The 69,165-nt window shown below is 43.9% G+C and overlaps 1 protein-coding gene and 1 long non-coding RNA gene across 2 annotated transcripts; one reads left to right on the top strand and one right to left on the bottom strand.

The window, feature by feature from the left end:
• Positions 1-24,733: 24,733 nt before the first annotated feature.
• On the bottom strand, positions 24,734-47,838 carry YWHAZ (tyrosine 3-monooxygenase/tryptophan 5-monooxygenase activation protein zeta). The gene is made up of 6 exons (XM_081919028.1): positions 47,680-47,838; positions 44,379-44,682; positions 32,997-33,120; positions 26,258-26,421; positions 26,075-26,170; positions 24,734-25,786 (listed from the first exon to the last, which is right to left on the bottom strand). The coding sequence occupies exons 2-6, from the start codon at positions 44,670-44,672 to the stop codon at positions 25,727-25,729; spliced, it is 738 nt and encodes a 245-aa protein (XP_081775154.1). The 5' UTR covers positions 44,673-44,682; positions 47,680-47,838; the 3' UTR covers positions 24,734-25,726.
• A 133-nt stretch (positions 47,839-47,971) lies between these two features.
• On the top strand, positions 47,972-55,706 carry LOC309374238. Its single transcript, XR_014170436.1, has 3 exons — positions 47,972-50,672; positions 53,124-53,178; positions 54,092-55,706. It is a non-coding gene; the product is annotated as an uncharacterized lncRNA (long non-coding RNA).
• The last annotated feature ends 13,459 nt before the right edge of the window (positions 55,707-69,165 follow it).

Genomic DNA, 69,165 nt, shown 5'->3' with positions numbered 1-69,165 from the left:
AAATAAATAATACTTCAGCAGGTGTACGTCACCAAATTCCTTGTTGCCCGCAGCTGATAACAATAGCTTGGTCATTTGACGTGTTTGCTCATGTTCAGCAGCTCAAAGTCACAATCCTTTCTGGGCAACATTTCAGGATCTACATCCCATTTGGAGATGGCAGAGGCAAACGCTGGCACAGCAACCAACATTTCATTTTTACTTTTTCTTACTCATTGTTCCACTATACTTTTAAATTCGAAATGTTAGCCCTCTGCTATGGTGCTAAGGTGGCTGGTGTCTCATCCACTGCCTTGTCAGGTTAGGCGATCTCCTGTCTTCCCACATTGACTGGAGGTTAGATTAAGAGAAAGTTCGCCTACCTATAATTCCACATCAAGATCAGAAGCCGCAGTAGGCTTCCGTGGGGACTTGCACCAGCACCTGGCATTTCTGGGCAGCTGCCTAGGCCCATGGCTGATGGGGGTCCTTCTTTTGCGACACTCTGAGGAGTACGGCACCATTTACCTTTCCTACAATGCTCTGGAGTCTTTCCCCAATGTAGCGTCACTCCAGGGCATTGTGGGAAATGTAAAAGGTAACTCCAAAATGCCACAGTACTGATGGGGCTGCTACTGTGGCTGCTTGCTGGCAAGAAGGCCCACGTGGTGTGTGCATTCATGTCCATAGGAGAGGACCCACCAGAGGGCACCATACCAGAGGTTTTATCTCAGAGCTGACCCCAGCAAACCATTTCTATCGAAGAAACTCCTTTTGCAACGGAATGCAAACAATATTTCCATGAAGTTCTCCTGCGACGAACAAGTGTTCTGCTGGGTGCGCTGGGCTGACACCACATCCCTCTAGAAGCTGCCAGCAGCCTGTGAGGACAAAAGGTTTTGATCATTCCTTTTTTGGTTCAGTTTGTACTTTCTCATTTAAAAGACATAGCTCTTTTGATTTGTGAGAGTACCGTACTTCAAAGCCAGTCTTTGTAAAGTGAGCCGGCAAGCGGCGACAGTCACTGACATGTCCAGGCGTCCTTTTTTTAAATTTTTTAAAAAAGAGCCAACTTCCATGTTATGTTAGAACAAAGTGGGTCCCCCCCACCCCCACACACTGCCTCTGTGATCACAGAAGTAGCATTAAATTTTGGAAGGTGAACAGTGACAGGTGTGTCATGGCAAAGATCTGAGGTAAACAAATGCCACTGCTCCCCTGAAGGAAGTCCCTGTCTGGGGAAGAAGGATGCACACCAATCACAAGCTACAAGAGGACCTCAGTATTCTTTTCAACTTTTTCTCCACACTTAATTTAAGACAGGACTGGGGAACTGAAGAGATGATGACCCCCACAAAGTTGATGGGTACTGGATCATGTGATCGATTATGTGGCCCCCACAATACAGTATTTTATTCAAGTTGGCACTTCTGCCACTGATAGTATATGGTGGCATATATGATGTCAGGTGACACCATATTGATGTCAGAAGTAGGGCAGGTAGGCATGGCTTCACCAAAATTGTCTTGAGGGCCAAATGAGGAGGCCTGGGAAGCCTACTACTACTACTACTACTACTACTAATTTATTATTTATACCCCGCCCATCTGGCAGGGTTTCCCCAGCCACTCTGGGCAGCTTCCAACAGAACACTAAAATACAATAACCTATTAAACATTAAAAGCTTCCCTAAACAGGGCTGCCTTCAGATGTCTTCTAAAAGTTTGGTAGTTATTTTTCTCTTTGACATCTGGTGGGAGGGCGTTCCACAGGGCGGGTGCCACTACGGAGAAGGCCCTTTGCCTGGTTCCCTGGAACTTGGCTTCTCATAGCAAGGGAACCGCCAGAAGGCCCTTGGAGCTGGACCTCAGTGTCCGGGCAGAACAATGGAGGTGGAGACGCTCCTTCAAGTATACTGGACCGGCTTTAAAGGTCAGCACCAACACTTAGAACTGTGTTTGGAAACGTACTGGGAGCCAGTGTAGCCTAATCAGGCCTGTGGGGCTGTGAGTTTCCTACCACCACCGATTTAAGAAATGCCTTGCTCTGTAGCTGCAGCCTATTGGCTGATTGTGTGTAGATGGTGTGCTAATGTCTGTTGCTTCATCAGAAGAGGGAAGGATGTCAACAGAAGGAAATCTCAATATGGAAGGGAGAATTCCCAGGCTTAAACATGTAGATGTTTGCTGTAGGGCTTGATGGTTTGCTGTGAAAATCTTCATGGTTATCAGCAAACAGATTTTGCTCTTCTGCAGTTTAAATGTATGCTTGGCATTCAGAAGGTCTCCACTTCGGTCCATCACATCTCTAGCTAAGGAATTTCAGGAAGCTGGACTGGGAAGGACCACTGCCCGAAAATTGGACAACGGAGCCAACTGGAGCAGGCAGGACTAGGTTAGATGGACCAACAGAATGAGACAGCACTTCATGTGTTCACATTTCATGCATGTATCATGTACAGTATAGCCTTGCAATGTTGCATCAGCACCTGAAATTTTATTGCAGTGATGCAACATTACAGAAACTACAGCATTGCAGCATCATGCTGAATTGGCTTGGAATTACTCAGTTAGTGAAACCTTCTGCTTGCACAACTTTACAGCCTTTAAAGCAGGAATGGATGAGGAGTGTGACTGTACACAAGGCTTTGGGGGAGAACATGGCTGGACTGCTGATAAGTATGGCTGTCGCTGCTCGGAGCAGCCGCCAAGCGACCCTTTAAAAGGAAAGCTGCCTCAATAACCCCCCCGTATGTTTCTCAGTTTTTTTTACCTCTTCCCCATGAAATATTCAACATTTCCCCCCTCCCTTTGGTCCCCAAAATCCTGGGGCTTTTTTTGTGGGGGGTTGGGGTGGTTTCAAGATGAAACTTTCAGTTCAGTGTTAACCCACCTAGAGTGGATTACTGTAATGCACTCTATGAACCCCCAGGGAGTTTCAGCTGACAAAGTGTCATGGTGAAAAAGTTAAGCAGGCAAGTGAGTCATGCACCTCTTAAGCTGCCCCCCTGCCTCCCACCGAGAACATAGCAGACAAGGGAAAAACCAGCCTAGTCCAATGCGCTGGCCAGAGAAGCAGCCGCTGCAGGGAATTTGCTTCTCTAATGCACAAAGGACTTTACTCGTCAGCTGCTTATACCATACGTTTAAAGCAGAGTCTACCATGTGAACTGTAGTTTAAGCATGCTGGGAACTGTAGCTCTGTGAAGGGTAAACGACAGTTCTTGGAATGCTTTGAAGAGGGGGAATGTATGCTGGGTGCATAGCCAGAATGCTTGCTTCCCTCCTCATTCCCTTTTCCTTTTGTGTCTGGCCTATGATGCCTCACTCGGACAGCGACAATTCCCAGAGTGGTTTAACGATAAATCCCTCTTCCCATGGAACTCTGGGGATTGTAGCTCACTGAAAGGGAATTGAGGTCTCTTAACAACTCTCACCACCCCTTAGCAAACTACAGTTCCCAGGATTCATTGGGGGAAGCCATGACTGGTATGTCACTGCATTAAATGTACACATAGTGCAGATAGGACCTTCCTTAAAATCCTGGCAACAGGACAGCATCTTCCACCATACCTCAGAGCAGCAGCCTAGCTTTGGAGATATGGAGTGGGCTGTGTCATTCAACACTTCTTCCCTCACCACCTGCCCCCTAAGAGAACTGCCTTTTGTTACCTAGTGGTAAGGCTAGCCCTAAGAGAGGGGTAGGAACATAGGAGCCAACTCCTAGCGGCTGAGGTCTTTTTGGGGCCCCCAATAAAATATTTGAGGGGGCTGCCAGCCCCCAAGTTGATGGGCATTGCCATTCAAATGGTGTGTGTGCGTTGTGTTTTGTGAGAGATTATGTGAGGTAAGGACCCCCAATATTTTATTTAAGTTGGCACCCTTGGGTAGGAAGAATCATGTAGAAGTGGGGCAGATATAGCAAGATCCTCAGAAAGGAGGAGATAAAAGACCTGTTCACACATGACACTGTATGGTCCACACATTCAGGAGGCTGTAATAATTAGGGCTATTCTGGCATGTTAAATTAACATATAAGGGGCCTGTGAGGATGAAGTAAGTTCTAGCGCAGGGGCCAGATACAGCCCAATCGCCTTCTCAATCCGGCCCGCGGACGGTCCGGGAATCAGTGTGTTTTCACATGAGTAGAATGTGTGCTTTTATTTAAAATGCACCTCTGGGTTATTTGTGGGGCATAGGAATTCGTTCATTATTTCCCCCAAAATATAGTCCGGCCCACCGCATGGTCTGAGGGACGGTGGACCGGCCCATGGCTGAAAAAGGTTGCTGACCCCTGTTCTAGCGTTTCTTCTTTATTGGGGTTGCAGATTTACCAAAAGAATGTTTAAAAATGCAGGATGCATTTAATCCTGACAAGACTCCCTGAAAATGAATGGTACCAATTAACCTGTAGCACCGCAGTTAGTAATATTCGGGCTGAATTAGAAATGTCAAAAAGGTGGTTTTCTTTTAAAACATAGTGATAACGATGACAGAGCCACGTGTATTTCCAGGTAGGGGTCAAGTGAAAAAGAGGACAGGAGCTTCTGCACCTTTAATAGTTATGAAGAAAACAACGAAAGGTGCAGGAGCCCTGACCTATTTTGCATTTGGCTGTCCTATTTCCACATTGGAGGGTTTGTGGAGGAACGAGGAGGCCGAAAGGAGGATTCTAAGAGCGGAAAGGGGCACCGTGCTAGGATCTGCAAAAGATGGCATTTTATACGAGGTAACAAACCCAGTCTCTGGCTGCTTGCAGGACTTTAGCTTTCTGTGGTGAGGCTATGAGGAAGTTAAAAACCAAACCTCCTTCCCCAATGTACAGCCCCACTGTTAACGTTGCACATCCCTTACTTGGCCACCAGAGAGCAGCCCTCTTGTTCAGAGCTGATGAACACAAAGAAGAAAAGCAGCAAAATAAAATGTTGTCATTCCTCGAATTCTCAGACTGTTCTCTTGTTGCCAGTCCCACAGGGGGATCTGTGAGGACTACATAATTCACCGAATAATGCCTTGAACATTAAGCACTTCAGTAGAAACATTACATTTCCCATACATTTGGGTGCAGAGATAAGCAGGCCTCTAGAATCGTGCTCTGCTCTTTGTGTGACGTCCCCTGTAATTTATTTTTGTTTAAAAAATTGATTAGGAACCTTCTCCATGTTTTTTTTTTTTTTATCGACTGCTCTGCTCTGTACATATCGACAGGCAGACCTCTTTTCTCCTGTTGATGAAACCAGAGCGTTCCGCTTGCATTTTGGAAAAACCCTCTCCCTAGGCAGCCTGCTAAAATATTCTTCTTATTGGGCTATGTTTTTCTTGACTAGCTGCCAAAGTTAACTACTGCATTTCAAGCCAAAGGCTATTCAGAGCCATGAAGTCACTGGGATGGCTGCCTTTTCTGCATTGGCTTGAAGAAATACTGTACCTGTGCAATTTTTTTCTGCAGGGCACACCGTACAGACCGGAAAGGAACTGGGGCAAGTCTTCAAAAATGTCTTGATAGGTGTAGGGTTTTCCCCTCACCCCCTGAATTGCAGAACTCCACACTTTTACAAGTAAAAAGATGTACATCCAGTGCAGAGACAAAGCAAAATCTTCAGATCAGCAGAGGGGGCCCTCTTCTTACTTCCATCATTTTCAGAGATTTGGAGTATGTGTGTGCAGTGGCGTAGCGTGGGTTGTCAGCACCCGGGGCAAGACAAGTAATTTGTGCCCCCTAACCCGTGGATTTGTGCCCCCTAACCCGTGGATTTGCGCCCCCTAACCCTAACCCCCAGATGTTGCGCCCGGTGCGGCCGGCCCCCCCCCCTGCAACCCCCACGCTACGCCACTGTGTGTGTGACCTAGGAAAAAGCGTTCTCTGGGGGCATACCTGGCAAAATTTTGAAGCCAAAATCTAGGACACCATCTTCCAATTTTTATTTTTTTATTTTTGCAAGAGTACGGCAGACCATTACAGGTGCCACATAATACTCATTCTGCATTTGAGACAAAGCAAATTTAGTGTGGCAGCATGTAAACTTTGAAACTCCCTGTCTGATGACAGAAAGCAGGTTCCTTTGCTGTACTGTTTTCAGTACCTGCTAAAAACATTTTTGTTTTAGACGATCCTCCCCAGATATGTAGAATGCTGGTGTGTGTTTTAATTCGTTTTTAGTTTACTGCCGATTTTAAAAAAAATGTTTTAAGTCATGGCTTTTAACTGTTTTTACTGCTAATTTTATTGTTTCATTCCCTCTGTTAAACGCTTTGAGGTTTTTACACTTGTGGAATATTTTTAGGAAATAAAAATAAATAAATAAGTAGACTGGGTGAACATCTCAAGTGCTTATCAGAGAAAAATAATTTGTAAAAACCTGTAAAAAAAATATATCAGCCAGATTTTTTTAGGCCTCTGATCAAAGCAATAGCAGGGCTCTGTCATTCTAGGGGCCAAAGTCCATCATAAAAACATCCAACAGCTTGTTTTCTTAATGCATGTATACAGGTGGCTCCCATAAAGAACACCTTAGATTTTAACCTCTTGCCTACTGCTTATTTAACTGTGACATTCTAAAGATTGTATCTTGTTGTCCTTTCCCTTCCAGCAGTGAATCTTTAACATTTTTACAAGTGACAGTAAAAGCAGGCTTTTTAGTCTGGACCATGCTGTTAAATCAAGCAAGGAAGCATGTGGCAACCAGCATGTGGAATAGCCACAATGCTGGATTTGGAGTAGAGAATTCTGAGTTAAAATCCCTGCTCTGCCACGAAACACCCAAGATTTGCAGCAGACAAACACAAGGTCCTAGCCCTCATGAACTGTAAAAGGTAAAGGTAAAGGTGAAGGTAAAGGGACCCCTGACCATTAGGTCCAGTTGTGGACGACTCTGGGGTTGCGGCACTCATCTCACTTTATTGGCCAAGGGAGCCAGCATACAGCTTCCTGGTCATGTGGCCAACATGACTAAGCTGCATCTGGCGAACCAGAGCAGCACACTGAAACGCCGTTTACCTTCCTGCCGGAGTGGTACCTATTTATCTACTTGCACTTTGACGTGCTTTCGAACTGTTAGGTTGGCAGGAGCAGGGACCGAGCAACGGGAGCTCACCTCGTCGCGGGGATTCGAACCACCAACCTTCTGATCGGCAAGCCCTAGGCTCTGTGGTTTAACCCACAGCGCCACCCGCATCCCTCATAAACTATAGTGCCATGAAAAACCCAGGGTGACTTGGGGACAGCTGTTGTTAGCCGAACCTCACAGGATCGCTTAGCCTGAATTTAGCAATAAAAGTGGTGGCGCTTGTTGTTTGATGCGCTGCCTCTTTCCCTGCACTTCCACATAGGGCTCTGCACCAGCCCATCTAGATCCTGTTATGGCTGTTGGCAAACTATTCATTTCGTAATGCAAACTACTGATGAATGGTCTAGGTTGGTTGGTAGATGCTTTCTCAACGGGAGCTAATGGTTAGGCAATAGTCGGCAGATCTCTCTTGAGTATTTGAATGGGTGAGCTTTCAAAGTTTGGAGAGTGACACACCCTTTCCTCTGCGGCTAAGGAAACAGACTGATATGTGTGCTGCTTTACTTAGACCTCTGCTCTTGTTTAAAGCTGCTATTTTCCTCTCAGTTTCCCCTGTCCCTGCTTTACTCTGCCATGGTTTTAAACCACCACTTTCCCCTCTCATTGCTTCCTCCTTCTCAGTTCAGTGCCTTAGCCACTGCTGTTGTTTAACCTGCCTTTGCTTTTTCTCCCCTGGCTTCGTGCAAATGCAGGACTGTGATGCAGCACCACAAATCCTCCAATGGGGGCTACACGACGACATCCTGGCATTTTTATTATATACACAGAAATAAACCAAATATGACATACCTTCCAACATTTCTCCAATGAAAATAGGGGCATCCTATTCAATAATAATAACAACAGCAGCAGCAGCAGCAGCAATAAATAATTATATTATTATTATTACTCCTCTTCCTCCTCCTCCTCCTCCTCCTCCTCCTCCTCCTCCTCCTCCTCCTCTCTCTCTCTCTCTCTCTCTGTCTTACTATCTGACTGGGTTGCCCCAGCCACTTTGAGCAGCTTCCAACATGTACAGTCATACCTCGGGTTAAATATGCTTCAGGTTGAGTGTTTTCAGGTTACGCTTCACGGCGACCCGGAAGTAACGGAATGCGTTACTTCCGGGTTTCACCGCTTATACATGAGCAGACACTCAAAATGGCATCACACGCATGCCCGGAAGCAGCAGATCGCAACCTGCAGACACGCAGACGCAGGTTGTGTTCGCTTCAGGATGCGAACAGGGCTCCAGAACGGATCCTGTTTGCATTCAGAGGTACCACTGTATAAAAACATGTTGCCCCTCGAAAATAGGGACATTTGGAGGGTCTGCTATTACAAAAAGCCAAGATTTATTTATTACATTTGTATCTTTCACTGAAAGAGCTTGAGGCCACATACAAGGTTCTGCTCCCCGCCCCCCCAGTACACACACATCATATTCTTACAACAGCCTTGTGAGGTAGGTTAGGCTGAGAGAAAGTGACCAGCCCAAGGTTACCCAGTGAGCTTCATGGCTGAATAGGAATCTTTGCAGTCTTATTCATGACACTCCAGCGCAGGAATAGAGTCTAGGGCAGGGGTCAGCAAACTTTTCATCAGGGGACCGGTCCACTGTCCCTCAGACCTTGTGGGGGGCCGGACTATATTTTGAAGAAGAAGAAAAAAATGAACAACTTCCTATGCCCCACAAATAACCCAGAGATGCATTTTAAATAAAAGGACACATTCTACTTATGTAAAAACACGCTGATTCCTGGACCGTCCGTGGGCCGGATTTAAAAGGCGATTGGGACGGATCTGGCCCCCGGGCCTTAGTTTGCCTACCCATGGTCTAGGCTACCATATGTCTGGAATTTCCCAGATATATCTGGGATTTGTCCGTCGAAAACAGCGTCTGGGCAGAAATTCCTTTAGGTGGTTAAAATGTTTAGGAAAGCCCATATTGGAAGTGGCAGCCCCTATTGGAAGTGTTGATTTTTTGGCAATTTTCCTTTAAAAAGCTCCAAAAAAAATCTTTTTTTGTTGGAGATTTTGGGGGGGAAGAGTCCAACAACTTTGGGCAAATGAGATGGAGCTTTAGGGACCAATCAATTTGACAATGATATACCTTCCGCTTCCTGTATGTATTGTTTAGGGTACATGGGCTCTTCTTATGTTGATCCCCTCCCTTTTCAGTTCAAAACCAGCTTACAAGAATCAAAGTGCAGACAAAATGGAACAATGTAGAAAGAACATTGGCGGCCCGGCCTTGGTTTCTGGCTCTTGTCTCCAGGATAGGATAGGAGCTGCAGATAGACTGAGAGGACTGCTGATGGTAAAAAGAAGAAGAAGAGTTTGGATTTGATATCCCGCCTTTCACTCCCTTTAAGGAGTCTCAAAGCAGCTAACGTTCTCCTTTCCCTTCCTCCCCCACAACAAACACTCTGTGAGGTGAGTGGGGCTGAGAGACTTCAGAGAAGTGTGACTAGCCCAAGGTCACCCAGCAGCTGCACGTGGAGGAGCGGAGACGCAAACCCAGTTCACCAGATTACGAGACTACTGCTCTTAACCACTACACCACACTGGCTCTCTCATTCTGCCCAGGGAGCCCTTTCATGGATCTGCAGACAGATTTATCTAACCCAGAAGTGGGGGACCTGTGGCGTCTCAGACGTCTTTGGACTTCAAATCCCATCACCCACAACAAATGTCTCTGCTGGCTGGGGCTGATGGGAGTTGGAGTTCAACTGCATCTGGAAGGCTACAGGTTCCCCACTCCTGCTCTCACCCTTTGCAGTTTGTGTTCCCTGTCCCCATCTTCCTTCTGCTTTTTTTTAGAAAGCAATGCAATAGAACAAGTATATTAACTGATCCCCAGTCAATCGGATGGTTCGTTTTAGGTGTGATGCTCGCCAGTCTGCATCCCGTCCCGACAGGAGCAGAGAATCAATGAACTGATGGATATTTTCCGTTGCTGGCTGGCTGGCTGGCTGGCCGGCCGGCTGGCTGGTGTGATCCCAGCCCTTTTTTACAGCTCCTTGAACAAGAGCCAGAGCGAAGTGGCCGGCAGCGGCACTGCCAAGTTGCAACTCCCAAGCATTACTGCTGCTGCTATTTATAATTCTGCCTCAGCCTGTGCTATGCTGATGAGATAATAGCATTGCTCTTTGGCTATGCAAAGCTAATATCCCTCCTCCCCCTCTTCTGCTGTGTGGTAATTGTTTCCCAATTTAATTGGCTTTAGTGGGTTTTTTTAATTGCTTAAATTTTGGATTGGGTTTTGTATTTTTAACTGTCTGTAAACCGTCCAGAGACCTGAGTTATGTGGGCAGTATGCAAATGTAAAACAAATAAATTATTAACATGTATTCATTTCTTTCTTTTAAAAAAAACTTTAGTTATATAACAAAAGGGGGTTATGGATAGGAAAGGATTGTGAGTTAGGTTGTTAAGTGGGAAATTTTTCTAAGTGAACTACAGAGCAACTGCAGTGCAATGCATTCTGCTCAGAAAACAGGAATCCCCTCCCTCTCCTCCCCTGTTCTCTGTGCCCCCCACCTGTTCCAGAAGGCCCCCATAACACTTGGGGAGGGGAAGAAAAGGGAAGCCCCATTGAGCAAGCAGAATTGCACAGTGGCAGCATTTGATACAACCCTGTTAGTCCCAATTAGTGATGGGTGAGAAATTCGATTCGGTTCACATTTAAAGGCAAATTTATCAAGTTTGTGCTTTCTGAAACAATGTGAGAACTGAAATGCAGCCATCGTTTGAACTTTGCTCTTATCTGAATTTTGCTATGCAGTTCACCAACCAACCAGAGTTTACAAAAATGCACGTATCAGCGGAAAGTGTGCGTAAAAATGAGTAGTTTAGTGAAAATAGCATACAAAAGCGCATTATATTAGGGGGAAAGTCTTGCAAAAATGTGTACTTTGGTCAAAACTGCACACAAACGTGTTTACTTGGAGAAATTCTCAATACATTGCCAATCAATTTCATTTGGATTTATTAAAAATTGCAAATTGCTGCAGAAAGGTGGAGAGCTGAATTTAAGACTGGAAGAAGGAGAAACTGAGATAACCAAAACAGACAGATTATTATTATTTTAAATATTTTATTAAAGTTTTATTGGTTTACAAAGGTATGCGCAATGTCTCTTTTTTCAAGTTACACTTTCCATAGGTCAGTTTCATTTGTTGAGACATTAGGGTTACATTAGGAAGAAAAAAGGGGAGAAGAGGTGGAGGGGGCCATGGTGGGTGGGGGTGGGGTCGGGAGGCGATATTTCTATTTTGCTTTATGTATGTGTGGGTTTTTGTGTCAGCGTAGTTTGTGCAGGTTCTCTTTGCTATTCGCTTGTGTTCCTTTGGTGGTGAGAGAAATTGTGTTTGGCCTAAGGTGCGGTTGCTTGTTTGTGATTGGCTGTGTTGAACTTTGTTTTCGTGTGTGAGTGGGGTGGGTGGGTGTTTTTGAATCAGGTTAGCCATATTGATTCATATGCTGTTGCTGGATTCTTGTCGTTGTCTTGTTGGGCTGTATATGTGATGAAGGGGAGCCATACTGGGGTGAAGGTGTCATCTTCTATTTGTCCCAGTGTCAGTTTCAGTTTATTGGTTAATTTTTCTAGTAGGGCTGTCTCCCATACTATTTGGTACCATTGGTCCATGCTTACTCTTGACAGGTAAAACTGACAGATTATTCTATTCCTAGTCCCTATATATCGTATCATAACCAGCAATTATGTGGCTGTCACCCAACAGGCTCAGTCTTGTGCTTAGCGATTCCAGTGGACACCTTGACACTCGTAGTCCTGGTTCACTCGTACATATGTACCATTCAGTTTCACATAAATTGACGGTTCACAGCCAAATGTGTGAATTGAAATGACTCTTCTGCCTGTGGTATTTTCACACATGCAAACCTTCATTTGATGTTGTGTCCAGCAAGTGAGGTAAGAGACATGCAAACCAGTTCAGTAGCCAGGGATGAGGAAAGTTGGTAGTCCCAACAACATCTGCAGGGCCGCAGGTTCTGCATCCATGCCTTAGACTGAAGTAGATATGTAGGAACTTTTTCAGCTTTAAAAAAATGATACCTTAGTAGTAGTCTGCATCCTTAACATCCTCTTCCAAAAGCTCTCATTACAACCTCCTGAACCTCTTCTGGGTGTAATGGACAGATTTCGACTCAAGGAAACGAGGGTACAAAATCTTCACTCAGCTATGAAACTTCCTTGGTGATTCTCAGCACACCCCTGTAGCTCAGTCCGCCCTGCCTCACAAGTTTGCTGTGAAGATAAACAAAAACCTCACCCAGGCCTCTTTGAGCCTCCTCTGGAGGAAATGCAAGAAGCAAGTGTTATAGACAGATAGACCTAGGAGAATTTAAAGCAGTTTAGGCATTCCGCAGATGTATCTGCCAAAAGGGAAAACTCTCTCACAAAAAAACTAGTAGGCAGGCAAGTTGTTGTTCTGAAGCAACTTGTGATCCATCAAGCCCAATACAGCCTGACAGTCAAATACTCTAGCTTGCTAGATGTTTGATGGGCGCCACTATTGCAATTCCTGGCAGGCAAAAAAACAACAACACCAACCCCTAGAGGACCATAGTGGGACCATGTTTGGCTTGGTGGGTCACAAGTTGTGACTGTGACCCTGGAGCAGGGTCAGACTGACATTTAATTCAGAATTAAAGAGCAGCTCCACTGGGTTTTTTGCTGGGTTGTGTATCTTTGTATACACCAGCCCTTTCACTTTTTATAACAAATATTTGTGTGTGCGCTTTTATCAATTCTTGCATGAATTTCTTTCCCTCTTGCTGGTTTTTATAGTGATTGTATACTGCTGGTCCTTATTCTGGCTTTTAGAATGAGATCTTCTGGGCTGCTTTGATTTATACTATTTTTTAAAAAAGGATTGCATTTTGCATTTTTAAAATAAGTTTGTAAACCATCCAGCATACATATCTACACATATATATGAATGATGAAGGCAATAGATGCATAGTGACTGAGGCTGAAGATTATTGCTGTTGGTTTTGATGCAAAAGCATGGCTATAGAGCTGACAGGATGTCACCAACCATCACATCCTTTCTGAGATGCTGGTCACTCAGCTTCAGGTGGGAGGAGGCATGACTTGAGGGGAGGAAAAGAAGATGCTGATTGGATAAAGAAGCACAAGCGAGTAATGGAACGGGAGCACCAGAGAGGATCAGCTCCCTAACCCATAGGCTCATGAAAAAATATAGCTGTAAGCTGTAAGCTATAATGTAGTACAGTGGTACCTCAGGTTATATACGCTTCAGGTTACAGACTCTGCTAACCCATAAATAGTGCTTCAGGTTAAGAACTTTGTTTCAGTATAAGAACAGAAATCGTGCTCCGGCAGCACGGCAGCAGCAGGAGGCCCCATTAGCTAAAGTCTTGCTTCACGTTAAGAACAGTTTCAGGTTAAGAATGGACCTCCGGAACGAATTAAGTACTTAACCCGAGGTACCACTGTACTGCTGCACGTGGCATAAAGTTGGGAGAGAGAATCTCCTGTAGGTATTGTCTGGTCTTTCTAAAACAGAGGGCTCCAGCACTCTGAAATCAGTCCCCAACACAAATGAGACAAGCACCTCATATCTTGATATTTAGGCAGCTGCTAAATAAGTTTTTGTTTAAGGCTTTTCCTGAAGCATGACCCAGTTATTTCATGGAATGTTGACTGTGTAATTGTACAAGTAGTTTTACTATTCTGAGTGTCTGTATCTTTCGTGCTTTACCTTATGGCACACTGATTCGATAACTTTTGGCTGCTCAATCTGTGAAAACAAATAAATAAATGTCACACACACACACACTTTTGACCACGGCCATTTAGCTTCATCACTCCCTTCTATGACCTCACCTCTTCTTTTAAAAATATGGCCATCAAATAAAATATTACCAGTGAGAACATACAGTGAGTGCTTTCCTCTCATCAGTGAGGAACGGAAGCTTTTGCCAACACATTTCTGGAATTAAGCTTTCCGTGCAGATGTCAATGTTGGGTTGGTTGTCCAGCGAGGTAACTTTAGACCAGGTGTGGACCAGGTTGTTCCTCCAACTCTCATCCGTTCTAGCCACCAGCTGCACTTGCTGGGGCTGATGGGACCCAACAGTTCAGCAGCAACTGGAGGGCCAGAGCTTCCTCCTACCTTCTTCAGACTCTGGAATTAATGGCGTAAGATCTCCCTGCCCCTGCTTCAGATGGTAATTGCATTATGTCCCTTCAAAATATGTTCAGCCAGCCTTGTCATGCATACGCTCCAATATTTCTCTGATGAAAATAGGGATGTCTTATTTAATAGACATTTGGAGGGTCTGGGTAGTTTTGGGTCTTCTTGTTTATTTTCCTCAGTGGAGAGCTGCCCTAATGGTGGCTGTCTCTTTTTGAAAAATGTGAGTATTGTTCCCACCTCCATTGACCGCATTCTGAGAACAGAGTCCTCTCCTAAAAAAAGGGTTCTGAAATTTTTAAAGCATGTTAACGCATGGTGGTATTCGTTCTTCTCCACCACTAAAATGTGTGCTGGCACTCTGCTCCAGACGGTGGTGGTAAAATGAGTGGGTGCAATCGAGTGCAATTAAACCAGTGTTTCCCAACCGGTGTTCCGCGGCACACTAGTGTGCCGCGAGACGTTGCCTGGTGTGCCGTGGGAGGGAGGCGGGCGAGTCGGGCGGCGGGAGCGCAAGGCTTGCGGGCGGCAGCCGGCAGCACGGAGCACGGGGCGCCCTTCGGAGGCCGCCCCGTGCTCCGCGCTGGTGTTAGCCAGCCTTGCGCATCCGGAGGATCTCCCCCCAGGAGCGCAAGGCTTGCGGGCAGCAGCTGGCAGCGCGGAGCAAGGGGCGCCCTTCGGAGGACGCCCCGTGCTCCGCGCTGGTGTCGGCAAGCCTTGCGCACCCGGGGGATCTCCCCCCGAGAGCGCAAGGCTTGCGGGCGGCAGCTGGCAGCGCGGAGTACGGGGCGCCCTTCGGAGGACGCCCCGTGCTCCGCGCTGGTGTCGGCAAGCCTTGCGCACCCGGGAGATCTCCCCCTGAGAGCGCAAGGCTTGCGGGCGGAAGCCGGCAGCACGGAGCACGGGGCACCCTTTGGAGGACGCCCCGTGCTCCGCGCTGGTGTTGGCCAGCCTTGCGCACCCAGGGGATCTCCCCCCGAGAGCGCAAGGCTTGCGGGCGGCAGCTGGCAGCACGGAGCACGGGGCGCCCTTCGGAGGACGCCCCGTGCTCCGCGCTGGTGTTGGCCAGCCTTGTGCACCCGGGGCGCGTGGGGCGCCCTGAAACAGAGGGTTCCCCATGCTGCGGACTGTAGCCTGCCGCCCGACGCGCGGGGCACCCTGAAGCAGAGCGCCCCTCGCGCCAGGCAGACATGGGCCAGCCCCACAAGCTTGGGGGACAGCGGGGAGGCACAGCACCGCAATCCCACTGTTCCCCGACCTGGTTTTTTTTGGGGGGGGGGAAATAAAGGAAATAAAATTTCCTTTATTTCCCCCCCCCAAAAAAGTAGGTGCGTCCTATTTCATAATAAAGTAATTATAAAATACTTTCTTTGTGTTTATTTGATGCCTATTAAAGAGAGTTACTTTATATATAGTCAATATAGGCACACAGTTAATTTTTTAAACATTTTTTAATGGTGGTGTGCCTCGAGATTTTTTTCATGAAACAAGTGTGCCTTTGCCCAAAAAAGGTTGGGAAACACTGAATTAAACTATCACTTGGCTTGGCGAGCCAGGGTCTCAGAACTGAGTGATTGGAGAAGTTAAAAATGAAATGAAATAAAAAGAAAAGGCAGTGGTGGAGCCAGATTGCTTGCTCATGTGGGGCAAACACACATAGCAGGTTCCTAAGGCTCTAACTGCACCACTTCAGATTGTGGGTGAGGCCGCAAATGCAATTTCTGAGGGCTCTCTTAAAAAAACCTAACAACTTCCTGTCAGTTTAAACAACAACCAGCACCCTGAGGAGAGGGCTGGGCCAGAGACTTCCTCCTTGATGTGGCAGATTTCTGCTTGTTGAGAGAGCTTATATATGGGGAAGCGTTCAAAAATATAACCTCACACACACCTGCAGTCTGAAGTCATAGCGTCCACTCAAACCAGCCTTCAGTGTTGTGTAACCTCAGACTAGACCTCAGCATAAAGGGACCAGGGTGGGGGGCAGATAAGGTGCAAGTAAAGGACAAGGAAACCCTCCGTTAAAAAACAGATTTGGGGTCCTAACTTGATTGCTAGTTTGGTAACAGTGCTGGGAATTGTAGCTCTGTAGAACTAAGCTACAGTTCCCAGGATTTATTTTTTTTAGGGTTTGCGCGCATGCTTTAAACGTGTGGTGTGCATGTGGCCTAGAGTTGGGACTAGCCAATGCTGGTCCTACTCAGAGTAGACCCATTGAAATGAATGAACCCAAGGTCATCATGGTCATTAGTTTTAGTGGGTCTGCTCTGAGAAGGACCGGCATCAGCTACAACCTTCTTGAGACTCATTTGGGCCCTTCCTTGTATTATGTCCCTTTTCTGGTGGTCATGGCAGAAGATGGGAGCATCTTAGTGGAAAGGGAATCAAGTATCTGACTCAGCAGCGAAAGAGTGCCAGGGCATCTCTAACAGGAGAATTTCCTGTTATTTCCCTGTGGGCTTCTTGTAGGCAGCGAGGGGCGGAGGAGCCTGGAATTTTATTTTTCTGTCTCCTGCTGATTTTCTTTAATGGAAGCCATGAGCCCAAAGCTGTGCGGTGCCTTTGAAAATTTGGGAGTGGGGAGGCTGCAGACTGCGGCATGGCACACGTCAGGGTACAGAAATGGAAATGCTAATAGTTCAGGCACAGTATGGGGGCAAAGCTGAATAACAAAGATTCCTTTCTAACAGCTGTAATTTAGCACTGGAGTTTGGGTGTGACATGCAAAGCCAAAAAAAAAAAAAGCAGCTTTTCCTTTTTTGTCAGGGGGAGGGGGGTACAGAAAACATGTTCAATAAATCTGGAAGGTTTCTTTTCCTAACTTTCTTAAAATTATGTGCGGAAAGCTGGAAAAAGGGTGTAAAGGCTGCAGAATAAATGAAGAGACAGCAATTTGCTTCCCAAATCTGAAAGCTCTCTTAGTATCAGGAACAGGCTAAGCAATGGTAATTGTAATAGCTTTTGGGTGCTAGCCAGAATTTTGGGTGAAATTGTTCTAACAATTAGCTGCAACTGTCAAGGACATATCAGGTCCCTCTCTTGCTTCTTTCAAAGGAGGTAACTTACATAAAAGTGTTAGCAGTAGCATGCTGGATTTAGTTCAAATATGACTCATGGAGGCCTTTTTATTTAGGAAGTCTGAAAAGGGATGGGTGCAATTGCACACCAACCAGGACTTTTTCCCCAGCCGGAACTCGCCGGAACTCAGTTCTGGCACCTCTCAAGTGGACACCATTGCCATTATAAGAGAACAAGGGAGGTATTCATGGTGAATTCCAGCACCTCTTTTTCTAGAAAAATAGCCCTGATCTCTACGCTAGGAGTTGGGATAAAAAGGGGAGGGGTGACATTGTATGTGTGTGGTGGGTGCTTGTGGGACACACCTACTAAATAAATACTTTGTTTATATTTTCATCCTTACCATTCACAATCCACTTTATGCCATTGTTTTGCCTCCTGAAGTTATCTCCCGCTTGGACTACCGCAGCGTGCTCTACGTGGGGCTACCTTTGAAGGTGACCCAGAAACTGCAATTAATCCAGAATGCAGCAGCTAGACCGGTGACTGGGAGTGGCCGCCGGGACCACATAACACCGGTTCCGAGAGATCTGCATTGGCTCCCAGTACGTTTCCGAGCACAATTCAAAGTGTTGGTGCTGACCTTTAAAGCTCTAAACGGCCTCGGCCAAGTATACCTGAAGGAGCATCTCCACCCCCATCGTTCAGCCTGGACACTGAGATCCAGCGCTGAGGGCTTTCTGGCGGTTCCCTCATTGCAAGAAGTGAGGTTACAGGGAACCAGACAGAGGGCCTTCTCGGTAGTGGCACCCACCCTGTGGAACACCCTCCCTTCAGATGTGAAGGAAATAAGTAGCTATCCTATCTTTAAAAGACATCTGAAGGCAGCCCTTCAGGGAACTTCAGGGAAGTTTTTAATATTTAACGCTGTACTGTTTTTAACACTTGATTGGGAGCCGCCCAGAGTGGCTGGGGAAACTCAGCCAGATGGGCGGGGTATAAATAATAAATTATTATTATTATTAAGTGTTCAGCGTTCTTGCGACTTCTGTTACAAAACCTCCTTTCTCACAAGAACCAGTCCAGTTTCCACTTGGCCAAGTGGATTTGAGCTACACAATCAGATGACCCGTTTCCTTGAGATAGGAGACCTTTGTAATATCTGCTTACTCACACATATCCATCTAGAGCACAGCAAAAAGCAAATATGCTATCTATGAAAGGCAGCGTAAGCCTGCCCCCTCATAGATTTGAGGGCAAATCACTTTGGGTGTGTGGCTATGTGTGGGATTTTATGCAGAAAGCCATGTGGCTGGGAGGAGGAAGAAATAATTAAGAACTTTAAGCCTGAGAGAGCTTTACAGTTAACCAGATGCTGAGAATGCTTTTGAACTAGTGTAGGCTCTTGTGGGCATTCCTTAGGCATCAGGTGGACCACTCTGGGAAACAGGATATTGGCCTAGATAGGTCTTTGGTCTGGTCCAGCAAGGCATGGTTGCCAATTCCAGGATATCTTCTCACCAAGCATGTTCTGTGCAGAAGGCTGCTTTGCCACTCTAGGTGGATACTGCCTGTCTTGCCTGCTGAGTGGTATCCAAGTCATACTCAAGGTCAACTGAAACGATCGAGTTAAGTCAGACCTATTGTGTTCATTGATCTCAATGGTCCTGTATATGACCAACCACTGTCAGGAATTTTGCTGGTGCGATGTTGTGGATGAGTAGTCTGAGCCTTTTGGCAAAAGGCTGCCAATGTTCCTTAATAGTTGTGGCAGAGTTTTGCCGAGTGGGGTCTCTCAGACCAGTAGAGTGCTGCTGGATGTGAAGGCATGCACAAAGCAAATCTGGAATTTTAAATTGATGGACACAGGCAGAGTGAAAACTGTTCCTATCTGGATTGTAGCGTCAAAGAAGAAAATGTATTTAAATTCTCATTTCAAGCTGTGGGAGCCTTGATCTGGATTCAGATGGAGAATTGGTTTATTCTCTTGAGATCATTGTTCATGGTTTGGGCTGAATGAGGGGCTCCTGGATCAACATGAGCTGCAAGTATCAGCCGTGGTTTATTTATTATTTCCCTGGCTTCCTGGAGGTAGAATAGACCTCACCACTTTGGACTGCAGGAGGCGAGCAATTTCATTTCTTTCAGCAAAAGAGTGGACATACTGTTGAATGGGACAAAGCCTTTCCCCAACCAGTAGGTGCCCTAAATTGTTCCTAGATTATATCATTCCAGGAAGGAGTTTTATTTCGCTCACTTGAATGCTCCTCTCAAAATCTCCCTACGCTCAGACAACCAGCATGTCAGAAAGAAGACGGTAGTAGAATTCTTATTGCCTGACACACAAACTTTCCATGTGCAGGTATGCTTTTAATAGGGAGGGAGCATTCAATCATGTGATTCCCCCAGCAGTCTAAAGTGGTACAGACCAGGAATAGCTTTTCCTGTGTGAGCTACTGTTTATATAGACTAGCTTTTAGGGTGGAGGTACCCACTTCAAATTCTCAGAATCTGCTGTCAGATGATTAATGGATGCCATGGAATTCACAATTACCTAACCACGCAAAAGCAGATTTCTTCCACTCCTTCCCTCTCGAATCCAGCTTCACTTATGGCTAATAGTTTCCAACATGCATATAAGGACTGTACAAGCCTTGTCCAATTACCTAATGAAACATTTGTGAGGCTTGATGGAAATAACAAAACATAGTATTGCTCAGAGCTATTGAGGAACAATTATGTAACTCTTAATTGCTGGAAGGAACTGAACACCAGCTACTATTTTCAGTATGAAAATAGAAGTGAATATTTGCCTTTGGAACCAAACAATTATGTAGACTTTTAGTGGAGTAAAAGTGCAATCCTGTACATGTCTACTAAGAAGTCTCATTTTAATTGGGGCTCACTCTCTGGTAGAACTGCAGCCTTAGTTTCTCCTAAACATTAGCTCCAAGCAGGGCTTGTTGCAAATACAGTATCATTTTTTTCATCCAATGGCCTGTGAAAGCTGTAAGGGTAAACTGAGTTGTATGAAGCTGCATGGGGGATGGAAACTGAAGTTAGAGATTTATGTTTTCAACCCTCCCGAGACAGCTAACAACAGATTTAAAATGCCCCTTAACGTTATATTAAGAACACGAAAATTAAACTACATCTCAACCTCCCCATTTTCAAAGCATTACTTGTGAAGAATGCTTAGAACCACTTCAGAAATGCAAGAGTAGATGATACTGTCCTTTCTCTACAGCAGACTATAGATAGGTTATTGCACATTTTAATAGCCCTTGCCCCCACGTTAAAGTAATTCCCTGGACATTTGCAGATGGTTTGTCACATTAATGAAGTAATATGGACTGGGGGCAGATGGAGAAGCAGACATTCAGAGTGGTTATGTGAACTGACCTAAGAGTAGGGTTGCCTCATCTCTTTTAAAGACATGGCAGTGACTGTGGCATCCAGATCTGACAATGTAACGACAAAGATAAATTGCATGTATATCAAAGACGAGACATGTGCAAGGAAAAAGCCACAAGTAGACTTCCATCCACCCGAATCAGGCCTGTGGCCCTAGAAGTCCAGCATTCTGCCTTCAGAGTCACACCATTGTCTTGTCCTAAATGACTTTCAGACAACAACACGGGAAATTCACATCAATCTAGATAGTATGAATGATGCTGGCAGCCCAGGCTTGTCCAAAAACTGCTGCTTCTTAAAATGAGCTACAAATTAATTGCCACAGCTGGAACCTGAAGCCTGCTTCACAATCGAGCCACCCTTAGTGCTAGGACAGGTCTGATTTTCTATGTTCGGTAGAGAAAACTTGGCATGTGAAGCTTCTCCAACTGTTGCGTAGGGATGATTCCCCCCCCCCCCCGGATGCTCATTCCCTTTCTGCTCTTTTTATATTCTTTTTTCTGCCAAGTACGTAAAGCTGAATTAAATGTGCGTAAATCATGGGCTTACTGTACAGAACACTTTGTTTGAAAGGTAGCTGTACTGTTCTAAGTGGGTTAAAAAAATATGCCATCACCCTTCTTAAAATGTATACTTACCTGCATCCAAGATGTGCACCCATGTGATTTTCACTCCCTTGAGACTATTTGACCTAGATGCAGGCTGATGTCTTAAGTTGGAAGTAATGTTTTTTTTCTTTGACAGACACTTGTACATTTGATCAGATTTTTCTTGAGCTTGTAGGCTCTGCTACAAATGAAGTATCACTGTTTACAAAAATGTTTGAGATACACTCAAAGGTAAGCCTTCTCTTAAGCCAACAATATAATGCTCACCACACCATTCCCCATCGCCACCTTCTCCCAACTCCAAAAGTATACCAGAACACCTTTTGGCCTTTGTTTGGCTGATTTTACAAGTGGCCTGCAAGTGTATCTTGCTTACCCCTCCTTCTTGAAGCACACTTTTACTCTTTTAAAGTATGTAATTATTTCCCCTTTTAAAGTGCATAGCAAGCCCTGTGTCTACATGTCATTTTCTCTCTACAAAGTATTTGAGACACTTCAGGTTCCTTAGAGGTGGTGTATGAGACTTTATGCCAACAGATTCCTTTGCATAAACATACTATATTTGCCAGTGAGGAGGAAGAGATAAATGTGAAAATTCAGATTACGTGCATACAATGTTAGCTCTACTCAAGAGTAGACCCATTTATATTAATGGTTATGACTACCTTAGGTTCATCAAAGGGTCTGAGTAGAACTGAAGTTGAATACAGCCCAAAGACTTTTGGGAAGTATCCTTCAGGATGTTGCTCAGGGCTGAGCCAAGAGCAGAGTGTCGGAACCTTTGAGACCAAGGAAGGTGACACTTATTTCTTTTGTTCCATTGTGGGAAATCTTTCCACACAGTCTCATAAATCCTGTCTGTGGAGGCAAGACAGAAGGTCAAAACGATCTGGAGCACTGCACAGAAACAAGCCCGTTTCCACCAGTTGCTGTTCAATCTCCAGGCATGCAGCTGTAGCTATGATGGATCTGGATGAGTAACAGGTCAACTCTGAGAAGAGGAGGCCAGCATTTGTTGACACCGAGCTCTGTAAAACTGGGGAAGTACTATCTCTGCAGCTAGCATCAAGCCGTTACAATCACCTCCATCTCAAATTACCTCACCTTGCACAAGACCCAGAGGAGAATTATTTTATTTTCTTTTTTTTACCACTGAACTGATGGACTTGGTTGCTGGTCTCCAGTGCTCCCCCCCCCTTAAAAATGTTTAGGGGTACTCTCAATTTTGACTCAAGAAAATCACCATTTTATAGTTAAAACTGGGAAAAATAAATACAGTAAGTGGACAAAAGTACAAAGATTCACAAAATGTTTAGGGGTAATCATCCCCCCAGAAAAAAAGCACTGCTGGTCTTTGGTTCTTGATGCACGTGTTCAAAGATGCACAAGGTCAGTGACCAGACACTCCCATAATCATGAAGAGAGTCTGTTCATAATCATGTTGAAAACTTCAGAGTGGAAAGCCTACTCTCCTTAATCTTAACTTTTAAGCAGCTAAGCCAGTCCACTCGACTAGGCGATAGAAAGCAAAATCTCATTTGCTCAGGCTAGAAACAGTGAATCCTTGAGCCTTAAGTGTGACCTGATTCTCCCAGACCTTCAGAGAAGACCTGGAGGCACATCTTGAACAGCTAGACCAATGGCCTTACCGCAAACTAGGAAGTTTGGCTTCAGAAGTGGCAAAATAAGGAGTACTACACCCTTCCTTTGTACCAAGGAGAAAACAGACAGCAACATTATTGGGCCTTACACCTGAAAGACTATAAATAGGTATCAAGGACCAAGATGGCCGATGGGCCTTGAGGTAAAATCCTCTGACTTATCCCTTTCCCATCTAGTATCACTAGGAAAGGATGACATGGGTGAGAAGAGGTAAAAAGCAAATGGAGTGGGGTGGAGAGTTAACTTCTTTTAAGGCTTGCAGGCAAAAAAGAAAAGAGGGAGTACAATAGATCCCATTCTCTCTCCAAAAGCAGTGTCAGAACTGGCAACTCTGGAGAATTCACCTCCAGCCAGGTTATCAAATCTTTGACCCTTGAGCAGCTTCTGTCCAGAATTAACCTTTGCTGCTTGCTCTCATAACAGTTTAAATGTGAACAGGCTTAAATTGCAGCTGGAAGTATTTAGGTTAGAGGTTAGGCATTCTAACAGTGAAGGTGCAGAACATATTGCCTACTAAGGGTTTAATGGCATCTCCAATTACAATCAGATGTGCAAAATTCAAAAAATGTTGACAAAGGTGACACATTTAGTGCCTCTCATATTCTATAATATTCAGTGCCTGAGCAATTTCTAATTACAAAGAAAAATGACCATTCCGGGGGGTGGGGGGAACGACACTTATCACTATTACTAATTTGGCAAATAGATAGGCTTTGCACATGCATTTTGCTCTTCTCATCTCACAGGGGGAATGAGAGGTCACTATAGATTGTGATCTCTCATTTCCCATGGGGAAGCATGTCTTGTGGGCAAGGAATGGCATAGTGTGCATGCAAATCTTGGCACTGGCAAGCCCTAGTCAAACACAGTTGCTTAAGAGGCAGCGCTGACAGTTGCCAGAGCAGTATGCTACTTTCAGCCAACTAGCTGATGGCCCTACAACCAAAAAACTTAAAGAGATACCCGGGGCTAGAGAAAAGCAGTGCATTGGTGCACTGCTTTGGATTGGATGCCAACTGCTTGGAGAACAGGGATAGCATTTTCAGGCTAATTTGCTCAGGAAAAGGTGAAAAGAGGCTACCTCACTCCCTAGTCAAAGCTGGCCACTGCTGCCTTAAAGATGGAAATGATTATATTCTGTCTCCTTCTCAATATGCTTTATGCCCTTCTGGGTGACTCAAAGGAAAAGGGGAAGCGGACAGCTGTTTCATCTATTTAATACCTATTAAATCCTATTGCATTTCAGGTCAGTACTCTATACTTCTTATGAGTTTATTGTTCAAATAATTGTAGTCGCTAAAAAGGAACTATTTTAAGAATTATGCTAATCAGCGATTGCCCAGAAAAATGCACACCCAATGGAAGGAATGTGCATGGGCCAGTTTGTCTGGTTGTTGCTTGCTTCTGTATGCTTGGATTCACTCTTGACTCATTTACTTCCAAGCCTCATAAATGTGGCAATCTGTGCTCCTTTCCCCAGTGTAAGGCATGTGGGTTGCTAAGGCATGCAAACAGATCTACATTTAGCATGGTGGCTAATGCATACAAAGCACAGTGCATGTGTGTAGCAATGAAAAGTTGCACATTCTACAAACACTGTATTTAACTTTCTCTCTCTATCTCCCTCAACATGTGCCAGCAAAACAATTCAGAAGGCAGCAGCCTCTCAGGCATGTGGGACGTTAGATTCTTCTTATTATTTTTTGGAGGGGGGAGACATTGGATACAGACAACTTCAGAAATAATCTTACACTGTGGATTCTAATAAAGCAAAATATTTTGAAAAGGAGTCCAGATGTACAGGAAAGCTACAGAGAAGGTAGTTGAAAAGTCCATTCATAAAACTTTTATTCCACTTACATCAACTTAATACACATGTTCTTAACAGTTATGCTTAGATTGTTCATGAAAATTTTCAGGAGACATTAAACAAAGCTAGCCATCATCTCAAGTTATTTCCCTGTTAACTATTTTTACAGCACATGCATGTTAGGCAAAGTATCAAAAAAAAAAATCACAAAAGCAAAACCCTAAAAAAGTTAAATACATGGGTTTTTGTTTTACTGCTGTGCTCGATATACAGTGTAATTATGGATATCAAGCATTTCATTTTTACTGCATCTTTACTTGTACATTTGTTCTTAGGTTGCCTAAACCATTTAAATACAAATAAATTGTGTAGCAAAAATAATGAAAGCAACAGCAGGTAACTTTACAAGTAATGGAATGTGAACCGTTTCTGCCCTTCCCTAGAGAAAGTTCATTGGGTTAGCAAACCACCTTAAGGAACACTTTTCAGATGCAATCAGAGATGTATACTTGGACTGTAGATTCCACAGATTCACATGATTGACATGTAATATCCATGGGACATTAATTTTCCTCGGCTATGTGTTCCACCTTTGAAGTACCCACATTCTACACCTGCGTGGTTGCAACCAATCATCCCTTTTTTACCACTGTGACAGACCAATATGCAAGCAGTTTCTTCTTTGCTCAACATAGGAAGCTGTTTAACATTGGCTTTTGTGGGAGGCCACAAAGTACCAAGAGTACTATGCCAAACATGTAAAACTTTTATAAAAATTCCACATCCCTATATTGGCCACCTTGGATGAACAAAAATTCCCCAAATGTTAACTGGCTCTATTCCCCTAATATTAAACATAAAACCACATGGGAAATATAGAAATCCAAATAGAAGTAACATAAACCTGTCATAAATCGTAAACAAAAACTATTTGTGGGACAGCATGGATGACAAATGGTCTACTGTGTAAATTTTAGAATGAGGCAGACAAAAATTGGAAGGCTGGTTAATTCTCCCCTCCTTCTCCTGCTTCAGCTTCATCTCCTTGGGTATCCGATGTCCACAACTGTTTAAGAAAAATGCAGTCATGTGTTACTGATTAAAGCATTAGTAGTGTGAATAAGAAAGCACTCATCAGGATAATCTCCAAGAAAGCTATTCCTCATCTTTAAAAAGGCACTCTTTCCAAGAGCTGCACAACTGAGCAAAGCGTTCGTATCATGCATTTCATTCCATAATTAACATTTATTTATTTATTTAACCCTTGGCTACCTGGTGATTTAGGATACCCACAAGATTGTTTTCTGCTTGTTTGTACATAACTTGGCTTAATAAAAGCTGTACAAGTACTTACTGTCAAATTGTCTCTCAGTAACTGCATTATTAGTGTGCTGTCTTTGTATGATTCTTCGCTTAACGTATCAAGTTCAGCAATGGCTTCATCAAAAGCCTATGTAAGAAAGGAAAAAAGTACATTTGTACATGCAACACTGGCAAAAATATTTTATTTAGTGCAGTAATTAGACTATTAACTCACAGTCTTTGCAAGGGAACAGGCTTTCTCCGGAGAATTCAGGATCTCATAATAGAACACGGAGAAGTTTAGAGCCAGACCTAATCTGATAGGATGTGTTGGCTGCATCTCTTTTTTGCTGATTTCGAAAGCTTCCTGATATGCCTGTTGCGACTGCTCCACTATCCCTTTAAAACCAAAGAAGTAAACACAAAGTTAGCAATTGCACTTTGGAGTATGTTAAAACAAATATAGACTAGATGCCTTAATATATAGGACAAGAATTGTACACAGTTTCAGAAAGTAGAATTTTGAAGCTGTTAATAAAATCTATAAACAATAATTAGAAATAAGGAAGTATATGCCCATGTGTACTGAATCCAGGTATCCAGTAGACCCTTTTCTATAAAACCTTATACTCAATCCTAACCATGTCTACTCAGTCCTAGCCACGAATACTCAGAAGTAAATCCTACTGAATTCAGTGTGGTTTACTCCCAGGATTGCACTCTGTTATACAAACAAGTTAAAGGCCAATTTGATGGGGTTTTGTCTTTCCATACACTCTAGATTCAATTAAGATTTCTAGCATATCACAGCTTTCAGGTTCAAATCTTGGCCAGAAAGAGCTACGCTAGCTATCCAACTGACTGATGAACAGCTTTCAAAGAGTGACAACAATGCTAGCCAAACTGTAGAATGCTAAAAATCCCACTCTCCCACAAATTCTGGCTAGTAAAGATCTCCTAGCAGCCTTCACAACAGCAATGTTTTTAAGCAACATGGATAATGGTAAGCACTGCATTTAGTTTACAAAATTTAAGACAAATGTGACCTGTAACACTTAAATACATAAAGGTAAATTGGCTGGCAACAGTACTGCTGAAGAGGATTTGAATGACAACCATGCTACTGCAAAGAAATGGAACACTATACTGTAATTCATCGAGGAAGATAGCATCCAAACCACAAGAAGTGCTAATGCTTCTGCCCATTAGCTAAAGAAAGATGCCCACTGATATGAGAATGTGTTTGGGTAACCTGCAGCAAGGGTAGTAAGGAGTTTAAACACCCCCTTTCAAAACAGGCATATCTAGCCTAAGTCAGAGAGAGCTGGCAATAGTAATTCAGTATTTCAGAGGATGGCATAATGGTGGGGAAACAAAGGATAAATTTTAAAAAGTGAAACTCTCTTTGTCTGTACAGAAAACTAAAGCAGCAATAGCCTTCTGCCACAGGCAACAGAAGATGTATGTTGGCTAGACACTAAAAATGTGCCACATTTACTGCATATTTATCTACAATTGATCGTGGGCATGGTTGGAATTGACTACCTATATATCCAACCACCTTTCTTTAAGAGGCACTAAGAAAATGCTATTACCAATGCTAGTAATTAAAATACTAATATTGCAAACATTCAGAACAGTCACTCTGTTTGCTGCTCACAGAATTGATACTTCCCTTCCTGCCTACACCCAGCACTAATCTCCAAACCTGCCCTTAACATTTAAAGCAAAGAAACCAAAAGCATTGGGAGAACCACTCATAGCATTACAAAAACCTGCAATATTCAGAACAAAAACCAGGATGATGGGTATTTTATTTCATTTCCTGAAAGCGCACAAACCCCAACTGATACTAGCAGAAATAAAGAGAGCGCTCAGCAAAGTTTAATTTGGGAATGACAGACCGACCTTATGAACTAGAGTAATAGTCATTTTGCAAAAAGTTGAATGCCTTAGCTACAGAGAATTCTAAATGCATAATCTTGCAATTAGCATTACTGTTTCATTCCTGACTCCTTTTTGCAAAAAGGGCAGGTTTACTTTGGGGAAATACAGTGAGGTGTTTCCAGAAGTGACAGATATAATTGGTATGCTGTATAAAAGCACTGAGGTCAATTCAAATACTGTGCAGACTTTCCTGCCACCAATGCAGAGGACTTAGAAGTGGAACAGGTACAAAGAAGAGCAACTAAGCTATCTCCTTTTTGGAGATCTTATGAATTATGATGAAAACATCAGCAGTGAAAGCATGTAACAGCATTTCTGAAGGAGGAACATCCATACACAGAGGCCTTAGAATATTTTTGGGGGAAACTCTACCCTTGAATTATGCTTAGTTGGAGCATAAGATTGTCCTCAATCCCTTTTAGTCAGCATAACCTGACATTATATCATTGTAAGCTATTTAGTGCATCTACGACACTAGATTTAGCTATGACAGTATAAGAGAGTGGACAGTGTTGGGAGGTAACCATACACGTGCCCAGTTTATTTGGATCTCCTACATGTCTTGGCAGCAGCAAAGTGGTCAATTCCCTCAAAGGAGTCAGTGTAGAGCCCATGACAGCTGCCCCGCCACATCTGCCACGAAAGAGAATGAGATGCCAACGTAATGTAACCAAATCAGGACACAATACCAGGAGTATATAAGCCCTGGCAAGGGAACAGAGACCCCAAATATATGTAACTACATTTCTTTGACCTGTTTTAGAGAGAATGGGGCACATAATTGGCAACAGAGCACTTTTGTTTGTTTGTTTTCGAGTACTCCTTGTGATGTCTAGACATAAAAAAATATTAAGTCAGAGAAAAGTGGTGTCCAAACTTTTTTCAAAGAGGGCCAGATTTGATGAAGTGAAGGGCTGTGGGGGCCAACCAAAGTTGTTGGCCTTCTTAAAGGATTGTTGTTGTAGAGCTTTTTTATGATTTTACTCAAAGTTGTTGAGCTTCTTTTAGGATTGAAGTTGTTGAGGGTTTTTAAGGCTTTTACCCCAGGAAATAAACTGCTCCAGGGGCCGGATTAAACAGATTGGCGGGCCAGATTAGGCCCCCGAAATGGACTTTGGACGTGCCTGCCTGCTAAACCCTTCCCTTTTTGACATGTTAGTTTCCTATTTGTTGGACTGAGAAATATTCCACCATGGCACAGCCTGGAAGAAGCTTACCACTTCAATGAGAACTAAGACATATTATTCCAGGCAAAAAAAGAGCCAGAAGATAAGCACTGGAACAAATCAACTACAAATGGAGCCATATGCAGCTCTGTCTAAAGGATAGCAGTGTGCTGTCCTGAAAGCAGAAGATTTCATTTCTACCCTTTGACCTCTGCCTTAGTAGGCAGTAGGAATTTGAGACAACTCATGCATGGACAATACTGTACTGTACTGTTTGGCACAGAGACATAATCAAATCATTTAATCTGAAATCACTGGCTTATCTTACATACTCCTCCCATACATGGCATAAGCACACAGCCTGGAAAATAATCTCCAGCAAAACTAATTCCATAGCTCAGTAATTAAGAGGGCAACACCCTGTATCTGGAATCAGTCGACTTCAGGGGTCTGCTCAGTTCAGTTCTCTTGACAGTCCAAACAGTAGGCTTTTTGCCAGGCTCATGGAGGGAAACAGCAAAGGGTAGGAAGGCAGGGGCCAGAAAATGCTACTGGCATGATCCTGGCACCATAGAGACATCATTTAATTTCTGTTCTTTACACCAAACATGATTTGAATGTGATTTTTTGTAAGCTGTTTTGAGAGTTTCTTGGAGCTATAAAGTAGGGTAAGTATTCTACATAATGAAATACTAAAAAACTGTGGAGGCAATCACTGGGATTGGTGAATGGCAGTTATTAGGTACTCTCTGGGAGCCACTGGCACTGTTGCAATGCTGCTTCTTTTCTCCACTGCAATTGTGCTTTTGACCCAGGATCCCAGCTCCTTATGCTCATGTAATAGGTGTAGCAATAACTCTATTAGCTGGAGCATAGGACTGAGAGTCTATGAGACAGTCAGGGAGGAAATAAGCAGCCTGGATTGATTCTATGAGCTAGAGATTTGCAGGTTTTTTATGGGAAAGTGACTGTTACAAATATGCAGTGTAACCACTTAGAACAGGCATGTCCAACGGGTAGATTGCTGGACGCCTGTGGTAGATCACAGGCTCCCCCCCTCAAAAAGGTCAACATTGCCCTGAACCCTTAAAATGGGGCTTTCCTCCCTAAAAAAAAGCTCAACAACTTTGTCCTGAACCCCTAAAAAGGGGGTAGATCACTGCCAGTTTTTAAGTCTGTGAGTAGATCGCAGTCTCCTGGGAGATGGCCATCCCTGACCTAGAAGAAAAATGAATACAGACAGCAACCATTTCACATGGTGGTTCTATTTTTGGCCCTCATGTGTGTATCAGCAGAGCTTGTATAAGTGCCCCACCTGCCCTCTCCCGGGTCCAAAAGAACCCACACATCAGTGATCACATGTCAACTAGACGCGCCAAAAATGGTTTTTGCCTGTACTACAAAGTTATCACGGCTCTGTAATCCACCAGACTACCTGTTTTCTGATACAAGAGCAAGTTTAGCCGATAGCTAGATAAAAAGCCATTAGAAACTACTCCAGGTTTTTACACAATAGCTAAATCTGTTTATTACTACAGAGGCCACTGCTGTAAGGAAGCATCCAGTGGAGTTTTTTTAATGAGTGACTAGAATAAGGGAGTGAACATTACAAGCATTACGTTACTAAGTTTGTCTGGGTTCAATTGACAGTGCAAGCTGTGGTTAATCAAAAAGGAAGTAAAAGCTTCCAAACACCTCTGCAGGGCACCTAAGATTGTACTAGACTGGTTTGCTTTGAAGTACCTACTTTTCAACTCCACATTTTACAAAACTTGAAGAGATTCAGAAGCCAGCTGTAGTGAGGATACAAAGGGTAATCCTGGGTGCTTTAATTCTAAATTGAAGACAACTATCCTAAAGGGAAGACAACTAGAGCTGATGGAAGACACCTAGAACTGAGGAGTGGTGACTCAGTCTTCAAATTTTTAAAAAGCTACAGGGAGATAAAGGATAGTTTGAAAGCTTTCCATACATCTATTATGGCAGCTCAATAAACAAGCTGCATATTAGTTTAGGAAAATTTGAGGTTTTCAAGTGAGGATTTGATTGGCAACCTGTCAGGGATGTTTTAGGTATAAGGAATTCTGTCATTGGGTAAGGGATTGACTGGTTAAAACTTCCAACACATTAAGACTGGAATTAAAAGTCTCTCACTTTTACATGCAGCATGCAGAGAACAGTGGTTTTCAAAATTCAAAATCTTTGAGTAACAACATTACTTGTGGAAATCTAGATATGCCTGAACAACATTATGCCATAAAAGGTATCAGAACAAAATAGCAACATTCCAGATTTGTATTTTAAAGGAAAATTACCTAGAGTAGTATTAGAGTACAGTGGTACCTTGGTTTACGAACTTAAATCCATTCCGCAAGTCTGTTCTCAAACCAAAGCGTGCTTTCCCATAGCAACGAGGGACTCAATTTACAAATGGAACACACTCAACAGGAAGTGAAACATGTTCTTATTCTAAGGCAAAGTTCACAAACCAAAAACAGCTACTTTTGGGTTTGCAGCATTCTTAAACAAAGTTGTTCATAAACTAAGCTGTTCTTAAACCAAGGTACCACTGTACACTTTTTGTCACACCATAAACAAGAATTTAAGAATGGTTTTTAAAAAAGGTGTTACATAGGCTATTCTTTACTTTCTAAGCACATGATACTGGCTGAGCCAAGAGTGGCACCTCAAACTCCCAATGTTTCATCCCTGCAGAAATGGAGACACTGTAAAATCACCAATGGCTTATTATACCCATGACTCAGATGTGTTTGTGTGCACCTGCTTAGATTCTGGCTTATGGCAGGGAGCTCCTTTGCCTGGTACCCAAGGGGGAAGTGACCTTTACTCCCATTCAGTTAAGGGTTTCGTAAGAGGCTTTTTAAAAAAAACTAACTTGGCTGAGTCTGGAATCCTCACCTGCCACCTCAATGCACTGGAGTATTCCTTCCATATGGGGCGGTTCTGCCAACCCCAGTGTAGTATCTCACTCCTGCTTCCAACCAGAAGTTCCCAAGCATGGCCTATTTACCTATTATCCTCCAATTTGGCCTTCTGCCAGAATCTTCTGATATGCTCTTCTACTTCCAGTCATTCTCAGTTATAGCTTCCTCCCTGCACTGATAACAGTGATCTAGCTTTGTTCATTCCAGCTCAACATTAGGTCTTTCCCTTCTCTGTGTTGTACCTCTCTGACTCTCCTGACCAGCTTGCCTCTTATCCTGCCTTCTCACCAGACCCCACCCTCCTAACACCTGGTCTTTAATAATGACCCACTTTGTAGCTCTGTTTCCTCACCTTGCTGGCGAGTTGTTCATCACTGCTCATTCCTAAGACTGGCTTGCAGATCCTCAATAAGTGAGCATTAGAGCCTGTAGCTGACCCTACTGTGTCCTTCAGGAGGGGACAACCATGCTAAACACCAGCAGCAGACAGCCATGAAATATTAGATGCCAACTGTTCTGACACACTTTGAGTAAACTATTAATGCTGAATTTTTTCACTACTGCTAAGAACTTCAATTCTACAATTCCACCTTGCAAAATCTACTTTAACGCTAAAGTATACTTATTGGGCAGAGGAGACAGAGAATGTCAAAAGAGCTCAAATGGCCAATGCACGTATTTTGAGACCCTGTTGATTAACATTAATGGTCACTTACAAAAGCTTTTAATTTTTGATTATGTTTACTCACGTGTCACTCTGAAAGTCAATTCTTTAGATCAGCATCTTTAAAATATTACAATACTGCAACACTCAACACTTGTTTCCTTTATTGACGTGTAACATTCCAGCAGTAAATACCAGACTGTTGGAAAATTTCATGGGAACTTTTGACACTAAGAAGCCAACACACTGTACCTTTCTTGTCATCACCAGCAGCAACTTCAGCCAAATAACGGTAGTAGTCGCCTTTCATTTTCAAATAGAAAACTTTGCTTTCCGCTTGCGAAGCATTAGGAATCAAGAACTTTTCCAACAGAGACTGCAATTGAAAACAAAGAATAATCAGAAGGCTATACACATTGACAACTAGAAAACTGTACACACCGGTTGGCCTGTGGCCACTGAAGTTTCCCCGCTAGTGGTAATATCAGAAATCAAGCAACTGTAAATGGTCTATTATTATATCATTGAAAATAACCCCCCCAAAATTACTAGCCCCCAGTTATCTTTTTACCATCTGGTCAACCATATGCACCTAAATCTAAAAAAATGAAATCTTATCTGTAATGCTTCCCTGCTGGATTGCCCAGAGGCAATTCTTACCCTGGAGATAAGGAAGTAAAGTAGGTTTTTACACAGGTGTTGTGCCACACACCAAGCTCTACAGACAAGTGGAAGTCTATCTTTCACAAGTTTTTGAAGTAACAGAATGGGCAGCAACTCATGCCAGTCTGATCCTATGCTGCTGCTTTAGCTGCTAGTGTCAGCCAGATGTGCACGTAAGGAGGACCTTGGCTTCAACTGATTTTAATGCCACAGAAGACCAGGGTTTACTACATGCTTTAACAGTTTATCACTGCACTAGAGAATCTGAAAGTATTCTGAAAGGAGAATCATGGTATTATGCATTTTGGTTGGGCCTAAAAAGCTTTTACCCAACTGGGTTAATACACAAGATAAAGCCCACCACTCCCTTTGTGTTAAAGAACCAAGAAGACTCAAGTATTATTGCACATGTGCATGCAATGCTTTGTTCTACTCATAACCCGGTGATAACCCATGGGCTACTTCTCCAAGTCTCCTCTCCAGTGGCATAGCGTGGGGTTGTCAGCACCCGGGGCAAGGCAAGTAATTTGCGCCCCCTAACCCGTGGATTTGAGCCCCCTAACCCTAACCCCCAGATGTTGCACCCGGTGCGGCCGCCCCCCCTGCACCTCTCAATCCTACTGTTTGGGATAAGGAAAATTTCACTCCTCAGAAGGAAGCCACTTGGGGGCCCTTTAAGACTGCCCTAGTTTACTTTTCCACGACTGGTTCCCACATGAATGGGCTAATATTTAAGTGACCCAATCACATGGGAGCTGCTCATGGAAAAGTAGATAGCTATTTGTTCCTGAGAAGGCCTTTAAATACCCTACTAGCCAAGATAAAAATTCGGGAAGCACTAAAATATTCACCTAATTCACATTTGTTACTATAGCATCAATGACAAACTGCAATAATGATGTTTGAAGATGGTTAACCTTAACTGAACTGAGTTAAGATCTCATGGGTGGCTATCAAGAGTCAAAACTAGTATGCATATTGCCAGCTTTTAACATGTGACGTCAGGAGCATTTCCCCTTAAGATATGAAACTTAAAATTCACCACGAGGTCCCAGGGTGGGGTGCAATTTAAAAACACAAAATTAAAATCAGTTACAATTAACTATAATCAAGAGAATAGACTAGATCCTAAAATGTACTCTTCAGGTGTAAAAGAGGTATATCTTCAGCATATAAGGAGAACTACACTACAAAGGTGACAAGATACACCTCTGTGGGGAGGGAATTACAAAGCTAAGGGCTACCACAGAGAATACCCTCTCTCACACTTCTGTACTACTTTATTTAATTAAGGCAGAATAATGCAGTGGTTGTAAGCTGTCCAATCCTAAGTTATGTGATGTGTAGTTATTACTAACTGCAATCCAATGCATTTTCACTCAAACCAGGAGCTTATTTCAGTAGTTACTCTGAGGAACTTTCAAACTGTTTGAGGGGCTGTAACAGGAGAAACTGCTGAAAGGGAAACTGCTGGTGGTGCAGGAGGAGCAGATAATCAAGCTGTTTCTCTATATGAAGTCTAGTGCTGGTAACACCCATTAATCCTTTTAATACGATCACCAACCTTCCATTCAAGAGACAGCCACACTTTTAAGGTGAGGCAATCTAATCCTATTCAACTTGCATTCCCTCCCAAGACAAGTAATTGCAACTTTTGTTCTTAGCCAGCTGTATTTGTAATTTGCCAGGATAACCATGGTCCCTATTATTAGATACTACTTCAATACTACACAGATGAGAAACTATAGTCTACCCTTTTGCAAAAAGAGTAGATTCAGGGTTAACTGTCTATGCCACATCTTATAAAATATGTGGCCTTAAAAATAAAACCTCTTCAGCTACTTGAAGAGCAAGTGACATTAGACAAAAATCAAGCAAGCCTAATGAAACAGAGATATTTGAAAGCAAGGATATGAAAAAGCAGAATAGCAAACCACTCAATATACATACAACCGTGTTCTGACAACTTGTGCCAAATTCATAAGTGGGTACCAAAAGCAATCAAACAATTGTTAAGTAAAGCTGTGGATGATGCAAAATGCAAAACACCACACCACTTGTGATTCACATTCACTCGGGTTTCTGATTTAAGCCAATTTAATATAATTATATATTCAACCTATTTTTGACTGCATGGTTCTCTTAACACCAGAATGCAGCAGAATAAAGTGGAAGTGTTCAGTAGGGACAGATGACATAAATGATACAATTAGTTTTGTATCAGTAACAAGCAAAATTTAAAAGTGACAGAAAAGTCTGGGCTATGTAATTGAACTGACAATGAAACCCAGCATGCATAACACTGACAAAGCATTGCACAGGTACGCTCTCTATTATTATCAGCAACAGCAGTTCTACAGGCTTTTCCTAGTTACCCTAGTCACAGCATCACAACTCATGAGGTTGTTATGTAGATGAGCGTCTAGATTTAAGTGGATCAGCACCAACTACTAGAGGACAGCACTCCATGCTGCTTGCTGCCACTCCAAAAACATAAATTAAATGTCACACCAGGTTTTTTTGCCTAGCCACAAGACAAAACTAAGAACTACACAGCAGGAATCAAATTCCCATCCATGTTTGTTACTAACATATGAAACAGCAGCAGCATTTGTAAAGGAAGGAGCATGGCTGTGCACACATTAACCGTCCTCTTGCTTGCATGTCACTATTATTCTACGACCCCTTCTTGAGCCAGCTTCCTTTAACATGACAGGTGAACATGCCTCAAACCCTGGTTGAGGCATAGCAGCTAAGGAGAGCAGTTGCAGAGGCAAGTGGTAGGACTGGGAGGGGTATTTCTCTCCCCCTCCTAGACCTGCATGCTTGAAATTCCACTTGCCAGATACTCAGCTCTTGCCTAAGTTACATTCTTATGAGTCTACGCAAGCACACATGCACTTGCAGGGTGGTTTCAGCTGATGAGCCACACTTCCAAAAAGCAAGCAGCATAGGCTGTTCATGATTGTCAAATAAGCCAGATTGAATCCTGGCCCTTTTATTTATGACAGCAGCTCAGTAATCTTCCAGTATTCTCCAACTTAAGTCTGAAACTAACTATGAAAGAGTGTATGTCTGCAACATGGGATTTCCCTTCTAGAAATACACTAGTACCTCTGGTTATGAATGCTTCTGGTTATGAATACATCAGGTTACGAGCTCCAGTAACCCAGAAGTAGATGCTCCTGGTTGCAAACTTTGCCCCAAGATGCGAACGGAAATTGCATGCTGGAGGCGACTTTGCAGTGGGATGCCCTGCTAGCGAAAGCGCGCCTCAGGATAAGTACGCTTTCAGCTTAAGAACGGACCTCCGGAATGAATTAGGTTCGTAGCAGAGGTACCACTGTAAAGGCTTTATAGCATTTTTCTCCTTATACAGTGGTACCTTTGGTTGAGAACTTAATTCATTCCGGAGGTCCGTTCTTAACCTGAATCTGTTCTTAACCTGAAGCACCATTTTAGCTAATGGGGCCTCCCGCTGCTGGAGAACGATTTCTGTTCTCATCCTGAAGCAAAGTTCTTAACCCGAGGTACTATTTCTGGGTTAGCGGAGTCTGTAACCTGAAGCGTTTGTAACCCGAGGTACCACTATATACGTTTAAGAACTAAAGACCAGCTCACCAAGCAGTCTAAAATCATGCAAACATGACAACTACAGAAGTGAACCATTCCCCTTTCACATCTTTTAAAAGGTGGCACATCACCTTCAGTATGACAGAGAAATGGAGTGCCCTTCTACAGGCAGTCTACCCATGACATCCAATCTGTTGGCACACTTGGAATTTTAGAACAGCCAAGGATCTTGGTTCACAGCCCTAAGCTTTTACACCCTAGTCTCTTTAGTGTTCTAGCAGGTGTGAACTCCCAGCTCCTAAACTTCATGCTAACTACACCATAAATAACTCCTCAGTTACTGCAGTCAGTGACTTCATGGTTTCCCCTCAATAACTAAGTGGATTCTGAAAAGACAGAACATAAAGGCAGAGAGACAGAAGTGTTGCCCAATCACAATGTACTATGTTGCATCCTTGACTTTAGATAGGTATTCAAAATTTGAGATACTGTAGCTCAGTAGCTCATCATAGGGCTACAAGTCTAGAGCTCTATATACTGCAGATACAGTTGAAAACAGCCTTTTCTAACAAGCTAACTTTCTGTAAGGAGTATCCAAACTAACTGGCCTATTAGAATGATGGGAGCTACATGAAAATCTATTCAGCATTCAATTTCCCAAATGCAGGTGCTGATAATGCATTAAGAGAAGTTACCTGGGGATTTCAGTTAATTATACTATTGGTGAATTGCAGTATTAACGTTCTATTTCCCCTCTGACAAAGTGGAACAGTTCACTTGTCCCACAAGAGATCAGATGCTCATTAACAGCAATACAGCCAAAAATAAAAATGCATGGATTTGTTCTTTAAAGGTTATTGCTCCTTCCAAATACACCAAAACAATAATTCGGTAAATTGGCTGAAATATTTTAATTTCTTGATATGCTGAAAAAGAGGTGGCTCCACTTGATCTGAATTATTTTTGAATGACATGAAGAGAAGCGTTTACAATTTTTTTCTGCCAGGAAGTTTAGAGATGGGAAAGTATAACATCTATGGTTATCTACAGTTCCTATAAATGTGCAGTTAAGAGTTCACAAACATGTTTGAGAGCTCACCACTTTGTTTTGGCAAGAGCCACTGATCTTTTCTAGACACATCTTGCTGCCTTCTAAACCTTGGCATAAGCAGCAGCTCCTATTCATTGTGCTAAATCACAGGTGGCTTGCCTCTGCAGTTACGCTGGGCTTTACAAGTGTACTGAGCACATCAAAAGCTCATGGTAATGCCACAATTATGTCTGAACATGTTTTTCTCAGAACTATACAAAACTAATGCTAGAACCTACAGTAGTTGCCACATAGCCTGTAGTCACATCCTGCCACAGCAGACGATTAATTTTTTTTTGGCATTTTATTCCAGTTTAAGTATGTTGTTTTGAAACTGCAAGGCCATCACAAAATATTGAGTGTCAGCCAATTACTTCTCAATCAATAACTGATACAGAATATTCCTTCTATAGCCAAGGTAATGCTTTCCTACTGCCAACAAAATGAGGAGCATGAATTGAGGAGTATGAATATACTCACAAAATGAGGAGCATAAATATACTCACATTAAAGAGATGTAGCTTATCTGTGCAGTCTGGAACCCATGCAAAATCACTTTATTTTACTTAAAACAAACTAACTGCCTTTAGTAGTCAGGAAAATCTTCTCTTAGTAAAAAACCTGCTATATTTTTCAAAAAGCAATTTTTTTCCTCTGGTTCACAATACGGGTTTACCATGCTAGCAATTACAAGTTATATTACAAGAAACGCCAGTAGTGTGGAAAAAAATCCAAGTGTATTGGGATTTGAATAACTAATTTTACAGACTGTCTATATAAGGCAGCACACCTGTAGTATGTCAAGAAACAGAATCTATACTTATTTTACCATACCATGGTTTGGCAAAACTGCAGCTTACCAAAAGATTTTTAAGCTGTTTCTAGCACTAATTCTCTGTGCCAACAGCCACACCAGTGTGCCTCAAATAAAAAAAGCCCTGATGCTTTGGTACATTAGTTTTAGTATAAATTACACTTGGCATCTCTCCCCCCCCCCCCCGGCCAAATCTGACATCATTATGACATCAGGTGACTACTTCAAAGGGGCTCCCTCTTAACGCTTATCAGCTGATCGGCACCAAGAGTCAGCTCCTTTGAAGGCGTGCTAACAGCACCAGTGAGCTGACAAATCATCAAAAGAGCTCCTCTGCTCGGTGCCAACCAGCTGATGGGTGCTGTGAGCAGCCCCTTTAAAGGTGTGCTGTCAGCACCAATCAATGGCGCTGACAGGTGCTTGCTCTCAGCTGATTGGTACTGCATCTTCAAAGAAGCTCCTCTCAGTGCTTATCAGGAGATGAACACTTGAGAGCAGCCACAATGGATGCCCTATTGAGTTCCCAATGGGAACCCCCACAACAAGTGCAGCTGATCCGAGACACTCAGGTGTTTGACAGATGGGCAGAGTTTGGGGGAAATGGCCTCATGGGTCTAATTAGGTCTGAGGCTAGCGGTTCCCCACCACTGCCTTAGTAGTCAACTCACATAAATTCCCTTGCAAATAGTAGCCTGCAAGCGACAAAAGTATAAGCATAAGGGCAGGTGCAAGAAATTCCAAAGTGGCTCCATGCAGAGAGTCTAAACCTTATAGACTTTATGACTTTCAAGGAAAGAACCTGACCTCAACTTAAGCAACCTGGCACAATGGTACTCAAAGCTAAGTGGCTAGATCTCAACCCTTCCCAAGAGATGAAATCAACACAGGCAGGCAATTTGTTGTCACCTAAAATTAAGTATAGAATTTTTTGGATACATTTTAATTTATGAATAGAACAAACCTACCAGTGAACAGTAAAAACATTCCTTTATCCAGAAAGAACCATTTTGAAGTTTGGGTTTAGAATCCTGACCCAAACCTATTAAAACATTACCCAGAAAAAGACCTATTAAGTTGGCCAAGTATGAAACTGAGGCAATTTTATTTCAACAGGCTTATGTTTCACTTAACAGAAGCATAGATGCACACTAACATGCTTTATTACTATAGTCTTCTATCCAATTGGTAGTTCATCTAAATCCCCAATATATATGAAGGGGGGAAAGCAGGTATGGTGAAAAACCTACATTTAATATTTCATTTGAATGCAAACTTGCTTGTTCTCACAACCCCAGAAAATAACTATTCTCAGATGTATATATAAAATAAACTTAAAAAGCTGTATTTCAGGCTGTCATTTTGTTTGCTTTTATGCTGCTTGTATTTTTTTAAAAAGTGAACAGACCTGGGATTTATTTTATAAATAGCAGAATTAAAGTTTCCTTTATAACTAAAATATATTTTAGTATGTAAAATATGCTGATTTAGAACAAAATGTATCTATTTAAATACCATCCAACACCTTAATACACACACCAGATTTGAGCCTACTTTGCTATGTAAAAGATTAATGAATACAGAATTACAGGTACAGTATGTCTCTGTAGACCACAAATTTATCCTGGTAAATTATAACTACTTCTGGTTCCTAAACCACTGAACCTGAACACATTCCATCTCATGACCAAAACACTTCTTTCTGCCCAGTAATTATCAGCCCCTGCTCCTGTGTAGGTGTGGAGACTTAGTCCATAAGTGAGTTCAGAAAGATATTAAAACTTATTTCTTCACTGGGCAGGATATACAAACTAAAAATGTCCTTTCAAATACACCAACCCAGCCCAACAGAAACCCGTTCTTGCACAACCAGCTCCAATTCCTAAGTATACTTACAATTTATAATCCAAAGCAATGTGGCCTACAGGGCCAAAGGTTCTGAATTATTGGCCAATATAGTAGGTATAAAGGTTTGTTTCCACTGCAAACTGATAGGTTGCCATAACAGGTAAAACACATTATTTATGCTTGCTCAGGAATCAAAATGGAAATTAGATTTTATGTCAATTTAAAATTGATTAAATCACCCAGTGTGGAAAATCCATCTACCCAACTACTTTCCTCTGCCATCTCTTCAGGAGGATTTTAGTGAAATTTGCATTTCATAGCTGTTCCTTGATAGCCAGGTCAAAATTGGTGGCCACGCAAGATCTTGCCCCCATAAAGGAAACCCCATTTGTGCTTCATTTAAACACAAGGAGGCTTATTTCCATGATGTCAATGGAATGCAATTACCTTGAGCAAGACAGCCCTCTGCTCAGCTCCACATTTATAAAGTTGAGAGAAAATAGGGACTTAATTACTTTGGTCCTGGCTAGCATTGAGGTAAGACTTGGGGAGGGGGTGCCTTTCCTATTCTTGCACTGAACCATCCAAACACTGTATAACTGCAAGGATGATCCCTGCTCTCCCCGTGTCCATATAAGAGAAAAAGGTTCAAGTGCCTCACTGCCCTTGCTATGAAAAAGGTGGTCGGTGGAAAACTGGACCCCAGAGCTAGTGCCAGCGTGCAAGGCCCATACGTGCAACTGTCACAAACTTTATTTAACTTCTAAACTACCCAGTACCCAGCGGATCCTAGAGAAGTTCACAAAGAAAAAATTACAGAGCAAAATTTAAATAATAAAAATGCAACTTCAAACACAGGCAAAGTACTATTTCTGCAATCACATGGAGGGATTTTCCGCTCTTCCCATTTCCAAAGAGAATGAAACATTCACACAAGTCAGAGGCTGCCCAAATATCACCTGCTTCTCTATGGGCATGCATAAGAGCTGCCTGCTCACACATGGGGTGTGAATTTTTGCTACTGCAAACAGGCTGCAAGCTAGGGCACAGAGGAGGAAACCCTGGACCAGATAATAGCCTTAGGGCACATGATATGGTCCAACTGTTTAAGCCAAAAGTATGTGTTGCAGAAACAGCAGGATATTAATATAAACAATTTTAAAAACACACACGAGGAGAAGACTTCATCCACATCACTCAATGTACTTGACTGCACATTTTATTTTTCCCTTTAGGTGATAGTAATTCATTTATGAGGAAGTAATGTGCCATACTTGGAGACAACACTGCCTGTCTGTCCCCCATTCCTATAGAAAGAGGCAGTATGTTGACACCTTATCCTGTAAGCCCAAAACTAAACACTGCAGCTTGACAAGACTTTTACACCTTACTCAGAGCCTAGAAATTGTGCCTGACTTGGATGAAGAGAAAGCAGAACTAGGCCTGGGAAATACTTCTGAGCAAAGGGCTCGGTGGGGAATGGGAGAGAATGCACAACGGCTTGGAGGAAAAGCGCTAAAACTCTCTTCCCCCCCTCTCAATTTTCCAAGCCCAAAGTTTGCACTATATTAAAAAGCCTGTTCCTGGCTTCTGTTTGTCATGTTAAGTCCAATAAAGAAACCAGAAAAAGCTACTTTGTCAATGAGGAAGTAAATGGGTTGCAATATCTAGATGAGGGGTAGCCAACATTACAACCTCTGGAAGTTGAACTCCCAACTCCTCTCCACATCGGCCAGCATGCCCAATGGTCAGGGATGATGGGAGTTGTAGTTTAACAGCATCTGGATGCCACCATGCTAGCCACCCAGGTTTAAATGTAGCTTTCTAACCCAGTAAGTTTTTATGTATCACTTTTTATCTTCCCCCAATACCTAACAGTTTCTATCCAACAGCCAGTGCTCCCACCTACAAGAATAGAATAGAAAGGTCCGATTCGGACACACCACTCAGGTAAAGACAAATCCTGCCTCCTTTCCATCATTAGAAAGGCTCCACTAGTCCACCACTCTCTTAAAATATAGGGGCTCCTCTGGCCGAGATTCTTTTTAGTATGCTATTAGAGAACGCGAGGGAGCAAGGAATTTTTTAGCATCTGGGTTACAAGCTACTTTTCTAGGTTTCCTAATTTTATAGAGTATTTCCCTTTACCACAGCAACATATAAAGCTCCAAATGAGCACTCTTTTAAGTTCTGCAAATAAAGCTATAGATTTAATCTCCTGAAGTATAGGCGTCAACTAGCACAAACCAAGCGGGTCTTTTATCCAATACAGACAGAAATTGAAACCAAGTGATTTAAATATTTAGCTTTCCAGTAACGAATGCAATGAGGCTTTTAAAAAAGAATTCAGACATGCATTGGATATGGGCTTTAAAGAAAGTATTGCTAACATTAACCAGACTTCTTTGAAACTTTTCTGGATGGGAAAAACCTAGTTAAACACACTGTGAAGATAATGGAGCCAACTATTTGATATTGTAAGGGGTCAATGTCAACTGAGAATGTCAGGTAAGTATCAGATTTTTATCTGATGAAATTAATGGACTTAAACATCTGATTTATTACATGTATCTTACACATAATACATATATATATAAAATTAGTGACAGATGTGACAGATAAGATATGGGCTCCTTTCCCACACCCATGCTCCAGACAGAATGGTGTTTGACTAGTCTGAAATGAAGGTTTATGTAGTTATCAGCAAAAACTGCATTTCATATACAACATGCATCTGATTATTCCTCTACTTTTCTCAATGCTTTTATATGGCAAGAATCCAAGATAAACGAATGACCTTCAAGTAAGTGTATCTAAAATTTGAGCTCAACTATACATGATGGCCTTTGAACTCACCAAGGTATTTGTACAGCTGGTTTTACAAAATAGATGGAAAAAACCATGGTAATTATGCTCATATGACTTGACTCAGTGCATCAAAGTATTTTTTTCTCAAGTTCTTGTTGAAATGAAATTGTCTTCATCTTTAGCAAAAACAAATACTAACAATTAGTTGAGCGGCACATCAATAAAATAGTTTTTTCATTTAAAAGATTTTATGAGGTAAAAAAAACTGTTGCCAACAGCACAAGTATAGAGTCAGCTTGCTTTGAAGTTGCTATGGCTTTGCTTAAGGTAGGCCCATAGCACTGTTGCTACCTCCTCCTCCCTCCTGCAGAGTGTTCTGCATGGGTGAGTCATAGCTAACATTACATCATCTTATTCAGGGAGGGGCCTGATTTCTATAGTGAGAATTACAACTTCTCATAGAAAGCACACACAGCACCCTCTAGGTTATGAAGAAAGCACACTTGTTTTAATTAAACTAGGCTGAAAAGTCCTTTACTCCTCCCAGTTTCTAACTGGCAAGTGGGATCTATGTGACAACTTAGTGGAAAGTGTCAATAGGGCAGATTGTGTCACTATTATAGAAGTGTTTTGCTACAAGCATCCAGCTGCAAAGTTTTAGGAAGAAGCAAGTTAAGACCACTGTTTGGTTTTCTGTAGGTGGCAGGGGAAGATATTTAGAAGCTTTTTATATAAACAGCTTTATACTTTGATTAAACAATACTGAGTGTTACTAGAGGGTTATCTGCCCTTGAAGGTTTACTTAGGGTGGGGGGGAAGTAGTTAGAGCCTTAATTCTCACCAGCACATCATTGCAGATGTCCCTTAGTTCAGTCTCAATTTTCTCTCTGTATTCTCGGGCCATTTGCTGCTTTTTCTCAGCACCTTCCGTCTTTTGTTCAATGCTTGACACAACCCTCCAAGATGACCTACGTGCTCCTACAACATTTTTGTAAGCGACAGAGAGAAGATTCCTCTCCTCATTTGACAATTCTGCTCCTTGCTCAGTCACAGACTTCATGCAGGCTGCCATGTCATCATATCTCTCAGCCTGCTCAGCCAGTTTGGCCTTCTGCACCAGCTCGTTTTTATCCATGCTGATTTCTCTGGAGAATGAAAAATATCAAATAATTATTTAGACATCTATCAGGCAAAATCATCTGCAACTCAGCTATCTCTTAGCAACATAAAGAGCACATTGCAACTGACACACATTTACTGGATGCAAAAACCACTTGATTTCAATGGCCCATTCCAAAGTTCTATATCAGGCACGTCCAACTCCCAAGAGACTGCGATCTACTCCCAGTATAAAAAAACTGGCAGTTTTCTACCCATTGTCATTGGAGGGAGGAGCGTTCATGGAGTGGGTGGATTGCCGAGAGCTGTTGAGCTTTTTTTGCCAAGGATTGCCCAGAGTTGAGGATTGCCCAGAGTCATTGAGCTTTTTTGGGGTAGGATTGTCCAGAGTTCTTCAGCTTTTATTTGTTAACTTTTGGTAAACTTTATTTAATCCCACGATTGATAAGGGCCCCGCGATCTACCAGGATCAGCCAGGGATCTACCAGTAGATCGCAATCTACTGGTTGGACATGCCTGTTCTATATTATTGTTGAGATATGGGTCAAATTAATCTTCATTTTTATTAAATTCATGAAATCTTGGGAAGGATATGGCCTCTGCAATCTTAAAAAAATAAAACCTTTCAAGCATGGAATGTGAACTATTCCCTCAGATGCCTCTGCTATCTGTCCCCTAGATGATCTTAGCCTTTTGTTTGAAGGGGCTACTATCAGCACATTGCTATTTTGAGAAACACCAAACCCTTTGGAAGGTTTGCAATCTTAAGAATTTCACCACAATGTGTTGTGAGAGCCATTCCTTCCTTTCTCAAAAGTTACTCAAGTATAGCTCCGTACCCTCTTTTCTCAAACTACATTCTTGTACATGGTTAAAAAAATCCTGATTGGTATCAGGGCCATTGGGCCCAAAAGCAAATGAATTTAGCTACTACACAGCTCAATCAATATTAGGGTTGGAAGCAAATAACTCTTGCGTAGCTTAATCAATGAAACTTAATTCAAAGTGCATCTGTTAAGGTCATGATGCAAGTCCCTTATTATAACAGAACTTAGTTTAGAATCAGGATGCCAAGCTGCAACTGTCAAGCTACTTTATTGAAGCAGCCGAGGCGTGAAGGTTTTGCACTATGTTGTCTACTTTGGTGACCTTACCCTCATAAAGACCGAGAAACATCTTGGTCAAGAATCATTTTGCTACTCAGGAATGGCAATTTAATGCAACTATGACGCTACTCAGGAATGGCAATTTAATATATGGAAATAAAGCCAGGGAACGTTAGCTGCTTAGCAACCCAACCTCTCCCCTTGCAAACCTGGTGGCATCTGGGAAGACTGCGGAGGAGAAGGAACCTTGCTTTTTGACCCGAAAGGAAAGATTCGTGTGGTGATTTCCTGTACACAGTGTAGCTAGGACTCGGCTGTCTAAAATGGTGCTGCTCGGTGCACTCCCTGGCACAGGCGGCCGAGAGTATGCCGCTGCAGCTGGCACGGCTTAGAAACATGGCTGGGGCGGGTACAAAAAGCGAAAGGTGTGGGCGAGAGGGGTGGCGGGGCGAGGGAAGAGGACAAGTCAGGCCAGGCTGCCGCCGCCGCCCCTCCCAGCGCCGCAACCGCCCGGCTCCGAGACATGAAGCGCCTTGTCTGGGCTCTTTGTCATGGCGGATCCGAGTCAGAGCCCAGCCCACTTGTGTGCGCGCTGATCCCCCTCCACCTCCGCCCCGCGCCGGGAGGGGAGATTGCTGCATCTCCTCCGCCCAGACCCAGGCCGGAGAAGAAGGGAAAAAGGGGAAGCCCAGGCGGCGCCTCGCCGGGGGAAGGAAGGAGAAGAGACACGCCCGCCCACCTGCCCCTCCGCTGCTGCCGCCTCTCCCCTCGCCCTGCGGCGCCGCCGCCGTCCCCGCCCCGAGGGAGCCTCCGCAGCCCGCACTCGCCCCCTCGCCTTTTCTTTCTTCGCTTCCTCCTTCTCTCCCGCTCCCTTCCTCCGCCTCGATCGCCCGCCCGCCCGCCCGCCGCTCCTTTTCAAGGCGGCCCCCTCCGATGCGGCGGCAGATCGCACCGGCTGGATGTGCCGCTCCCGGCAGGAGGCCACACCCTAACCAGCCGCCCGACCAGAGAGAGAGAGAGAGAAGGCCGCCGCGGGAAGGGAGGGAGGCGGAGAGATGGAAGAAGGGAAAGGAGCGAGAGCGAATGGGGAGGGGGGGGAGAGAAAGGAGAGAGAGGGAAGGAAGCCATCCTACTCCCCAACATGGCGCCCCTCCTTCCTCCTTCCCTCGCTCACATGGCACCCCGCATTTCGAGGAGGAGCAGCAGCAGCTCCCACCCCAACAAAGATAATATGAATATGGGTGGCGGAGAGAGAAGGGAGGATGGAGGGCGGCGGCGGCGGCGACCCTTCCCCTTCATCATTTCTGCCTCACAGGTAGAGGCGCTCGCCTCCCAAGAATGGGGGGGGGGGATCAGCTCCCCTCCCCGGTCCGAGTAGCCAAGGGGCACCGCCCCGGACCTTCACCTGCCGTAGCCGAGGCAGAGAAAGGAGCGCCGCCGCCCAGCTCAGCCCTCCGCCTCCTCTGCCCTCCATTCTCGCCCCCTTTCGCAGGGCGAGGCGCGGGAAGCAGGTGGGGCCGTCGCCGCACCTGTGTGTGGGGGGGGTCTGAAGCGCGCGCAGAGATGGGGGGGGGAGAAGAGGAGGAGGAGAAGAGACACCCGCTGCCGCCGCAGGGAGGGAATGAATGGCTTCCCCCTCCAGCAGGCCGCGGCAGTGGGTGTCGCCCAGCACCGCGGCAAGGAGGAGCCGCCCTTCTGTGCGGGGAAGAAGGGGGCCGCTAACCCGCCGCCTCGCCCGCTCCTCTTCCCGTTTCAGCCGCCGCCGCACCCCACCCCCCGCCGGTCTCTTCTGCCGCCGCCGCCGCCCCTGAACCGCAGCGGGTCCCGCCGCCGGAGCGCCTACCCGGAAAGGAAGGGGAAGGTTCGCGGGGGGGGAGGGAGAAAAGGCGGCGAGGCGAAGCCTAGCGAGGCCGTTACCTGCGGGCTCGACGGGACGGGAGTCTCTAGGCGGGTGACCGGCGCGGACTGTGCCTATATCGCGGCTCGCTCCGCTGCAGCCTCGCTCTCGCTCTCCCAGCGCCACACACGGGGTCTCCGCCAATCACCGCGTCGCAACGCACGGGCAACACAGAGCCCGTGACGTCAAGCGGCGCCATGGCAACCGCGCGCGAGCACGCGCTTGCGCCTACACTTTCCCTCCCCTCCTTTCCCTCCCCCCCCACCCCACCCCGCCCCGTCTCTCCTCAGTCAGTCTCTCTCTCACACTTACCAACCCGGTGGCTGCATCAACCGCCTCAAGCGCGCGCCCGGCTGCCCTTCCTGCCTCCGCGCGGCGGCAGCGGACACGCCTTAGCCCCGCTGTTACACCCTCTGTCCCCCCCCCTCTCCTTCCGACGACGGGCACGCGCGCCGCCTTGCCGCCCTCCCACTACTGCAGAGCATGTTCGCTCGCGCATGCGGGAGAGCCGCGCCTCTCTCCTTGGCGGCGCGCAGCCAGCGGCTCGGCTGTTGGGAGCAGCGCAGGGTGAGGCTGCGCGCCACCCCGACGCTTCCGTTCCTCTGCCCCACATCCTCATAAGGGACTGAGGAAGAGGAGGGCGGCGCGCGCGCGCCCCCGCTGCTCCTTCCCCCATCTATGCAGCCTTTTCTCGACCGGGGCGGGCGGGTGAGTGGGGGCCAGGGGGATATGAGACACGCCAACAGGCAAGCCCACCGCTCCAACAGATCTCTTCAGACGGAGCGGGCCGAAGTAACGCCCTCCCCCCGCTCCCACACAGACACATGTCCACAATCCGAATCGCCTTTCCGGTTCCCAGCCCTCGGCCTCTCCGTCATTCAAGGCCACACAGAGGGTAGATCTTGTTTCGGGTTCCTTTGGTCGATTTTCTAGTGCTTTTTAAATTTTATTAGGGACACACGTGTCGTCGTCCCCCGCCCCCACAAGCCTTACTGTCGGTTTCACGTTCAATTTCAGCCGTGGAGCCATCTTGGAAAAAAGCACAGAGGCCACTGTAAGGTGCTGACCGCACAAAAAAAGGTGTATACAGTACAGTATTCCTTTCTATCATGTCTTTGGTATTGCTTCTGTGGTACATTTTCAGGTCGAAGGAACCTTTTCTGAAGGTAAAAGTGAGGTGTTTTTAAAAAATGCTTCAGCTTTGTGAAACGTATATTCTTAGCATGTAAGTTTCATGGTTTTTCCGATGTGATCGGGGATGGCATAGTCCTGGAAACTGGAAGGAAAGAATGCTGTCCTAAACTTGTTAGTAAATCAACTCTGGAGGAGAACTCTTGAGAAAGCATTTAGCATCTGGTTACTGTTCATCTTGTGTCAAGATTCAAGTAATAGTGATGTGTGCTGTTTTTCAAATCACACTAATGAGAGATCACATAATGCAGGCCATGTAACTTTTGCCAACAATCTCAGAAAATGCAAAAGTCTTAAGTGCTATCCGCACCAAAGTCCACAATGGAACAGTAAGAGAAAAGGAAACAGGGCAAAAGAGGAAGTTCAAACAGTTGATTTCAACAAGCCAGCCACCCTTAGTGAAATCTACACACAATAAAGAAATTGCCTATTTGTTCTGCAAACGTTCTACCTCATGATTCATTATTTAATGTTGCAATGTTTGTTTAATTGAACAACAAAGCAGCAAGCTAAATTCTGGTTATATAGTAAAGTCACATATGATGTCAAGCATGGTGCAGGTAACTTTCCAAGCTATGTTCTGGTGACAGAAACTAAGCAACATTTTTTTTTGTTTGACATTACAGAAGTAAGCTTGGTAAGAAGATTAGCATTGTTCAGCTTTGCATGGTGACAGGTTTTGTTGAATTAATATATAGAATACATTTTTAAAAGAAAGGGGGGAAATGCACTTAGTACAGAACGAATTAAGTTCTTAACTTCAGGTACCACTGTATTCAAAGTGGGAGGCTTACAGGAGGTGTAGTGGTTCAAACACTGGACTAAAACCACAGACCCAGGTTCAAAACGCCATGCTGTCATGATCATTTGATGATTATGGACTAGTCATAATCTCGCACTTTATCTATGTCACAGGGTTGTGGGGAAAAATGGGTGAGGGAGAAGAACTATGTACCCTCATTGGAGGAAGTGTGGGATAAAAATGTAAAATTATAATAAAGCATGGTTTATACAACTACTGAATTGGATATTGTATATACGCATTTCCAGACTGAAGGAATTGTATACTTTCCATTGATGGTGGTGACATTTTGAGGAAAGTAGTGTTTACTGGTTTATGACAAACAAGCTTTCAGAGAAGATTAGGATGAAGTTTGCAAGAAAGATTGGACATGAAATAGTGGGCCTTATCAGCACTTTTAATTGGCTGTTTGAGAAGAATTGTCAGATAAAATCTTTACCCCAAGCACTGCTTGTTGCAGTGAAAATGATTACGAGTTGTGTCAAAAATGATGGATTATCATACCACAGTTTATTGGGTGTTGGGGGGGGGCAAACACCAGTCATAAGCCAACTGAAAGTATAGTGAGATCTGCAGGGAATCTCTGTGTACTTGGGACTTCCAATATATGGAAAAACAGAAATAAATTGTGGGGACGTTACATAACCTTTGCCTGTCAATATACCGGTAATCAATGTGTGTTTTGGAAATCTCATCTGTGCCAGTGTGAAAACTCAGAAGGAAGAAATTATCTAGTGAAATGACCCTGACTGTTTGTGTATGACAATATTGACCATAAATCAAGCGGGACAAAGATTTCTTCCATGTTCCATAGCCCTATCATATCCATAAGCAACATCTGGATTTTCTGATGTTGAAAGATCAGTATTACGCTACTGATCAATCAACCACCAATGAATGGGCATGTTGATGATTTTTTAATTTTATTTTTTTGCAGTCCAGCATTTACAAAAGAATCTACTTTTTTCTGAATGGTCAACAAATACAGAAAGAATACTATGACCCACAAATTATCTCAAGGTAAAAGAGCACACAGAAATAGCTTGCCTCCAAGGTGTTCATAGTATGTGACCAATATTCGTAGATATCTCAATACCTTGTAGGTGTTCGTAGATACAATCTCAATACCTTGTAGGTGTTGGATTGGATTCAGAATTCCATAAGTAGAATTCCGCTCTCAGGTTTTGACTCACCCTTTTTGCATATTCCAAAAACCTCCAGAGGGTTGTAGCGGGCCTGGAAAAGTATGGTAGGTGGTATGAGTTGCAAGGGGAATAGATAAGCAAAAACTCCTGTTTATTGGTCTCAAGCTCCTTTTGTTCATGGAAGTGGCTTTTCTGTGAATGGAGGGCCGTATCTGAATCCAACTCATTGTCCCAACTGACTTTGTTTTATGCAAACTGTTCTTCAGTGACTGGTTAGACATGCAGCGGGCTTTTAAAAACTTATATAATAATAATAATAATTTTTTATTTATACCCTTCCCAGCCAAGGCCAGGCTCAGAGCGGCTTACAAGCAATAATAAAAACAAGATGAATGATTACAACTTAAAAACAAAAATAAAATACAACATTAAAATAATGGAACATTAAAATATTAAAATGTAGACTCATCGCAGGAGGAGAAGGAAAAGAAAAAAGAGAGGGAGGGAGGGAATCAAATTGGCTCCAAGCCAAAGGCCAGGCGGAACAGCTCTATCTTACAGGCCCTGCGGAAAGAAATCAGATCCTGCAGGGCCCTGGTCTCATGAGGCAGAGCGTTCCACCAGGCCAGAGCCAGAGTTGAAAAGGCCCTGGCTCTGGTTGAAGCCAATCTAACTTCCTTAGGGCCTGGGACCACTAGGGTGTTGTTATTTATGGACCTTGAGGCTCTCCGTGGGGCATACCAGGAGAGGCTGTCCCGTAGGTACGAGGGTCCTAGGGCGTGAAGGGCTTTAAAGGTCAAAAGCAGCACCTTAAATCTGACCCTGTACTCCACCGGGAGCCAGTGCAGCTTGAAAAGCACTGGGTGAATATGCTCCCATGGCAGAGACCCTGTGAGGAGCCTCACTGCAGCATTCTGTACCCGCTGGAGTTTCTGGGACAACTTCAAGGGCAGCCCCGCGTAGAGCGAATTACAGTAGTCAAGCCTGGAGATGACTGTCGCATGGATCACTGTGGCCAGGTCGGGGCGGGAAAGGTAAGGGACCAACTGCTTGATGCGGCGAAGGTGGAAAAATGTTGCCTTGGCTGTTGCTGTAACTTGCGCCTCCATGGAAAGGGAGGCATCAAGGATTACACCCAAACTCTTATGGGAAGGCAATGGCACTAATTGGGCCCCCGCAAGAGAAGGGATTTGGTCCCTCATCCCCATGCCATCACGACCCAGCCATAGGACCTCTGTCTTCGAAGGATTTAGTTTCAGTCGGCTCCCACGAAACCATATAGCACTGAACAGTGACCATCTTTGGGGATTGGGTAGATAAATGCACTTAATGTGTTCTCTTCTACCAGTGAATGGGGATGGTATCTCTTGAAAACCAAAGTAGTCACAAATTCCAGAAATATGGGGTACATATTGTGAATTCTGAGTAAACATGCATAAGGCTGCACTGCAAATGAGTTGTGGTTAGTTCCCAGTGGGTCTTGTTAAGTCCTGAGTAGTTTTTCACATTGATTTCAATGAGGCCTAAATGCAACTACGGTAACATGCAGTGTAATCCTATATATGTCTACTTAGAAATAAGTCCCATTAAGCTCAATGGTGTTTTCTCCCAGTTAAGTGAGTATCGGATGGCAGGCAACGTCTTGATCCATCCAAGTATGCCCACCATCCTATGGAAGACAAGGTTCTGTCATCTATTTAAGGGCTGGATCCAACACGTATCTATAAATAACTGCACCTTATATCCTAACATATGAAGTTGTATTTCACAGTTATTTCCAAGGCTTATGAGGAACAGTTGAGGGAATAGGGTATGTTTAGCCTGGTAGAGAGGAGATATAATAGCCATATTCAAATATCTTAAGGGCTGTCACATAGAGGATGGAGAAAGCTTGTTTTTTCCTGCTCTGCAGTGCAGGACCCTAACCTACGGGTTCAAGTTACAAGAAAGGAGATTCCAACTAAACACCAGGAAGAGCCACCTTACAATAAGAGCTGTTTGACAGTGGAACAAACAGACTCCCTCAGAAGGTGGTGGACTCTTCTTCCTTGGAGGTTTTCAAGCGGAGTTTGGATGGGCATCTGTCTTGGATGCTTTAGTTGAGATTCCTGCATTGCAGGGGGTTGAACTAGAAGATCCTTGGGGGTCCCTTCCAACTCTTCATTTCTATGATTCTATGAAGTAAACATGCTTTAATTACTTTGAACGTAATGATCACAGATTCCTCAATTTACACTTCAATCCTAAACAAATTATTTGGAAGAAAAGCCCATTGATTCAGTGGAATTTGCTGCCGACATAAGACGTGTGTGTTTGTGTGCGGCAGATTTGGGACCAGATCGCTAAGGCTGTATTTCTCAAAACAGTTTGCTTGGCAGTAGGTAGGTAGCATCAAAATGATATTTCGCTTAAGGCTTTCCAGACTTTTCTCTTGTTTGTTTGTTTTGCATGAGAAACACACAGTGGTTCTTTGTTGCAGGGAATTGAGACGTATTTGCCAGGGAAAGTGCTTCTGTTACGGGATCTTGTATTTTCTAGCAAAGCAAAGGAAGAGGCGGGCTGTAAGCTGGTGCTAGAAAGCACTAGTTTATCTGTACTGCATGTACACTATACATTTAAAGTGCATTTCCCACGTACAATAATGCTGGGAAGTATAGTTTGTTAAGCATGGTGCTGGGTGTTGTAGCTCTGTTGGGTTAAACTACAGTTCACGGGAGTCTTGCAGTGAAGAGGGAGATGTGCTTTAATTGTCTGAAGCATATACAGCCTTTATAAAGAGTACCCAACCATACGCCTTCCTCAGAGACAAAGGGATTTCATGCATGTTTCTTGTTCTGGTATTGCAAAAGCACCTAAGGCAAGAATATACTTTTGAAATATATTGGAAATGAGGCTCATTGCCTCCAGAGAGCACCAGTGGTTGAAAAACCGTGGGCACTCTTCAAATTTACCACTTCCTTGAATCGACTTGGGGTTTCCTGGTTCCTTAATTTTTTGAAGAAAGAATTCCTTAATTCTGCTATGCAGTGAGTTTCTTTTTGGTTTCCTGGGTCCCAGTACAGTACACATTGTTGAATTTCTGGGAAATACTGATTCCCCCAAGAAATAGCACCATTCATTCACTGACTGCCATTTTGATTCTGGCTCCCACTAGAAAGTGCCAGCAATCTTTCGAGTAACTTTTGGTTGGCTGTGTGTTGATTTTGGGCTGCCTTAGGCAAGATAAAGTGACTAACAGACTTAATAAATATACTATAAGTAAATCTTACGTCTTATCTCCTCCATTTCTTCTAGCATTTTAAAAAATCCTTATTTTCTTTACTGCACAACATGCCAGCTTCATCAAGAGAGAGAAATTCTAGCAATATCTTAAATATATTTTTCCACGCAGTAAACTATCTTTAAGGTAGTTGCTGGGGAGGGCAGAGTGAGGGATGACTCCTGCAACACTTCTCCAAGGCTCCTAAAATGTAGCATAGAAACTGTTCAGTTTGCAGGTGTGCCTAAGTTAGGAGCATAGGAGCCTAATATGAGGTCAGGCTATTTGTCCACCCAGCCCAGTATTATGTACTCTGACTGGCAACAGCTCAGGCAGAATTGCCCCCCATTGCATATTATCTGATTGTTTTAAACTGGAGAAGCCAGGGATTGGACCTAGGGCTCCCTGTGTGCAATGCCCTGTTACTGACGTGACGTTCCTTGAACTTCCAGTACTCACACGTCCCCAGTTAAAAAGCAGCCGGTAGCTATTTGCCAACTATAGCCAGTCATCTAGTGGGTATCATGGTCAATGAACTAATGCAGACAATTCTCCACCAAAAATAGCATCATGCCTCCTAGAGCTTCTGCATTACACTTGCAGGAAGGGATAAGCATTTTTAGATGCAATTCTATACCCACCTGGGAGTAGTCCTATTGTCATGTATAGGATTGTGCTGTTTTTCTTTACCTCCAAGGTTGAAGACATCACACAATCTATGGTCACATAGTACCTGCTTGAGGCCTCTTGGGATTTCTGATGCCACTAGCAAATTGTTTTACCCTTGTCTTGTTCAAGTCAATGGCGTGCACTTCCTCCACTGATTCATACGAGACAAGAAAGGATGCTGAAATCTTGTCCCATACATCAGGCCAGTGTTTCTTGATCTTTTAAACCCATTTCAGCTGATGTGAAATTCCCACGTCCCCTTTCAAACCTGGCCCCTCTAATTATTTTATTTGGATTTTCAACAGGTTTGAAATATTGTGACTTTTAATGATATTGTGACTTGCTTAATGATCAAAATGAATCAATGTATTTATAATTTTAAATATATATACTTTATTCGGATCTTCAAAAAATCTACATTGAATTTAAACATTCTAAGAGTCTACTTCTGTCATTTTGAATGTGAGCATTGATATTGCGTGCTTGTCACAAGATTTTGGATGCTGGGCATCACTAAAGAAATCTTGGGTCACTTTTAATAGCCAGTTCATTTGCACTGCTTTGTTTGAATAGCCAGAATAGCAGAAAAACCAGTTTCACAAAGGGATATGGAGGGAAATGGCATAATGATGTCCAGAGCCTACTCTCCTGTTCTGGAGTATACGGGGAGATATTTCAACCAAAACTTTACCAGAGTGAATTGGTTGATATCATCTTTGGCAATTTGAATCATATTTGAGTCCCAAAAACTCCTCTTGGGGAAGCTCTGGCAAGGACTGAACATCAATAATAAAAGGGTTCCTCACAATATGCTTTGCAATCAACAGGATGGTCTTCTCAGTTCCTTCTGCCAGAGTATTTTGTATTGTCTGCAGAATCAAGTTGCCAACCAGTGAAGCTTTTCAGAGGGTTTCTAGATGATCTGTTTCAGACTCAGTCCAGGCCTATGGACAGTCTGGTCACTTGGGAAAACCTGACTAGGAGAGGGAGGCGAATCCAAAAAGAATTAATCCAAAAAGAATTAGGGAGGCAAATCCAAAAAGAATTAATAAATTAGTAGAAGTTCCCTAGACTGGCCTACTAACTGAATCTCTTCTGCCTCTTATATCCAGCTGAAGTTCTCTCTCCATCTCTCGTATTTGTGTGTTGAGGAGGGGGAAGAAGGAAAATGGTGACTGTAGCACTCCTCCAAGAAAGCAAAAATTAAAATCTGCTTTCATTGATGAAATGTTGGGCCAGCATTGTGCTCCAAAGTAAAGCAGGAGCTGCCTACCACCAGAAACAGAAAACTTTATCTTTACTCTATTATAATATACCACCATTGGCTAAGGTGGACCAGCTTTCACATTGGCCTCAGAAGACAAAACAAAGGGTATGAGACAGGCCTAAGGCACAAAACCAGGAGTACTTTAAGGGTATTTACAAAGATGTGATGATACATACCTGCCCCAAGATGAAGGTGGATTGGAGGAGGTTCTGACCATAAAGAATAAGGTGTTTTAGTATGCTTTGGGCAGTTTAAGCATGGAATTTGAGTTCATCTAATTTGCGTACATACTGCCCAACATTGCCTGCCATTTAAGTGCTTAATAAACACACCTAATGTGCCTAGTTTTCTCCCCTTTTTCCCGCTGCACATTTTGTGCCCAACTACAGTGGCACCTTGGGTTACATACACTTCAGGTTACATACGCTTCAGGTTACAGACTCCGCTAACCTAGAAATAATACCTCGTGTTAAGAATTTTGTTTCAGGATGACAATGGAAATCATGCTCCGGTGGTCCGGCAGCAGCAGGAGGCCCCATTAGCTAAAGTGGTGCTTCAGGTTAAGAACAGTTTCAGGTTAAGAACGGACCTCTGGAACGAATTAAGTACGTAACCAGAGGTACCACTATACATGCTACAGAACCCCCCCCCCCCGACTTAAGTTGAGCATTAGTGTATGGCTTGTTCAAAGTTTGCAAAAGGAATGAAAATAGACGGTACAAATAAGCACGCAACCGTTTAACAACACACTGCGCATGACAAACTGCTGTGCTGTGTATATTGTACACCACAGCACTTGAGAGAGAAAGCTGATTGACTGTGCACCCGTGGTGGCGTGCTGATCACATAATAAGCGGCATATGATCTCACCTTCCAAACATAACACTTCACACTTTTTATACCAGTGAGGAATAGTGGTTAGGGTATCGGACTAGGATCTCAAAGACCAAGGTTCAAATCTCTACTTGGCTATGAAGCTCACTGGCTGACCTTGGGCCAGGCACTGCCTCTCAGCCTAAGCTACCTCACAGGGTTCTTGTGGTGATTAAATGAGGGGACAAGTGTGTCCCACATGGTTTCCCCAATTGCAAAGAAGCGAACTGCTTTCAAAACCAGCGGCTACCATGCATGTTCTCTTGCCACAGTTAAATACCAGTTGAAGAACCATTGCCATGGAGGTTTTGTTTTCATTTATTTTTTGCTTATATAAAATATGTAGCGTTCCAAGTGAGTTTTGGTTCTCCTGAGCCAATGGATAATTGTATACTAAAGACAGCAGTGAGGCAGGTTTGCTGCAGAGGATGCTGAAGAGGCCAGAGACCATCTTGGCTGTGAGTCCTGGAAGACCTGCTCCCTGCCTTGCTGGCTTTTCCCACCAGGCCTGGGAGGGCGGGGCCTTGACTGACTCCAACTACAAAAGCTGAGGCTGCTGAACAGACTCTTGGGCTGGGGTATTGCTAAGGGAGGGCATGTTGAGGGGGTTAGTTTGCTGCTGTTATCGATATTAAATTTTTGTATCCTTATTTTGTATCTTTATTATGATTTCTGAGGGAATTTTTCACTTTGGTTGTGTGCTGTTTGATGTTTTATTTATTGTTTATTACTATTTCTGTTGTGTTTTGAACTGTGTATTCCCCCCATACTGTAAGCCACCTTGAGCATGGTTTTAACTGTGGAAAGGCGGCATACAAATAAAACAATGTATTTATGTATATACAGAAAACACAGAAATGCAGTGCAGGATCTCTCCTTGTCATTCTCACACCTGCAAATGGATTAATAGTACTTAGGTCAGTTGTACTCCCAATATATCCCTGCTGCATTTTCCAAGGAAGTGAAAGTGACCTGCACTTCACCACTTATAAACCATTGCTTCCATAAAACTCAATGGCTTGGACCTTAAGATGAGTTACCTTAATGAAGTCTGTGGAAGGAAAAATTATTGTCCCTTTCTCCCCATGGCAGACACCTACATCTCCAAAAAACACATATTTTGTGTGTCTATAACAGGATATTTAAACCACTTAATATTTAAAAATCTCCAAGTGATATACAGTGATATAGGCAGAAAAACAGTAGAACAGTATTGTAAAAACAAGTAACGGCCCAGTCTTAAGGGCTTATCCCAGAGTCAGGAAACTGCAGGAAGGGAAGAGTGCTCTTGTGCTCAGGTCCTGCTCGCCGGTTTCACCCAGATATCACCACTGTGAGAGCAGGATGTTGGACTAGATGGGCCATTGGCCTGACCCAGCAAGCATCCTCTTAGGCTCTTACAGGTTAGCGAAAGTCTGGGCAAAAGGATAGGTAATAGCAGAGGGAAGGGCACTGCAGACCAGCATGGGCAATTTGAGATGGGGAGGTTGTTTGGGGAGGGAGGCAATTGGACCCTAAGATAGCGGAAGCTAAGTTTCCTATTCCCATTTCTCCTGTGCAGCCTCCCTATGTCCCCTTCCGTATTGCTCAGGAGTCTGCCACCACCCTCCAGAGAAGCTTTTCAGGAGGTGCAGGTGACTTCCGAGGGGAGATAGGAATGGAAAAATTTCCTTCTCTAATTTTGGGCAGATCCAAGCTATACATTTATAGCATATTCAATGCACATTTAAAGAGCACAACTTCTCAAAACAACAACAACAACATGGGAACTGTAGTTTGTTAAGGGTTCTAGAAATGGTAGCTCTTTGAGGGGAAAACTACAGTTCCCAAAACACTTTGGCAGAAAGAAAGTGCTTCTGATGTGAATGGAATGTGCTTAAATGTGTGGATCAGTCCATATTAGGATCCAAGCTGATGTTTAAAGTGGCTGTTACACCTTTCCAGTGGCGTAGCGTGGGTTGTCAGCACCCGGGGCAAGGCAAGTAATTTGTGCCCCCTAACCCGTGGATTTGGCCCCCTAACCCTAACCCCCAGATGTTGCGGCCGGCTCCCCCTGCACCCCCCACGCTACACCACTGCACCTTTCTCCTCTTACAGAGGACCAAATAATTCCTGAGTTTGGTAAAAGAAAACATTTGCTTTTTAACTCTTGCCCCAATTTTTTTTTTAAAAGGGGAGGATTAAAACAGTCTTTAGAAAATGCAGTAGTCCATCGCAGACACTTAAATCCCACTGAAACAAACTGTTCTCAAGGCACCCATGTTCTGGAATTTGGCCAAAAGTGGCAACGAAAGTTATCGTCCATCAAATGGTTAATGTTTCACTTGCTGGTTAAACATTTAAACTTATTTTATTGTTCCGAAATCTTGATAAATCTGCCAGGATTCTAGCTATGATCATTAGCGTACAGATTGATAATTAACATATATGCACTTCTGCTGATAAGAGTAGTGGCACACAGCAGACAATGCGACCAGAAAACATGGTATCGATGTTACCATGAATTATCCTTCTCACGCTGTCAGACGATAATTGAGAAGTGTCTGGAGTATGTGGAGGAGCTGTTGAGGCATAAGGCTCACACCAAAGGGTTGCCTAATGGTTCAAAGCAAATAGCGTGGCACATATACAAATACAAGCAAATTTTACAGGTAACAATGTAACACAGCTAAGCACAGGGCAAAGACCAAGGTTCAGAGCAGATAGTTGATCCCAAGGAAGCTAGAAGGCTTAAAGAACAGTTGGCTATTTTTGCTGAAGCTAGCTTGGAGTTGCAGTGACTTATCACCACTACTTGTGCCCTCATAACCATATGTGATGTAATCAGGTATAATTTAAATGCAGCCTCTACATGAAATTGCAACACAAAGTAATCCTTGGTACGGATTTCTAAAGACATCATTTCCCATTCTGCCCTGTATCTGCTACAAGCTGTGCCGTTTCCATTCTGCTGCAGTTCAGATTCTGCAAAAACAACTTTATTGAACTGGCTGTCTGCTGTGCCCAAATCAAACAATTAACTGCATTATTGTTAAGTGATTCCACGCTATTCTTTTCTATTGGTCGTGGGAAATCATCATCAATAACATGCTGAAAACAAACAAACAGTGAACTGCAGACTGGAAAAAAATAATGTGAGATAATGTGACACCCATGAGAACTCAAAAGATATCTTGGCTATAATAAGATGCACCAGAAATTGCAGTCACTTACGTTGGCCTTGATCTGCACCCAAATTTTGCCTTAGCAGGCAAAATTAGGAGATTTAATTCATAATATTTGCCTTAGGGTTCAGAAATCTAAGGTCACATCCACGCCATGCATTTAAAATACTCTTATTCCACTTTAAAAGTCATGGCTTCAAAGAATCCTGGACATGGTTGTTATGGGTGCTGAGAACTGAAGCTTTGTGGATGGGTGTGTGTGTGTAGTGTCTCCCCCCCCCAACAAGTAAGCAAAAATACTTAACCAAAAGTAGAAATAATCAAAATATTTGAAATTGACATGCTTGCTGACATGACTTGGATGATGTCGTGGTGCATTCTAATGACACAAGTAGCAACCTGAGTGGGCAATAGAGCCAGAGGATGAGAACAGGAGGGAGTCTCGTCCCCACCCAACATAAATCCAGGCTACACCCATGCTTCTGAGTAGACATCTATAGGGTTTCGTATATACAGTGGTGCCTCGCAAGACGAAATTAATTCGTTCTGCGAGTTTCTTTGTCTTGCGGATTTTTCGTCTTGCGAAGCACGGATGCACCCTGGTATTAACGGTTTTAAGAAAACAGAAACAAACTCGCAAGACGTTTCGTCTTGCGAAGCAACTCAAAAAACGAAAAACCCTTCCGTCTTGTGAGGCGTTCGTCTTGTGAGGTACCACTGTACAGGCACACGTAGCACCATTGCGTCTTGTGCCCATTTAATTTGTGTGATTTCAGCTGTGTGCAGCTGAAGGCTGACCAGTCAAGATGGCACAAATTAAATGCATGCAGGGTTATCCCGGAGTGAAAAGAGCTTTGAAGAAGAGGAAGAGGAAGTAGTAGTAGTAGTAGTAGTAGTAGAAGAAGAAGAGTTTTTTATACCCCGCCCATCTGGCTGGGTTTCCCCAGCCATTCTGGGTGGCTCCCAACAGAATATTAAAAACACAATAAAACATCAAACGTTAAAAGCTTCCCTAAGCACTCTGCCTTGATTATCTGGCAAGGCCTGCTCAGCGGGCTGACTCTGGAAAGGTACTCCAGATGCTTGTATGGCGGCAGTTCCAAGGGGGCAGTTGGAAAATATGGGGTTTTGTGTATGCATGAAAAACCCTTGGAACCTCCATGCAAGATGCAATTGTACTGTAGTTTAACGCATTTCCAGCACTGAAATTTGTTCAGCTACGATTGCTCCTAAGGCCACACACTTCTTGGTATCCCTCTGCTAATGCCTCTAACACAAGTATGTGCTTAGATGGTCTCCCCTTTACTTTTTGCCAATTCCAGTAAGGAGGTTCAACGAGTAACAAGGAAAAGAAGCAAGAAAGTCTTAGAAGAGTGCCAGCAGCAATCAAAATCAGGTTGTGGGGATAAAAGAAAAACAACCCAAAGGCGATCAACACTGAAATCTAGAATTAAGTCAAAGGAGAAATGCCAAATAGTGCATACTTTTAAAATGTAAGGTAAGAAGCAGAACTGAGTGAGGGGGTGTTCACTTGACTCACTTGTTTTTTAAATCTCTGGTGCTTATATATCTCGAACAGCCAAGTCCGCTAACAACGTTGAAACTCATCTAACCTCCACAAAAAACCACACTCAGCTCCTGGGAAGGTTGAAAAATGTTATCATTTCTTCAGGGAAGTTTGGCTTCTTGCTTTTCCAGGCTCGATGGCCTTCCAAACGGTGTTGAGTCTGCTGTATGTTTTGGAGCCCAAACACAAAGCTATGGGGATTGAAACCTTTCCTCTGGGCAGACCCGTTATGGAGAAGTTCAGCACCAAATAATTGGCATTGCAAAACTGGGTACGGGAACAATTGCCAATAAGCATAAGATCCAAGCTGTGCAAGGGCCCCGTGGGAAATAAAGATGAGCAATCTTAAATATTGAGCTTTTTGTGTCTCATCTAATATTTCCATTCCTTGATGGAGCCTTTTGGCAAGTTGCTCACTCTCCGAGTTGTGTCTAAGGTGTATGCAGAGGGCAAGTCAGAAACCATAGAGACCCAGAAAGAGGCAAAGGTGCACTGAGAGAACTTAGCTAATAAGTCCTTCAGGGATCACACATGGAGTGTGTGAATAATAGCAGCAAACAAGAAGTAGCGCTCTTATCGGAAAATGCATTAAATGCTTCTTTGAGTGGATGGGGGGAAAGAGCATCAAAAGGGGCACTGCATTTGATTCAAGAGGCACATGAAGGTATAGGTGTAGGATAACAGCCTTGTGGGAAAGCATACCTGGTTCCTTCCTGGAAGGAACTCATCTCAGAGGAGCTGTATTCTCGCCTCAGGGCACAGAACCATTCACCTTGGTATACAGAGACAGGAAAACTCCTAAGAGGACCTTCCTGGACCTTTGCTACTGGAGTTCTCTAGGGGAGGGAGGAAGGAGAACCTGTGGTCTGTGGTCCAAATCTGAACAGAAGAAGATTAGACCAAAATCTAATCCAGTTTCCTGGTATCACATTGGCCAACCGGATGCCTACGGAAAGCCCACATGGAGGTCACATACCCTCCTACATTCCTCAGATGAAAATAGGGACATTTATCACTCCTCATCAACTGACCCTCCTTGACCCCCCCATTACCCCCCTGAACATTTCCTATCAGAAGAAGCCACCATCGCCACCACAACAAGACACAACATCAACAGGACACACACTGTCTACCGTCCTGAGGAAACTCCTTAATCCCGAAAAACACATACCAATAAATAAATTTTAGAAAGGGGCAAGGTTAGATATGGACACACAATGCATTTTTTTTAAAAAAACCAAGACACCTTTTGTAGTCTCTCCTCCTCCTCCTCACCCTTTTCACCAGCAGCTGCTATGAGCTGCCCAAGGGAGGAGGCTGGCTGAAGTGGCAGCCATGGAAGAAGAAGAAGAAGAAGAAGAAGAAGAAGAAGAAGAAGAAGAAGAAGAAGAAGAAGAATAGTAGTAGTAGTAGTAGTAGTAGTTTGGATTTGATATCCCGCTTTATCACTACCCAAAGGAGTCTCAAGGCGGTTAACATTCTTCTTTCCCTTCCTCCCCCACAACAAACACTCTGTGAAGTGAGTGGGGCTGAGAGACTTCAGAGAAGTGTGACAGGCCCAAGGTCACCCAGCAGCTGCATGTGGAGGAGCGGAGACGCGAACCTAGTTCACCAGATTACGAGTCCACCGTTCTTAACCACTACACCACACTGGAGCGGTCATGGAGAGGCAACAGGGTGCTCCCTCACGGCCGCCACTACCACTGCCGCTTGGGATGAGCGCCTGCTCATCTTCCCCCCTGAGCTTGGCGGTGGCAGCACTGGTTGGAGGAAATAGATATGTTCTGGGATCAAATCAGAAGCTGGGATGACTTTTGTAATTCCGGGACCATCCCTGGAAAATAGGGACACTAGGAGGGTATGAGATCATGAGTGCAAAATATCACCTCTGATACTCAAGCTATTATGACTAGTTGTTATGACAAGCAACCAATTGAAATATACTCGGAGTTGAGAGTGGATTTCATGCTCTTTATTCCGCTCATAGTGGGGAGGAGGAATGGAAGTTCCCCCAGAATGTCTGTTTTATATACATTATTTACACAATGGGCGTCACATGATTGGCTAATTCCGGGATTCTCCTGTAGGCCAATCATGTCGCGGATTCACTTCCACCTGGAGCTGGATTGGGTGGCTCCTGTGGACCAATCAGGCTGCTGCATTCTGAATCCTATTGTTCTAGGACCAATCAGATTGCTGCATTCTGAATCCTATTGTTCTCGGACCAATCAGACTGCTGCATTTTGGATCCTATTCAACTCAGTAAATAACACAAATGCTGGTCTTATCCTCCAGCATTTGTCTCAACTTCTTTTAAAGCCCCCCAAGCAGCCATTACTACTGGCCTGTCAGGTCTCTGAATCTATCGTATCCCAATTTGCGCCAGGGCCCTGTGTCCCCATTGTCCTCTAAACTACCTAACCGATGCTCCTGGCTCAGCGGGAATAACGTATTGCCTTAAGTGTGAAAGGATCCTTACAGGAGCAGAAACACCCTGTGGCTGCAGCGACTGTGCAGAACCCCTCCGGGCTGCGAGCGTGCCAAGTGGCGGCACGTGGCTGGGCAGCTTGCGCAAAAGCCATTTCATGCCACAAGTAGTTTCTAATCAAGGCAGACTGTTGCAGGTTGTTCTGGCAGGCGGGTTTGCTTGCTGGCCAGCTGATGCTTCTCAATGCAGCTATTGAGAGAAGCATTTCTCACTTGCTGAGGCTTTAGAGTGGCTGGCAACTTTTCCAGCTCGATCAGGGCACTTCATCATCAAAGAAGCTCCTTGTCCCAAAGTGTACAATGCAACGTAGTGATGGTGGTGAAACACACACACACACACACACACACACACACACACACACACACACACACAATGCTTAGGCTCAAGAAGGATTTGCTCCTTTGAACGAGTCATAAACGTATTTCGCTTGATAAGTATCCAGCACATTTCATTCATAAAGATTTCCAAGGGCATCAGGGCCAAGAGAGGAATGGGGTTTGAAAAGGGAAACAAAGAAACTATGTATCAGAGCTTGGAAAGTTCATTTTAAAAAGGAACTAGTTCTAGTTCGGCATGTCCCAAAAGGATGCAATTCCAGTTCCGGTTTGTCTTCTTACAAAATGAGCTTGTTTGGTTCACGTTCCTCTCGCAGTTCATCCGAATGCACCTTGACACTTCCCTCCCAGCATTCATAATGTTACGAGTTGCAGTGCTGAAGTATAAAATATACTTAAGAAGATTAAGAAAGCATCCCCCACGCACAGAGATGTATATTGTGTAATTTATTTTCCAACCTCATTATGATCTTTAAGCTTAAATACCGGAGAGTTTAAAGCATAAAAAAATGTAAGAGAATGAACTTGAAGATGAACTAGAAATAGTTCAAAGCCTTGGCATATTGGACGAACTCATGAACACCCCATGGTACAATCCAGCACCCTATTCCCCACCCCCAAAGCCAAAATGGGCATGCTGTTAGCATTTGCATCTTGGGCCTTGCAGTGGCTTGATCCAGAGTTGCTAGACTGTGGTGATACAGTTCACTTCTTTCCCTTCATTTACAGATAACCCCAGCCAATATGTTGGTAAAAGGTAAAGGACCCCTGGATGGTTAAGTCCAGTCAAATGTGCAGTGGTGTCGAAACATTTTTCAAAGAGGGTCAGATTTGATGAAGTGAAGGGCTATGAGGGCCGACCAAAGTTGTTAACCTTTTTTTAGGATTGAAGTTGTTGTTGAGCTTTTTCTAGGGTTTTATCCCAGGAAGTAAACTGCCACAGGGGCTGGATTAAGCCATCCAGTGGGCTGGATTAGGCCCCAGAAACGGACTTTGGACATGCCTGGACTATCGGGTTGTGGAGCTCATCTTACTTTCAGGCCGAGGGAGCCGGCATTCGTCTACAGACAGCTTTCTGTGTCACATGGCCAGTATAACTAAACCACTTCTGGTGCAACAGAAACACTGTGATGGAAACCAGAGCACACGGAAACACCGTTTACCCTCCTGCCGCAGCGGTACCTATTTATCTACTTACACTGGCGTGCTTTCAAACTGCTAGGTTGGCAGGAGCTGGGACAGAGCAACGGGAGCTCATTCTGTCATGGAGATTCGAACTGCCAACCTTCTGATCGGCAAGCCCAAGAGGCTCAGTGGTTTGGACCACAGCGCCACCTTGGATACCCTACCACCCATGGGATCCGACTTCCCCATGATTTGCTCTGGCATGAGGACCAGCCCACAGATAGTAGCTGCATAATAATATCGCAAAACTAGGACCTGCAACAAAATCCTGTAGTGTGAAGTACTCCTTTTTAGGGTGTCAGCTACCAGCCGAACTATCTTCCAGAGTACTCCATTCCACCCCATTTTCCTCTTTCTTCCCATGCAGCATTTGTTGGCCAGTAAGCATGTTCAGTCATAGAATCACAGAATCATTGAATTGTTGACTTGGAAGGGACCATGACAATCTTGTAGTCCAACCCCCTTCAGTACAGAAATATGCAGTTGTCCCATATGGGGATCAACCCCCCTCCCTATTATTATTATTTTTTGCTACTTTTGCAAACCTCCAGGGACCTCTGATCACTATTCTCAGTACAGTAGTCTCATTTTGGCTTCAATCCTGTTGGCACTCGCCAGCTAATTTCACTATTAGAAGGAGGGGCGTGGAATATTTGCTTCTTTCAGAGGCAACAGTAAGATCACAATGCATCTAAAACAGGTCAGGCCCAAATGTGAGGAACATGCTTTACATACCAACTAGTGAGATTCCACCATCAGCCAGTGAGAAATGTGCAATTTCACTGACTTGAAATCCTGCATGGATTTATTCTTGCAGGCTAGTCCTCTTTGCATAGTGTGACATTTAAGTCTTTCAGAACCTCTAAGCACAACAGCTGGGCAATTACCAACTCTGTTTGTTGTGTCGTTTTAAGAAATGAAACTGTAATCTTCCAGCGTCTGCCCAGATAACTGTGACTGCTTCTTCTCCCATTGCTGTTCAGGAGGTTTTAGAGTGATGCCTTAATGGATTTCAGTCAAGAGAGGCAAATGAGCTTGAACCATAGTCCACCTCCAAGTATTTTGCCATAAAATAATAACAAATGACAGGAATATCCAAAGAAAATTCCCACTATTTATTTTAGGCTTCCTGAGAATGGGCGGACATTATATACAAAAGTTAGGCCTTGTTGACACAAGATCTTTCTTCAGGCAATAGCTCCCAAAACTGCTTCGTCCTTGAATTTGTTTGCACTAAGCTTGCCAGGCCATAATCCAGAGAACAGCCTTGTGTCCTTAGCAGTTCTGCACCTGCAAAAGAGGAACACATTTCTCTTATCCACACACACATCTGATTCAATTACTCATCCTCTTTCCCACTTTCTGATACACTTGTGGACAGAACAGGAAAAATGAATTTTCAAATATCATACTACAAGCATTGCTCAGCTTACCAATGCAGGATGTCTGTGTTATCAAAACAAATAATTTTCTATTGCACGATCAGTCAGTTAATGATGTAATTATCACTGTCTGTGCTTTTCTTTATAATCTCCTGCCACCATGTAGTTGCATCTTGGGGTGGAAAAGCTTTGGGGCTTGGTGGGACAGATCTTTATCTTCCCCACCCTGGTAGGCCAACTTTGTCAGGAGCACAAGGCCACCCACCTGTCAATCATCTGAGGTCATAACAGCAGATATGCAGGGAGTTCAAGCCTGCTTTCTGTGGGATGTAATCTATTGGAGCAGTCAAATACAACATTCCTTGTTTTCCTAGAGTGGGCACAGGCAGGGGGATGTTACTCCAGTCAGTTTAACTTCCTGTTCCAGGGGTCTGGATCGTCCTCCCCCTGCATGTGACCACGCAGATGGGCGTGACCCTGGCTGACTCCATAAAAGAGCTGAGTCACTCAGCCATCTCTCTCTTGATGCTATGCTGCGCTCCTGCAGTCATTTTGCTCTCTTGATGCTGTTCTCTTAATGTATTTTGCTGTCTGCTGGCTCTCAGCTAGCAGCACATGGGCTCAATCCCCATAAGGGATGAACTCACACTATGTTCTGTAACTGCAAGCTAAAGTCTGTTTTCAGGGATCAATCTGTGAACTGAATGTGAGTAAACGTCTTGTTACTTTTAAGGAAAGACTCTTGTGTCTTTCTTTTAAGAGGGATCAAAGGGGACACCAGGAATAATCCAGTCTGATCAAGCTAGGCTTGATTGCTTAACTAAAGAGATTCAAACAAATCTGCAAACTATCTTCCTGCTGTATTGAGGGGAATCTGCTCTGCTACATGACTCACTAGCATGAGTGAAGGAAGGATAATATTTAATCAATATATCCTCTCCTACTATCCTTAACATTCCCACTCTTTCCCATTTCAGCAGCACCCTGTGTGACACCAAAATTTGGCGCCCCTGCCTCTCGCCTTCCATTCTAAGTCATTGTTGCGGCACCCTCTCGGCTCAAAGCCCAGTGCAGGCACACCGGTCACACTCCCCTCAATCCGCCTCTGCTTTCTGTTTCTGTGTAGGCTACTTACTCCAGCCCTGAAAACACCAGGTGTGGAGCTGGTGGGTGTGATTTCAGAAAAGCAGCCTGGTTGGCCGAATAGAAAGGCCTGGTGGGTCAAGTTTGGCCTGAAGGCTGTAGGTTCTCCACTCTTGATGTCCGTACTTATTGCTGTCTGTACTTTTTTTGCATTTCCTTCTGACCTCATTGTTTACAAGCCACTCTCCCCAGTGGTGTAGCGTAGCTTGCCAATGCCCGGGGCCATATGGAGGGGTGAGTGGGTGGGAAATGGACGGACTACGCATGTGACTTCAACTGCCTAATGGTGTCTGCATCACCCAGAAAATGGCACCCACAGAGATAAGAAAAGAAGAGTCATTCTAGAGAGGCCAGTTCCTGGTTCGCATGGAGAAACAACAGAAGTGCACAGCTGTATTGAGGCAGCACCAGGTGTTGAAATTTTGCATCTCTAACAATTTTGTACCTGGGGCAACCACCCCCTGTGCCCCCCGTGCTACATCACTGTCCTCCCCCCAAAACACACACACACACACACACACACACACACACGAGTCTTGCACTCAGGATAATGCTTCCTGCATCTGATGAAGTGAACTGTAGTCCAGGAAACCTCATGACCTCACAAATTCATTAGAGGTTAAGGTGCCAGAAGACGCCCTGATGTTGGTACAAAGAGGTCTCCTGGTTTGTACTCCAGCGGGTAAAAAGAAGTTGTGAGCAATAGGACAGCAGAGGGATCAGAGCAGGAGAAGCTGCTTCTTTTAATGCAGAATAGGAATAATGCTTTTTACCGGTGAAGGAGGAGAGAGAGCAAATAAGCCCATTGAAAATAGATATCAAGCAAGAGTGATTCTGAAGACTTGTATGGGAGGTTGAAGCTGCTTCAAGCGCTATTTTTATCCATAGACATTAAGTTCTTATGGGAAGCAAAACTTTAAAGGACAGTTATAATTAGGTTACATACTGAGAAACTTATTACACTTTTGCTAAACTTTATCCCATGAGAACATAACCTAAGTGATTTTCATTTCCTGATTCAGCCACGGTCTTCACT

This window comes from Podarcis melisellensis (assembly GCF_964234715.1).
Source record: "Podarcis melisellensis genome assembly, chromosome: 7".
Taxonomy (NCBI): Eukaryota; Metazoa; Chordata; class Lepidosauria; order Squamata; family Lacertidae; genus Podarcis; species Podarcis melisellensis.
Note: the sequence above shows the minus strand (reverse complement) of the source record. Positions and strands in the feature narration are given on the sequence as shown.

Excerpts from the sequence above, each read along its gene's own strand:
- YWHAZ (XM_081919028.1), bottom strand. The coding sequence starts at position 44,672 with ATGGATAAAAACGAGCTGGTGCAGAAGGCCAAACTGGCTGAGCAGGCT. Across the intron at positions 26,171-26,257 it reads CCTGTTCCCTTGCAAAGACT|GCTTTTGATGAAGCCATTGC; the intron begins GTGAGTTAATAG and ends TTTCTTACATAG. Across the intron at positions 25,787-26,074 it reads TACTGAGAGACAATTTGACA|TTGTGGACATCGGATACCCA; the intron begins GTAAGTACTTGT and ends TTTCTTAAACAG.